General features: G+C 30.6%; 10 protein-coding genes across 17 annotated transcripts; 4 read left to right on the top strand and 6 right to left on the bottom strand.

The window, feature by feature from the left end:
- Nucleotides 1–1,209: 1,209 nt before the first annotated feature.
- Nucleotides 1,210–6,045, bottom strand: LOC106756114 (UDP-glucuronic acid decarboxylase 6-like). Its single transcript, XM_014638386.2, has 13 exons — nt 6,013–6,045; nt 5,748–5,853; nt 4,973–5,059; nt 4,779–4,866; nt 3,911–4,002; nt 3,564–3,628; nt 3,390–3,478; nt 2,870–2,947; nt 2,654–2,747; nt 2,355–2,421; nt 2,198–2,261; nt 2,082–2,122; nt 1,210–1,799 (listed from the first exon to the last, which is right to left on the bottom strand). Exons 2-13 carry the CDS (start codon nt 5,823–5,825, stop codon nt 1,614–1,616), a joined length of 1,029 nt encoding a protein of 342 aa, XP_014493872.1. The 5' UTR covers nt 5,826–5,853; nt 6,013–6,045; the 3' UTR covers nt 1,210–1,613.
- Nucleotides 6,046–6,951: 906 nt separating this feature from the next.
- Nucleotides 6,952–12,281, bottom strand: LOC106756283 (UDP-glucuronic acid decarboxylase 6). 5 transcript variants are annotated; one of them, XM_014638650.2, is made up of 13 exons: nt 12,161–12,281; nt 11,490–11,595; nt 10,715–10,801; nt 10,521–10,608; nt 9,653–9,744; nt 9,306–9,370; nt 9,132–9,220; nt 8,612–8,689; nt 8,396–8,489; nt 8,097–8,163; nt 7,940–8,003; nt 7,824–7,864; nt 6,952–7,541 (listed from the first exon to the last, which is right to left on the bottom strand). In XM_014638650.2, exons 2-13 carry the CDS (start codon nt 11,565–11,567, stop codon nt 7,356–7,358), a joined length of 1,029 nt encoding a protein of 342 aa, XP_014494136.1. In that variant the 5' UTR covers nt 11,568–11,595; nt 12,161–12,281; the 3' UTR covers nt 6,952–7,355. The 5 variants fall into 5 exon arrangements, with proteins under 5 accessions (XP_014494136.1, XP_014494138.1, XP_022634163.1 ...); XM_014638652.2 differs by having other exon boundaries at nt 12,165–12,273; XM_022778442.1 differs by lacking the exon at nt 12,161–12,281 and adding an exon at nt 12,123–12,147.
- A 6,330-nt stretch (nt 12,282–18,611) lies between these two features.
- On the bottom strand, nt 18,612–24,976 carry LOC106756644 (sec14 cytosolic factor). The gene is made up of 7 exons (XM_014639145.2): nt 24,681–24,976; nt 23,520–23,906; nt 22,818–22,969; nt 20,853–20,948; nt 19,869–20,125; nt 19,536–19,756; nt 18,612–19,290 (listed from the first exon to the last, which is right to left on the bottom strand). The coding sequence occupies exons 2-7, from the start codon at nt 23,892–23,894 to the stop codon at nt 18,922–18,924; spliced, it is 1,470 nt and encodes a 489-aa protein (XP_014494631.1). The 5' UTR covers nt 23,895–23,906; nt 24,681–24,976; the 3' UTR covers nt 18,612–18,921.
- A 2,669-nt stretch (nt 24,977–27,645) lies between these two features.
- Nucleotides 27,646–28,278, top strand: LOC106755992 (uncharacterized protein Mb0911c). The gene is made up of 3 exons (XM_014638230.2): nt 27,646–27,770; nt 27,852–28,014; nt 28,113–28,278. Exons 1-3 carry the CDS (start codon nt 27,646–27,648, stop codon nt 28,242–28,244), a joined length of 420 nt encoding a protein of 139 aa, XP_014493716.1. The 3' UTR covers nt 28,245–28,278.
- An 830-nt stretch (nt 28,279–29,108) lies between these two features.
- On the bottom strand, nt 29,109–34,331 carry LOC106756620 (ubiquitin-conjugating enzyme E2 7). Its single transcript, XM_014639117.2, has 6 exons — nt 34,170–34,331; nt 33,950–34,052; nt 33,388–33,485; nt 33,201–33,301; nt 30,701–30,778; nt 29,109–29,567 (listed from the first exon to the last, which is right to left on the bottom strand). Exons 1-6 carry the CDS (start codon nt 34,210–34,212, stop codon nt 29,490–29,492), a joined length of 501 nt encoding a protein of 166 aa, XP_014494603.1. The 5' UTR covers nt 34,213–34,331; the 3' UTR covers nt 29,109–29,489.
- A 3,012-nt stretch (nt 34,332–37,343) lies between these two features.
- Nucleotides 37,344–38,357, bottom strand: LOC106755125 (osmotin-like protein). The gene has a single exon (XM_014637225.2). It carries the CDS (start codon nt 38,298–38,300, stop codon nt 37,554–37,556), a length of 747 nt encoding a protein of 248 aa, XP_014492711.1. The 5' UTR covers nt 38,301–38,357; the 3' UTR covers nt 37,344–37,553.
- A 3,787-nt stretch (nt 38,358–42,144) lies between these two features.
- On the bottom strand, nt 42,145–48,467 carry LOC106756350 (inner membrane protein PPF-1, chloroplastic). Of its 2 annotated transcripts, XM_022778441.1 has the most exons (12): nt 47,936–48,467; nt 46,720–46,830; nt 46,035–46,109; nt 45,859–45,919; nt 45,457–45,530; nt 45,247–45,351; nt 44,891–44,998; nt 44,720–44,820; nt 44,152–44,301; nt 43,958–44,084; nt 43,450–43,589; nt 42,145–42,648 (listed from the first exon to the last, which is right to left on the bottom strand). In XM_022778441.1, the coding sequence occupies exons 1-11, from the start codon at nt 48,245–48,247 to the stop codon at nt 43,482–43,484; spliced, it is 1,332 nt and encodes a 443-aa protein (XP_022634162.1). In that variant the 5' UTR covers nt 48,248–48,467; the 3' UTR covers nt 42,145–42,648; nt 43,450–43,481. The 2 variants fall into 2 exon arrangements, with proteins under 2 accessions (XP_022634162.1, XP_014494224.1); XM_014638738.2 differs by lacking the exon at nt 42,145–42,648 and having other exon boundaries at nt 43,201–43,589; nt 47,936–48,466.
- LOC106756351 (CLAVATA3/ESR (CLE)-related protein 46) lies at nt 42,313–47,915 on the top strand. Of its 3 annotated transcripts, none has more exons than XR_002667144.1 (4): nt 42,313–42,455; nt 42,616–42,671; nt 42,777–42,958; nt 47,899–47,915. XR_002667144.1 is itself a non-coding variant. In XM_014638739.2 (3 exons), exons 1-3 carry the CDS (start codon nt 42,347–42,349, stop codon nt 42,849–42,851), a joined length of 240 nt encoding a protein of 79 aa, XP_014494225.1. In that variant the 5' UTR covers nt 42,319–42,346; the 3' UTR covers nt 42,852–43,071. The 3 variants fall into 3 exon arrangements, 1 of the variants encoding a protein (XP_014494225.1); XR_002667143.1 differs by lacking the exon at nt 47,899–47,915 and adding an exon at nt 45,094–45,234; XM_014638739.2 differs by lacking the exon at nt 47,899–47,915 and having other exon boundaries at nt 42,319–42,455; nt 42,777–43,071.
- Nucleotides 48,468–50,226: 1,759 nt separating the features above from the next.
- LOC106756126 (heat shock cognate 70 kDa protein 2) lies at nt 50,227–53,016 on the top strand. Its single transcript, NM_001317272.1, has 2 exons — nt 50,227–50,523; nt 51,097–53,016. Exons 1-2 carry the CDS (start codon nt 50,310–50,312, stop codon nt 52,830–52,832), a joined length of 1,950 nt encoding a protein of 649 aa, NP_001304201.1. The 5' UTR covers nt 50,227–50,309; the 3' UTR covers nt 52,833–53,016.
- Nucleotides 53,017–61,321: 8,305 nt separating this feature from the next.
- On the top strand, nt 61,322–63,691 carry LOC106778654 (WUSCHEL-related homeobox 5). Its single transcript, XM_014666639.2, has 2 exons — nt 61,322–62,507; nt 63,194–63,691. The coding sequence occupies exons 1-2, from the start codon at nt 62,186–62,188 to the stop codon at nt 63,583–63,585; spliced, it is 714 nt and encodes a 237-aa protein (XP_014522125.1). The 5' UTR covers nt 61,322–62,185; the 3' UTR covers nt 63,586–63,691.
- Nucleotides 63,692–69,791: the final 6,100 nt, after the last annotated feature.

Genomic DNA, 69,791 nt, shown 5'->3' with positions numbered 1-69,791 from the left:
TTTAATTTTTTAAATTATTTACTTTTTTCTTATCACTTGTATTATATTTTTGGTGAAACAAATTTTTAGAAACTCGAGTATTTTCATGTGGAATGATACTGTTTGAACTTAAACACTTGTTAAGCGAAAGTTTACCTATAGGGTGATTTTAAGATGTGATATTTTTTTAAAACAAAAAAAAAATAGATAACTACAATTTTCAAATAATACCCCTAAGTATTAAAAAAATTAATATCTCTCTAATATATATATATATATATATATATATATATATATATATATATATATATATATATATATATATATATATATACATATATATATATATATAGTTTATCTTCTTATGAGGCCTTAGTAATAAATTAAGATAATATCTACTTTTTCTTTATTAAATTTAACATCCACATAAATAAATTTATATATTATATAATACTATTTTCCATATATAATTATGTCTTAGTTTTTGTTGTACTATTGTCTACTAATATATTAAGTATGATCGCATATACAGTAACGTGTATTTTGAATTAAGAGTGCTTATAATAACACTGGTTCATAATTCAAGTTTTCATAAATATTTAAATAGTTAAATATGTTTTTATTCTTTAAACTTGAATTCAAAATTAGAGTTAGTTTATGTTTCAAATATTTATATATTTTAATTTTTAAATTTTAAAAATTAATAAATAAATAATTTAATGAAATGAAATTGATTTTTTTGGACTTATTAAACAAGGTTCAAAACTGATATTTCAACTTAAACGTATTAAAAAAAGTATAACAAATTTAAATATCATCTTAAAATATGTTTAACATGGCAAAAAAAAATTATCATGTTTTAAAATGACTATATCAATTTATTTTTAAAAATTAATAATTAAAATATATCAAAATTTAGAAAAATAAAAAAATTTAATTTTGCATTCAAGTTTAAAGATTAAACATATTTAACTATTTTTAAACATATCTCTTATTACCTGAGGATAATTTATCACAATGAGATGTTCTTTTATGCATAATTGAATTAATCTTTACCATTTGAGTTTGATTAGTCCTTAATTTGACTATATTGTAATTAATATATATTCAATTCACAACTGATTAAGATAACAATAGTCTTAAATTCTAATTTAAGTTAAGATTACAACAGTGAAACATAAAAATGAATATAACTTTTGGAAAAATAGATCTCAGTTCACAAGGAACACATTCAATAGAACCTATTTGACATTCATAATAGATCATAAGTTTATTTGTAGAGAAGATACAAACCTCCTCAAATCCAAAGCCCAACCCACCCAACAGCAATCTGAACACATTAAGACACACCTATACTGGCATACAACAGACGAAAGAAAGTTGAAAGAGAACTTGTAAAAGCTAGTTTAGAGTTGAAAAAGAATTCAACTCAAAACAGTAAAATTTCTGAGAAGTTGGGTGGAGAAGCAATCATCACCATATTGTATCAATTGAATAGAAAATTCAAGTGTTCATGCCTGCAAGTTCTAACCTTCCTCTCCATAACTCAGTATAAAATATCTTAACAGTAATAGAATCATCCCAGATACTATCAAAATATTCATTATGATATGAAGTGTAGGAACAGAACAAGCTTAGTTTTTCTTGGGAACCCCAAGCCTCAGACGGAAATCCTCTTCCATAAGAGGAAGGCCATCTCGCAACTTTACCTTTGGTTCCCATCCCAGCAATTCCTTTGCATTTGTTATGTCTGGTTTTCTCTGACGAGGATCGTCAGGAGTGTTCTCAACCATCTTTATCTCCACTGCTGGATTAATAAGCTGCAAAAACATAGCCTCATAAATCAAAATTTTCATCAAAATTCCATTTTTAATCCACAGGGTAAACATAAAGTGTCTTTTTCCCCACATTACTTTGTTAATTGCATATTGCAAAGCACATACATTATTCCTCTCACGAAAACATATTCATAATTCGCTATCAGAGAATTCCTTGGTTCAAACTGTTGTTTAAATATTGCAGTTAAAATATGACCAGACTGACAGATAAGGGGGAGTGTGGAATTCTCCAAGAATTTAAATGGGTTACAAGTTAAAACTAACCTCTTTGACATTCTCGGCAAGTTCAATCATTGTAAATTCGCCTGGAGGAATAAAGTATCAAAACATTAGAATTTGGCAGAAAAATCAGAGTTCAAACGACTCAGTTGTGATACAACCTGGGTTCCCAATGTTGATTGGACCAGTGTTTTCCCCTTCCATTAGACGTATAAGTCCATCAACCTAAGATGTTTCAAATTTATAATCATAGTCAATCACACCTAGTACTTGAATCAAGATCATAATATACAAATGAGACACATGTAGCAAAGATACCATGTCAGAGACATAGCAGAAACTGCGAGTTTGAGTTCCTGGAACTTGGACAGTTAAGGGTTCACCACTGTAACACAAAAATGTACATGATAAGCAACAAAATGAAGAGCAGGCTCAAGAAGCACGTAACTCATACGGTTATAAAGGTTGGATTTTTTATTAGTGTACTAGAATAAATTGTTATACTTCATTACAGAAGAGCACCAATGTTTCTTGAGAGTTGAGATAAATGTAGTCATAAAAATTAATCTATCAGCTTATCCATCTTGCCTATAACATTATAAAGTTAAGGGATTTACCGAAGTGCTTGAGCAATGAAGTTGCTGACCACACGCCCATCATCAATATTCATGCGTGGTCCATATGTGTTAAAGATTCTTGCAATGCGTATTTCTGAGAAAAATATGTTAAAGTACACATTAATTTAATATTTAATGGCAATGCAACACTTACATTCTCCATTCCCTCATGAGAAGGTATTACCAAGGAGAAAAACAAAAAAGAGAAGGAATTACCTATTCCATGCTGCCTATGATAATCAAACATCAAAGTTTCTGCAACACGCTTGCCCTCATCATAACAACTTCGAACTCCTGTACACACGTTTTTTTACGTTTAGGATATATTCTTCACAAGTTTCAGCATACATATTTTTAACAACACTAATTACAATAAACTAAACAAGTAATTGAAGAGCATCTCACATCACGAGCCTAACAATTAGGGAAAAATTCTTTCTAAACCCACCCCCAATCAAATTTTACCGAGTCATGATAAAACAACGGATATGGCATATATATATAAAATCAATGAACATTCCAAGTTCTTATCAAAGGTATAATTCAAAGAGATCATATACTTGCAGCATTCAGATCATGTTCATTAACAAATGCTTGTTCAAAATGAAAAACTAATTTGAGTGTGAAAACTATACATTGAGGTATACATTACGATGAGCTCAGCTACATCAGCACGAGCCCCACTACAATGGCATTGATACATCAAGTTTGGATTGAGAATGAGATGATTACATACCAATAGGGTTAACATTTCCCCAATAGCTTTCTGGTTGTGGATGCACGAGAGGATCTCCATATACTTCTGAGGTAGATGTAAGCAAAATCCTGCCAATCAAAGTTACAACTTGGTAAAATCAACAACTGGTATTGGTTTGGCTTATCAACTTTATCTTTTAGAAAAAGAGATAACCTTGCTCCCACACGTTTAGCGAGCCCAAGCATGTTCAGTGTTCCAATCACATTTGTTTTTATTGTCTGTAAAGTTTTATCGCAACTGTTAGATTATTTCTCAAGATTCACAATAAGTGAGAAATCAACCAATGCGTAGGTCGTAGACACAGTCGGAATCAATATACAGACTAACAATTGAAACGTTATAACAATAAATATGAAATTCCCATGTTAAATTTGCAATAGAGCAAAGGGGTGCTCTGGGAGAACTTCAAACTACTTCAGTGCTAGAAATAACTCGTGTAGACAACTGGCAGGGAGTGTGGAAAATAACAGAAATACAAAAGTAGATTCTAAGAAGCCCACCTTTACAGGATTGTATTTGTAGAAAATTGGAGAAGCGGGACATGCAAGATGATAGATTTGATCAACCTCAATCAACAATTGCTCTGTGACATCTGTTCAGGGAAAAGAAAAGTATATACTTCTAATTAAATTAAAACACATATAGAAACAGAGAAGAAACTCTGCATCTGATAGATTCATCTTCCATGTTGTGTTGAACAATAAGATGCAGCTGACTGGTCTACAATCGATATTGGTGTCTGATTCAGAAAAATTGAGAATAAACTGTCGTACAAATCATTTTATTCCCTAAAATTATGAAAAATAAATGAGACCTCAATATTATCAAATATTAGTCCTTCTAGTCCCTAATGTTAAGAATCTGTCAATTTGATCTCTTAATTTAACTATAGTCATCTGTCTCCCCAACTTTAGAGCACAGAAGTCAACTTAGTACCTGACTTTGTTGTGCATCATCATTTAATCTGGTCCCATATCTGACTAACTTGACTGATAAGGACTAATATGATTGATTCTTTTAAGTTAGGGATTATATTGACCGATAATACAAATTTTAGAGACTAAGTAGTTGACAATTGTGAAAGTTGGGAGCTAAAGTTTTTTTTTTTTCACAATATCGAGGATTAACTGAATGATGCTTATAATTGTAGGTACTGCTTTGGTATATAACTTTAGAAAATTTATATATCTATTAATTTAATATCTACACTAATAACCAACAAGCTTCTGTTGCCTGATCCCTAGCAGTCTTGAAGATATTTCACAATCTAGATGACTCAAATTACGAGGCCAAACACACATCACAAGATGGGAAGAAAGGAGAGTCAAACATTAGAGGATTACAATGAAGAAAATAATAAAATTATACCATGGCGGATTAACTCAAATCTTGGATGGCCAATCCATTTTTTAAGGTTGTCTTTAGATCCAGTGAAGAAATTGTCAGCAACAACAACCTGATTAGAGAAACATATTGTCAAATCTTGTTCCAGAGTTTTATAGCACTCGTTGAATAACTAATAAACTTCAAAACTGTGAACAGAAAGATATCAACATCCTAACCTCATTTTTTTCATTTTCCATCAATCTGTCAACTAGGTGAGAGCCAATAAATCCAGCTCCTCCAGTAACCAGAATTCTCATATTGGACTGTTGTCAGAGATGAAAGTAACATTGTAAAACCAAGAGTTCACACAAGGAAAGGGAAGAAAACGACTAGGTAAAACAGATATCCTCGCAAGAGATATAATACGATGTTTTAGGAACATATACCGCTTCTGCTGAACTGTGTTGTGCAATAGAATGCATAAAGTGTCATGTAGAAGTGGAAAAGGCATATATTTTTATTGACTAATTGGCAGAAAAATGCAATCATAACATAAATTTAGACAAGAGTAAGGATTGAAATTTAAACTAAAATGCCAACAGCTACAAGATCAAACCAGTGCAGTGGGTGACATTCAGAGAGATCTGAATTTGAGTACTCATGTTCACAGCAGACATTAAATATGCTGAATCACTCTAAAATAAAAATCTAGCGAATTAAAAAGTTATGATTATTTTATGTTCCTTGATTCTGAAATACAATTGGAATCAGCACCACCACGAATAAAGATTCATTCATAAAATCAAAAAGGGGATTTTTACAAGCACAGGTAAGTCGCTCATCTGAAAATAAATGGTTTTATAATTTAACACGTCATGATCAAATGGCATTATCAATAGAGATCAAGTTGTAACAAAAGCGAATTGACAAGAAATTTGCATAACATGAACCAAACAACAATCAGAAACAGAATGGCAGAGTAGCACATGCGAATTCCACGGGAGAGTTCACCTGAAAAAACTTTGAAAAACGCAAGGGGGACGGCATTGGGGGTTGCTTTGTTGCTCCATTGGAAGAATTCGTTGCCATTGTGAGAAAACCCACTGCAACTCAAATCCTGAACCAATTTCCAAAGGTCAAAATTTCACACTATGAATCCTCTATACACGCAATTGTTAAGTTACAAAGTTTTGCAAAACCAAATCTAGTAAGTAGCCACAACAAACACTTCAACAACATCCGAAAGACAAAGAGAGAGTGAGAGTTAACAATGGACCTGCTTGTAAACTTAAGCAAAAAAAAAAANATATATATATATATATATATATATATATATAGTTTATCTTCTTATGAGGCCTTAGTAATAAATTAAGATAATATCTACTTTTTCTTTATTAAATTTAACATCCACATAAATAAATTTATATATTATATAATACTATTTTCCATATATAATTATGTCTTAGTTTTTGTTGTACTATTGTCTACTAATATATTAAGTATGATCGCATATACAGTAACGTGTATTTTGAATTAAGAGTGCTTATAATAACACTGGTTCATAATTCAAGTTTTCATAAATATTTAAATAGTTAAATATGTTTTTATTCTTTAAACTTGAATTCAAAATTAGAGTTAGTTTATGTTTCAAATATTTATATATTTTAATTTTTAAATTTTAAAAATTAATAAATAAATAATTTAATGAAATGAAATTGATTTTTTTGGACTTATTAAACAAGGTTCAAAACTGATATTTCAACTTAAACGTATTAAAAAAAGTATAACAAATTTAAATATCATCTTAAAATATGTTTAACATGGCAAAAAAAAATTATCATGTTTTAAAATGACTATATCAATTTATTTTTAAAAATTAATAATTAAAATATATCAAAATTTAGAAAAATAAAAAAATTTAATTTTGCATTCAAGTTTAAAGATTAAACATATTTAACTATTTTTAAACATATCTCTTATTACCTGAGGATAATTTATCACAATGAGATGTTCTTTTATGCATAATTGAATTAATCTTTACCATTTGAGTTTGATTAGTCCTTAATTTGACTATATTGTAATTAATATATATTCAATTCACAACTGATTAAGATAACAATAGTCTTAAATTCTAATTTAAGTTAAGATTACAACAGTGAAACATAAAAATGAATATAACTTTTGGAAAAATAGATCTCAGTTCACAAGGAACACATTCAATAGAACCTATTTGACATTCATAATAGATCATAAGTTTATTTGTAGAGAAGATACAAACCTCCTCAAATCCAAAGCCCAACCCACCCAACAGCAATCTGAACACATTAAGACACACCTATACTGGCATACAACAGACGAAAGAAAGTTGAAAGAGAACTTGTAAAAGCTAGTTTAGAGTTGAAAAAGAATTCAACTCAAAACAGTAAAATTTCTGAGAAGTTGGGTGGAGAAGCAATCATCACCATATTGTATCAATTGAATAGAAAATTCAAGTGTTCATGCCTGCAAGTTCTAACCTTCCTCTCCATAACTCAGTATAAAATATCTTAACAGTAATAGAATCATCCCAGATACTATCAAAATATTCATTATGATATGAAGTGTAGGAACAGAACAAGCTTAGTTTTTCTTGGGAACCCCAAGCCTCAGACGGAAATCCTCTTCCATAAGAGGAAGGCCATCTCGCAACTTTACCTTTGGTTCCCATCCCAGCAATTCCTTTGCATTTGTTATGTCTGGTTTTCTCTGACGAGGATCGTCAGGAGTGTTCTCAACCATCTTTATCTCCACTGCTGGATTAATAAGCTGCAAAAACATAGCCTCATAAATCAAAATTTTCATCAAAATTCCATTTTTAATCCACAGGGTAAACATAAAGTGTCTTTTTCCCCACATTACTTTGTTAATTGCATATTGCAAAGCACATACATTATTCCTCTCACGAAAACATATTCATAATTCGCTATCAGAGAATTCCTTGGTTCAAACTGTTGTTTAAATATTGCAGTTAAAATATGACCAGACTGACAGATAAGGGGGAGTGTGGAATTCTCCAAGAATTTAAATGGGTTACAAGTTAAAACTAACCTCTTTGACATTCTCGGCAAGTTCAATCATTGTAAATTCGCCTGGAGGAATAAAGTATCAAAACATTAGAATTTGGCAGAAAAATCAGAGTTCAAACGACTCAGTTGTGATACAACCTGGGTTCCCAATGTTGATTGGACCAGTGTTTTCCCCTTCCATTAGACGTATAAGTCCATCAACCTAAGATGTTTCAAATTTATAATCATAGTCAATCACACCTAGTACTTGAATCAAGATCATAATATACAAATGAGACACATGTAGCAAAGATACCATGTCAGAGACATAGCAGAAACTGCGAGTTTGAGTTCCTGGAACTTGGACAGTTAAGGGTTCACCACTGTAACACAAAAATGTACATGATAAGCAACAAAATGAAGAGCAGGCTCAAGAAGCACGTAACTCATACGGTTATAAAGGTTGGATTTTTTATTAGTGTACTAGAATAAATTGTTATACTTCATTACAGAAGAGCACCAATGTTTCTTGAGAGTTGAGATAAATGTAGTCATAAAAATTAATCTATCAGCTTATCCATCTTGCCTATAACATTATAAAGTTAAGGGATTTACCGAAGTGCTTGAGCAATGAAGTTGCTGACCACACGCCCATCATCAATATTCATGCGTGGTCCATATGTGTTAAAGATTCTTGCAATGCGTATTTCTGAGAAAAATATGTTAAAGTACACATTAATTTAATATTTAATGGCAATGCAACACTTACATTCTCCATTCCCTCATGAGAAGGTATTACCAAGGAGAAAAACAAAAAAGAGAAGGAATTACCTATTCCATGCTGCCTATGATAATCAAACATCAAAGTTTCTGCAACACGCTTGCCCTCATCATAACAACTTCGAACTCCTGTACACACGTTTTTTTACGTTTAGGATATATTCTTCACAAGTTTCAGCATACATATTTTTAACAACACTAATTACAATAAACTAAACAAGTAATTGAAGAGCATCTCACATCACGAGCCTAACAATTAGGGAAAAATTCTTTCTAAACCCACCCCCAATCAAATTTTACCGAGTCATGATAAAACAACGGATATGGCATATATATATAAAATCAATGAACATTCCAAGTTCTTATCAAAGGTATAATTCAAAGAGATCATATACTTGCAGCATTCAGATCATGTTCATTAACAAATGCTTGTTCAAAATGAAAAACTAATTTGAGTGTGAAAACTATACATTGAGGTATACATTACGATGAGCTCAGCTACATCAGCACGAGCCCCACTACAATGGCATTGATACATCAAGTTTGGATTGAGAATGAGATGATTACATACCAATAGGGTTAACATTTCCCCAATAGCTTTCTGGTTGTGGATGCACGAGAGGATCTCCATATACTTCTGAGGTAGATGTAAGCAAAATCCTGCCAATCAAAGTTACAACTTGGTAAAATCAACAACTGGTATTGGTTTGGCTTATCAACTTTATCTTTTAGAAAAAGAGATAACCTTGCTCCCACACGTTTAGCGAGCCCAAGCATGTTCAGTGTTCCAATCACATTTGTTTTTATTGTCTGTAAAGTTTTATCGCAACTGTTAGATTATTTCTCAAGATTCACAATAAGTGAGAAATCAACCAATGCGTAGGTCGTAGACACAGTCGGAATCAATATACAGACTAACAATTGAAACGTTATAACAATAAATATGAAATTCCCATGTTAAATTTGCAATAGAGCAAAGGGGTGCTCTGGGAGAACTTCAAACTACTTCAGTGCTAGAAATAACTCGTGTAGACAACTGGCAGGGAGTGTGGAAAATAACAGAAATACAAAAGTAGATTCTAAGAAGCCCACCTTTACAGGATTGTATTTGTAGAAAATTGGAGAAGCGGGACATGCAAGATGATAGATTTGATCAACCTCAATCAACAATTGCTCTGTGACATCTGTTCAGGGAAAAGAAAAGTATATACTTCTAATTAAATTAAAACACATATAGAAACAGAGAAGAAACTCTGCATCTGATAGATTCATCTTCCATGTTGTGTTGAACAATAAGATGCAGCTGACTGGTCTACAATCGATATTGGTGTCTGATTCAGAAAAATTGAGAATAAACTGTCGTACAAATCATTTTATTCCCTAAAATTATGAAAAATAAATGAGACCTCAATATTATCAAATATTAGTCCTTCTAGTCCCTAATGTTAAGAATCTGTCAATTTGATCTCTTAATTTAACTATAGTCATCTGTCTCCCCAACTTTAGAGCACAGAAGTCAACTTAGTACCTGACTTTGTTGTGCATCATCATTTAATCTGGTCCCATATCTGACTAACTTGACTGATAAGGACTAATATGATTGATTCTTTTAAGTTAGGGATTATATTGACCGATAATACAAATTTTAGAGACTAAGTAGTTGACAATTGTGAAAGTTGGGAGCTAAAGTTTTTTTTTTTTCACAATATCGAGGATTAACTGAATGATGCTTATAATTGTAGGTACTGCTTTGGTATATAACTTTAGAAAATTTATATATCTATTAATTTAATATCTACACTAATAACCAACAAGCTTCTGTTGCCTGATCCCTAGCAGTCTTGAAGATATTTCACAATCTAGATGACTCAAATTACGAGGCCAAACACACATCACAAGATGGGAAGAAAGGAGAGTCAAACATTAGAGGATTACAATGAAGAAAATAATAAAATTATACCATGGCGGATTAACTCAAATCTTGGATGGCCAATCCATTTTTTAAGGTTGTCTTTAGATCCAGTGAAGAAATTGTCAGCAACAACAACCTGATTAGAGAAACATATTGTCAAATCTTGTTCCAGAGTTTTATAGCACTCGTTGAATAACTAATAAACTTCAAAACTGTGAACAGAAAGATATCAACATCCTAACCTCATTTTTTTCATTTTCCATCAATCTGTCAACTAGGTGAGAGCCAATAAATCCAGCTCCTCCAGTAACCAGAATTCTCATATTGGACTGTTGTCAGAGATGAAAGTAACATTGTAAAACCAAGAGTTCACACAAGGAAAGGGAAGAAAACGACTAGGTAAAACAGATATCCTCGCAAGAGATATAATACGATGTTTTAGGAACATATACCGCTTCTGCTGAACTGTGTTGTGCAATAGAATGCATAAAGTGTCATGTAGAAGTGGAAAAGGCATATATTTTTATTGACTAATTGGCAGAAAAATGCAATCATAACATAAATTTAGACAAGAGTAAGGATTGAAATTTAAACTAAAATGCCAACAGCTACAAGATCAAACCAGTGCAGTGGGTGACATTCAGAGAGATCTGAATTTGAGTACTCATGTTCACAGCAGACATTAAATATGCTGAATCACTCTAAAATAAAAATCTAGCGAATTAAAAAGTTATGATTATTTTATGTTCCTTGATTCTGAAATACAATTGGAATCAGCACCACCACGAATAAAGATTCATTCATAAAATCAAAAAGGGGATTTTTACAAGCACAGGTAAGTCGCTCATCTGAAAATAAATGGTTTTATAATTTAACACGTCATGATCAAATGGCATTATCAATAGAGATCAAGTTGTAACAAAAGCGAATTGACAAGAAATTTGCATAACATGAACCAAACAACAATCAGAAACAGAATGGCAGAGTAGCACATGCGAATTCCACGGGAGAGTTCACCTGAAAAAACTTTGAAAAACGCAAGGGGGACGGCATTGGGGGTTGCTTTGTTGCTCCATTGGAAGAATTCGTTGCCATTGTGAGAAAACCCACTGCAACTCAAATCCTGAACCAATTTCCAAAGGTCAAAATTTCACACTATGAATCCTCTATACACGCAATTGTTAAGTTACAAAGTTTTGCAAAACCAAATCTAGTAAGTAGCCACAACAAACACTTCAACAACATCCGAAAGACAAAGAGAGAGTGAGAGTTAACAATGGACCTGCTTGTAAACTTAAGCAAAAAAAAAAAACAGACAAATTCAAAACCCCAAATCACAGATCTGATCCAAAAGCTCCATGATCAGTCAACAATTTATAGAAGAAATAAGATCCAGGAGTCAGAAATTTCCCACCAAACGGTAAATTAAAAATTTGATTTTTAAATTAGTTATCGCCACACCCAACGATAATTTAATAGAAAAAAATAATTTAGGGATCCTTCAAACTCACGGAAAGCTGAAGAGCATATGATGAAAGGTCCTATGCAACGGCGACGACAGAAAAACAAAAAGGGTGGCATCATACCAAACATTGAAGAGAGAGAAAAAAGGCCAAAAGTGAATACTGAAAAATATGTATATATGCGTACAATACAGAAGCAAAGCATAAACATTAAGTAAAGGGTACATGCAGCGGTTGAGATTGATAATTGTCTTGAAGGTGGCTTCACTCTGAAACTTGAAAAATGAGATGTGGGTGCTGTCAGAACCGTGTGTGTGTGAATATATATATATATATATATATATATATATATATAAGGATTTGCTATAGTGTTCTGGACCTGTCAGGTAACATTTATCGTATAGGATAAGTAAGTAGCTGCTTTCTCATCACTGTAGCAGATCATACTGCGTAGAACAATATTTATTATTTATTTTAATTTTTTTTCTAACCTTTTTTTTTATTGGATTTTCTTTCTTTTTCCTTTTTCCGAATCAACCCAGTCAAAAAGAATTTCCCAAAACTATCCTTCCCGGAGTATTTACGCAAGTAGACTTAACATCTCAAGTAGAATTCTCATCTGATATTCTTTTAACAAAAAAGAGGCGAGTTACCGTGTATTTTTCTTTTTGTTAATAATTATTTTTGTTTCTGTAGGAATTGTGTAGAGCTGAGAGACGTAGCTTTCTGTTGTCGCAAGGATACTCTGACTTTCAAATTAAGTTTTTGTTGGAAGAATTTTTGTTCATAAATAAATGTTTAGTATTTGTCGCAATTGAGTATTGTGAATTTAATCAAATGTGACTTTTAACTCTAACTTTATATTTATAATTTATCTTTTACATTCTAGAATAGATCTAATAAAATAAAAACAAAATTTTTCTATTAGTTACTCGAAAATTGTTATTAATCAAAATTATTATGTTATTATTTATTAGATTATTGACATAATTAACTTATTGTTCCATTAAGTGATCTTGTTATGATTTAATACAGATCACTCGATCTTTGACTCAATTACGACTCAACCTTTCAACTGCTCAACTAAATACCATACAATTTTTATTTTGTATATAAAAATAATAAAATAGTAAAATTACTATGTAATGAAATAGGATGAAAATTAGGTTGTAGTGTTGTAGTGGTTATTATTACAGTAATTAAGTAGTAAATTTAACAATAATTTCAGTTTTAAATATAATAAATGGAATTGATATCATAATTCTAGTTAATTGATTTTACTAAATAATAATTTGAAAAGTTATATGAAAAAAATAGTTTTCGTATATATGAAAAAAAGTAATAAAATGGTGAAATTATTATTTAATGAAATACAATGAAAAGGTTATAGTAACATAAGGTAATTGATTATTGACATTTAATTTTATTGGTAAGAGTTCATTTTTGTTTGTTTGCTTCTATTCCTATTCTTAATAATGTCACAATTGATTCTAATTTTACTTTTAAGCATCTCCTTCTTATCATTAATCTTTTTTATACCATAGAACTTTTTAGTCATTATAAACAATTGTATATTATATACTACAAAAATAAATAAATGCAATAAAAGTAGCTAAAACAAAATAAAGCCATCAATTAAATAACTGGTAAATCCACCAAAATGCAAAAAAAAAAAATTAAAAAAAATAAAGAAAAGAACAATACTTGATGAAAGATGAAGAAAAGAGAAAAAAAAAAAAAAGAAAAAACCAAAACTAAGAAAAGCCTAAAAATTATAAAAGGGAGGACAAGGTAAATAAAAAATATTTATGATCATTATTTTTCATATGTAACACTTAAGCACAGTTTTTTTAGTTTGAAATACTCAAATTACATTTTTGACACAGTATCAAAATATGAATCGATATTAACATACGTTTTTGAATAATAATTATATCGGTGGGTGTCATTGTTTTAAACGGACAAAATTTTCTTATTTTGTTTTCTCATATACATAACATTTTAAAATAAATATTAAAATGTTTTGAAAGGTATTAATATAAATTGTCAAAGAAAAATAACTTATGTTATTTGAAAAAGTTGTATTATTGTATTTAATTAAAAATTATTAAATTAACTTTCATCAGTTCAAAAACATTTGACAAAATTAATCATATTTATTAAATTAATGATGTTGAAATAATAAATGTAAAACGTTCATATTATATTTTAATTTAAGTGCTTAAATTGCTAATAACAAATTAGTATTTTATGATTATTAAGGTTATATTTTAAATAATAGATTACTGATTTAATTATTATTGAACGAAAATAAATATAGTAAAACGTTCACAACTTTATTTTTATTCTAAGAATTTATAGACGAAGATTAAATTATTTATATATGTAAAATATTTACACATTACTATAATAGAGAGATATACTTTGTAATTTAAAGAAACTTAGTTAATGTGATAAATACAAGAAAAAAACAATTAATACATAACACATACTTAATGAGCTCATTTATTATTGAATTCATTTATTTAATGTTTAGTTATCATTTGAATTCTTTAGTGGGTTTACCTATCTAGTGTCTCTTTTTATTATTATTATTATTATCATCTAAATTCTATACAATGACTACTTCTTTAGTGTCATCTTTTTCATTGAAGTTACTACATCACTTAATGATATATATGTATTTTTTGGGATATGCATGATATTTAACAAAATTGAAAACAAATATATATATATATATATATATATATATATATATATATATATATATATATATATATATATATATATATTTATTTATTTATTTATTTATTTAGTTATTGAAGTAAATTTTTTTATTATAGTATGCTTTAAATTATAAAAAGTAAATTTACTCTATCTTCAACTTCAATATCAAGTTCAAATCTATAAATTAACTTCATTCATTAATTTAAATTTATTTCTTCAATGTCTAAAATGTATTATAATAAACTATAAACTATTTTAACAATTATTTAGAAATGTACTCTTTATGCGAAAAATGTATAAACTTTAAATATTTTAATATAACATTAAATTTGCTATTTTCAATTTATATTGTTCAAATTAATATTTTGGAAATTCTTTTTTTTTCCTAAAAATATTGTTTTAGAAAAGTTAAGTCATAATTCCATTTCCAATAACGCGAAATTCAAATATAATTTCCTGCTACCAATAAAAATTCAGGTTGAGAATTCAGACCTTCAAAGATCAAATTCTAACATTCATAATATATATATATATATATATATATATATATATATATATATATATATATATATATATATATATATATATATATATAATTTTGATAATTTATTTTTCTTACAACTATTTAGTAAAATGTTTTATTTTAATCAACTATGTATCCTTTAGCATCACGGGTTTTAAAATTAATAAATATGACCTTTTAAATGAAAATAAAAAGTCATTAAAAGGAGGAATTCTAGTTACTAAAATGGGTATATCTCATTGAAATTTTTATATTTTAATAAAAGTTTAATTTGTTATGAAATGATGTTTATAAAAACAAGACAAAACTTAGATATGATGTTATTTGTGTTATTACTAAACTACGTAATCTCTTAAATAATATGCATTAATATTTTAAAAATTGTTTACATATATTATTGAGACAATATATTAATTATAATTAAATAGCATTGTAAATAATATACGTAATTGACTTTTTGAGTTATATTGACCGGACAAATTATACAATACAATACTTATAATATATTATGCATTTTCATATATAAAATAATACTTATATATAAACTATTTTTACTTTATTTAATAATATCTTTTTCATGATATCCTCCCATTGATTATATTTTTAATGACTATATTTTAATTATACAAGTTTAAATTAATACTATTTTTACAATATATTTAATCTAGATAAATAAAATTAAGTAATACTTGTTAAAAATTTAAGCTAGTATAAAGTTAATGTTATTTATATTCAAGGGACCGTGTTTAATAAAAATACATGTTTCCTTGAAGGACGAGGACATTAACTATCATTTTCAACTACATCTTTAATTGTATTTAATTTTCGCATCATTCCTATAAATAAGTGAGAGAAATACAACAAACAAAGTGTTTAACAAGGGAATTCACTACTCTAAAATCATGGGATGTACTTTAAAAATTAAAATAAAATAAGAAATATTAATTAATATTTTTAAAATAGTTACATTAAAAAATCATTTTTTATAAATGATGATTATTTTGGTATTTTATTATCTAAAACCAACCTTTCATGTATTAGAGTGAAAATCAGGTAAATGTTTTTCTCGATAGTTTTTTAAAATTCCTCAAATCAATATAGTAGTAAAATATTTATCAAAATAAAATTTCTTTATGATGAAGGTCACAAATAAATTATGGGAGAGTCGAATTTCAATCCATTATTTTATTATCATCACCGTAACTTATTTTCGAGATCTCTAATATACTAATAAATAAGTATACTTATATAAATAATTTAATAAAAGATTAGTGTTGAAAAATAAATTGGAAATGAATTTATTAGAAAAAAAAATCCTAATAATGACGCTTTCGTAGTGATGCGTATAATGTAAATGCATTTAAACCAACACTACATGTCAACGTTGATGTGAAAGATGAGTCTCTAAATTGGAGTTTTCATCCTAATTGTAACCACCAACATAAAAGCTAATATAATATTCACTAGAAAACAATTATTTTAGAAAAATGATAAACTAGTATTAGTTATAACTTTTATTTTTTATATTAATTTTATTTAAAATGTATACTTTTATTTAAGAAACTAATAACTAGGTTGAAATTTATAAAAATATATTTTATAGTATAGAAGTTATGGAATATAGTTTATGTTATTAATATACATTATCAATTACGGATGTGATGTTAAATTGTTAAAAGAGAAATTGGTAAATTTGTATAATTGTGGATGCAAATTGTAATATAGAATAGTATGGCGATATAGATATAAATATGAGGATGAGTGTGTATGATGTTTGAACTGAGAATATATACTAAAAATAAGGATGTTTTTGCTGAGGATACAAACAAAATTCCACATCAAATAAAAGAAGAGATGGATATGAGTTTATATACATATAGATACCTTCATTGGTAAGAGGTTTTTTAGAGTGATACGAAAAACAAATCAATAAATCTGTAAGATTTTGGTTTAAAACAGACAATATAAAAATGTGATATGTTGTATATTTTGATGATCAAAATGTGAAGTCTTACAAATGGGTAAAATTGGTTTAAAATGCTCTTATTTAAAAGTAAACTGCTCAATTTCATGTATGAAAAATGTACTACAGTCCTTTTGGACCAATTTGACACAAATTTTGCATGTTTTTGATGATTAATTTTTAGTTAATTGTTGGACAATCGTTTACTTGTTGGGCAAAAATCAAAGGTAGTGTTTTGTAACTTTTAAATAGCATGTTTAAAAATATTTATAAATTTTAAAATTATCTCTGATTAAATTAAAGTGTGATAAATAATAAATTAACATTTATTTTATTTAAATTGAGCCAGGAATAAAAAAATATGATGTTTATGTGGTGACATGGTCGATTGTGTGTTATAGATGTAATTATTTTTAGAAAGGAAATAACATACTGAGATGTTTAGGTTATGTTTTAAATTTGAAATTTTGAATGAGATATTTTAACACTCACGTAAAGACAAAAGTTAAAATTATAAAAAGAAATGTGACAAGTGCCTTGCTGGTTTACCAAAATATGATAAAGTTCATTGAAGATAAGTTCGAAATTTGTAAATTTGTTTATTATAAACTTAAATTTTTCTTCTCTACGTAGACTGAAACTAATGGAGTCAAGTATCTTATCCATTTGAAACCTTGTCGTAAATATATTTATTATTTTGTTAGATATAGTTAAATAATAGGCAATAAAATAATAGTAATTGATTACAAATTTAATTTATCTTTCCAAAATATATTAAATATTTTTTTGTTTTTTTTATGATCATAAAATTTGGTGAACGACGTTGATTTTTCCTTACAAATAAAAAAAAAATGTTGGACAACGATTATTTTTACTCAATTGTAAGTCTAAAAGAAATTCCTAACATGTCAATAGCGTGTATAATGTAAGGGTATTGAATTTGACTTTTGGTTTCAGAAGAAAGTCTTTTTGAGACATGTTTACGCAATATGGTGGAATTTTAAATTTAAAATACAGTCCTTTTATTAAATCTTAGATTCAAAGATAAAAAATATACTTTTTTTTAAATATCAATATGTCTTTATTAATATTAAATTAAAATAATTTGTTAAGAGTTAGTTATAAAACTTATAAAAATAAGAAGTTGAACATGATGAAAGATTAAATTAAACTTAAAATATATTTCTAAATAAAATATTATATTTATAAATTAGAATCTATTTTAATAAAATTTATATTGAATCCATTGTTTCAATTATTCTTGAATTACTTGTTAATATCTAATCATATATATATATATATATATAAGTGTATTATTGATTGAGTTGGAATTAGAGTCATTTATTAACAATGAAGATGTATGACATGAGTTAATGTTCACCCAAGACATGTTCAAATACAATTTAAGTTAGAATGGATTTTCAAAGTTTTTCTACTATAAATATAAATATCACTCAAACGCATTTATAGTTGTGTCTAAATTTATTTTGATGTGAGTGCTGTCAAGATCCCACCTGCGTTCATCATTATAACATTGAAGAGAGAGGATGAAACAAAATCTATGAAATGAAATAAAAAAAAAAAAAGATTTTACAATGTAGCTCTTCAAGCAATGACTGGAGATCTATTGTCTAAAGAATCTGAAACAGTGAACTGTTACTGTTCGGAGCTTTGGATAACGGCAGATCCAAATTCAGAAACACATTCAAACTAGAGGTATCCTCTAAAAATTTATTGAACTAGGGAAACAAAACTAATTTGGCCAAGCTTGGGTTATGGTGCTAAATGAAGACTACCAGGATCGTAAATTCCAGCACCAAGAGCTATAAAAACCCAAAATACGAGAAAACTTATAACGGCCTTTCTCAAAAGCTGGTCAGAATTACTGACTTGGCGGGCATCTAATTCATTAGATGGCAGTGATGGCAATCCCCCATTGTCACTGATATCCTGCTCCCTATCAATTATGTTTGTCCCAGTTGAATGAGGTTGCAGCATATCCCAGTTGCCAATTTTAGAACATCTCATGCAAGTGCACCTTCCTCCAAGATATGATGGTGGTGTCGGAAAATTGTCAAAAAGTTCTTTCCAATATATCTCTCCCCCTAATTTCAACTTCTTCTTAGTTGTTGGCTTTAGAACCTAGATTCGAAGTCTTAAATTAGTTCATTTAAATAAAGAAAAAAATATTTACAGTCGTATTTTTCTAAGAAAGAAGAAACTGAGAATCTGTATCCAGATTTGAGAAGCTATGATGATAAATGAAATTGCATTTAATGGAGCAAGCCATGACACGCAAACACTGAAATAGCATCAACTTCATGACCACCTTGACGACTGCTAGTTTGCTATTTTAGCCTAATAAATAAATGGAAAGGAAAGTTTACCTGAATAAAAGTCTGGGCAATAACACGAACAATTGCTGGTAGTCGGATGACAAACAAACAACCAAGTCGATTGGGAAAGTAATCTTGCAGAATGGATGAACAAGTTCTCATCACTTTCATGGGAATTCTCAACGGAGATAACCCTTCACAGTCCACCAATACTGCAATTTGAGGGTTGTCTGCATCTACCAAGTGCAAGACTCCATATTCTACCTGTGATACTGCAGTACAACCACCGATTAAGATTAACCTAAAACATGAAACCAATAGAGCAAATACAGAAACAAATGGCTAGAGACAGAGATACGACATGTTTAAAGGAAGAAGACATACTAATTGCCTGAGCAAACTGAAGTCTATCTTCAGACGCCAAAGAGCGACAAGCTATCCCAAGCCTTACAACGAGGCAAGGTCTGTGCAAAACATCAAATCCATGCCAGAACACCATATTTGACCAAGTTTCCAGCTCTTCTCCTGAAAAAAATCTATAACTCTCCCGCCACCGTATTGTCTTCTTGATTGAGGCAAGGAAGCATGAAAAGTCATTATTAGAAGCTGCGTAAAATCTGTGGAGCTCATCATCATTGATTCTGCATAAACACTACTAAATCATGGTCCGCTGCAACAGGAGAAACCATGAAATATGCATGAAAATATGCTATTGCTATCTAATAAGGCTGCGCTGGCCAGGACTTCAGAACTTGTCCCAAGAAATACAATAATACACAATCAGAATGAGAATACATCAACAATTGGCCTAACTTTATTGTTAATAGCTGGATCTATTATTATACTGTTAACTATTGCATAACAATAAAATTATGAAGTTGGTGCATATGCATATCCAAAGTGATTATATCGAATCGATTACTAAGGATTATTTAACTAAGGAATGCTAGGAACATACTCCCTAACACACTATTTTTAATATACTCATGGCTGAAATTTATTAGAAATCACAATCTTTGGTGGATTTCACTTCTGATTCAATCTCTCGTGATTTTTCAGTTTTCAAAAATATTTAATCAATAGTAGAGTGTACTGCTAGCACTCCTATTATTTCATATATGTTTAGTTTAGAGAAAAGAAACAAAACACAACTGTTGAATTGCTGATAAATTATTTATATCTTGTGCCACTTCTTTCAAAAAAAAACAGTAGAAAACGGTAGATATCAATGTAAACTTCGAAATAACTGTCATTGCAGGAACATCAAATAGCCTAGTTTTGAAATGGAATTCTTTGAGAATCATATCTAAGTATTTTTTTTTTTTATTGGAATGGTGTATTTATATACATAACAGAAAACATCTATACCTTTCTGGCAAACTAATCCCTTGATTTTCCAACTCTTGATTAAGTAGAGTCAACCAGTTTTCATATTCTAAAACTTCAGGATCTATCTCAGAATGACTGCAAAAGGAAAGAAAAATATCTGTAAGAGTAAAGAAGCTTGCAATGGAGAATTATAGACATGGAAAGCTCCAAATAATAATTTCATATTTATCCTGAAAAACAAGCAAGGCATAAGAAGCATTTTATTCACCTCAAGACTTAGTAACAGAACAAAGTAATTGCGTAGGAGATTCATATGTATGGCGTGTGAAACATTGAAAGAGCTGATTTGGGGACAGTCCTTCACATGTTTGGCTCAATAACATCAATATCCTACATTACTTTCTGAGAAATATATCAGAGGCCTCTCAGCTAATACTTTTTATTTTAACATAAGAAGCCACAGAGAAATAACAAATGAGGCAAAATTTTATGAGTGACGGGAAGATATTGTTCATTAGATGTTATAATAAAATGAAAAGATTAAAATAGAAAAGTCATGTAAGTTATTTTAAGTAGCTATATGACTTTAAGTAACCTTAACCATTACCATCGATGTATAATTGTATGGTTAATATTTTCTCTCCTCACTCATAAAAATAGTTCTCATACTAGTCACATCCCCTACATATTAGTAGAAGCACAGTGCAGTGAACTTAGAAAATCATTTATGTTGAAACAAGAGTAATACAAGATACGGACACAATTTTAATGCAACAAACTTCAGGAAACACTTCCAAGGAGTAGCCCCAAACATCGTATGTAAATAACAACAAAAAAACAAATTTCTTATTTTATAAGGTCTATTAGCTTGTGGTTGTGTGCACACAATTTTGTCTAACCGGAGTTGTCCAACGCAAAACGACGACAAAATCAGTCTGCATGGTTTTCATATTCAAGTTATCTTTGAAAATTCTAGGTAAGAGAAATTTTGCAAGACTGGTACAGGAAACAAAAATAAATAAATAAATCTGTTTTCACTGTTTCTGTATAAATCTTTGCATACGGGAAATGAATTTAAAAAATGAGACAAATTTGTAAATTAAAAAAGAAAACGGAAAATAAAAACACGAAATGAAACAGAAGTAAACGTGTACTTAGTTTTCGAAATGATATATACGATCTACTTGGATAAATTTTCCCATAAACACTTTCAGGAAAAGAAAACAAGAAAACGTGAAATAAATATCCCCACAAGCTAAATTTAACTTATGTATGAGTTAAAAATAATCTTTTAGAGAAACTAGTATGAGAAAACTTCTACAAATTAACTCATGCGTAAGTTAATATTGGTTAATGGAAAAACTAATTTCATTTTGCTTCATATATTTCTCTTTTAGAATTTCTTATGGAGAAAATTTACTCAAACAGGCCCATAGCGGAAGAAGGCATAGTTAGATTCTTAATCCTGCAAACTGCACCAATTTGAAACAGAAATCTGCTACTTTTTTTATAAGTTGTAGAAGTTGTAATGGTGTTCTCGAATCCTAATTAAACTCCCATTTTGAACAGTTTTATTGATGGGTTATTGAATTCGCATACTACTGCACTAGTACCTCACACTAAAACAATCATCTAATGAACTGCCGAATAATGTTTTTACATCCCAACAAACAACTCTCGGAAGCAGGGATTTGAATGAATCAACTAAAAAATCAGGAACCTAAATCAAAACCTGGCAAATATAATGATGACCACTGGTCACTGATCCTATTACCATTAACAAAACTATCCAAAAGACAATAGAATGTAGGATGACTCCGACACCTTTCTTTAGCTGTCGTTTATCATTTATTTGTGAAGCTAAATTTATATCAGCAACTTTATCACCTTTAAAGCAGATTAACGTCGGAGAATTCTACATTACAACTACTCTAGCATTATGGGCAGAAAGGTCGGTCATAACTCAGACGCTAACTACACATCATGAAGCTTCTAATCATATACCTTGTATTCGAGATAGGCTGTGCAGGAGATAGTTCGGCAGATACCTCAGATTCAGGAGAATCAACAACACAGTCTGAGGTTCCATCACTACATTGTGGTTGATCGGTAAAGACTGTTGCAATCGAAAGAACTAAAAGTGGTCTTGATAGTACCTGGTAATAGAAAATTTCATTAGCTATCTGTTTCATAAATATAGGTAAACATGGGATATTAGTAGAAGGGGTAAAAAAGAAAAGGAAACAAAAAAGAGAAAATTCCTTAATTTGGCCCTCCTTCATCTTAATAGTAATGGGGGCCAAGGGAAATATCAAACAATACATCTTATGATTGCTAATGACGACACAATACTAAAAGCATGAAAAGCTTTTAGAAGATCCATATTCATAGTCTCTATAGAGGCAATACCGATCTTTTTTTTATACAGAACAAAAATGAGGAGGAAGAAAATTATCTTTAAGAAACTTTCCAGATGAAAATGATACATTGAAGCCACTAATAAAATGTATCCTCAAATCCCGAACTAAGATCTCTTAGAATCATACAAATAAAGATTACGTGGACCAATTTCTAAAACTTAAAAATGATGTTCCAACCTAATTCATATTTACAGTAATGATTTTCCTGAACTATTATATTCCACTGCTTTAAAATTACATTCAATGATAACTTTGACGAACCCTTCAGAAATTAATAATCACAAACCTGCATGCTCTTCACCAAACCCCTGAAGGGTGCCCACCTCTGAATCCATTTGAAAGGTGGATAGACAAGGATTTGTAGACCCTGGAGGCCTCGCCATACACACGGGCATTTACTCTTGGATAACCTCCTCACGGTCTCTAATGCAGCAACTTTGAGTAAAAAAAAAGTGGCACGACCCACAACACTGCTTCCAAAGTCACCATGGGTGAATGACACAAGTTGTTCATAATTTCTTTGTGCAAAACCTTTAGGCCGTGATGCAACCAGAAGGTTTTTGTATGTATTTTTCCCAGCGACAACGCTGTTTTCTTTAGAATTAGTTCCCATGCTCGAGGTAGAATTATCCACCCTACCCCCCATGTAAACTGAAGGCATGTCAGTTTTTCCCTAGCAAAAAGCAGAACATAAGAGTATCTTCAGTTTTGGATGCAACAGTTGCGTTTTGTTTGTATAAACTCCTTTTAAACACTTGTAAAAGAAGAAAATTAAAAGATAAATACATTAAATTTCTATATGAACTAAAACCAACGTACGTATATCTTAGTTATCTCTATATGATTCTCTGCATCCTATATAGAAGTTAAACTCCTGAGTTTATATTTATAGAGAAGATTAACTCATTTTTTTCCTTCTTATTTTTTCCTTATAAATATTCATAGAATTTCTTTTTATATTCTACTAGAGCCTGTAGATTTCATTTTCACCTTAATATCAAGTAAAATTTCTTCAAAGAGAAATCTGAGTCACACTGGAACATTCCAGTCCCAATATCCTCATCACTATATACAAAAGGAGAACAAGAAATTATTGCACGGTTTTTATTACAAGCTGCAAGCCTACATCTACATAGCCGCAATGAAACTCAACACAAATCCAATACACCAAAATAAATCTGCAAAACTTGTTAAAATCAAGATATCAAACGTATCACTAAAAAAAAACGTGAAACATGAAGGACAAATCCAGTAGCCTCGATTGAAATAATGCGGATTAGCGTTGCAATTAGCGAAGCCAAGAAAACATAAAGAATGAAATTAAAATTAGAAACAACACTATGTGTGAACATACAACGACGCTAGTAATAATCGAGACAAAGAATATGATAGAAACACTAGAAACATGAATAATTGTCAATTCGATCCGAAAGAGATGAAGATTGACCTGAAAGAAATGTGCAAGTGTGAAGGTTGGGAGATTAGCAATGCAGTGAAAGTAATGTAATGAATTTTTATTGTTGATCTTCGTTCGTCGCCGATTTTCACCGAATGGACCTCCGTTAGTTAACTTTCCGATTTGCTTTCGTCGCAGTGGAAGATCGTTGGTATGGGAGAGTGAGGAACTGAATCTAATTCTCAAACTTTGGGTGGTTACGTGGACGGTGGAGATGTGTTCAATGAGACGTCACAGTTCGTCCATCTGTTATTCAACAATTTTCATCTTTGGACATCAGACAGGAAAAAGGCAGCGTGAATCATGTGATCGTTGAATTTTGCATAAATACTGTTTAAGTATAATAAAAAAAATTAGAGTAAAATTATTTAAACAATAATATATTTAAGTGGTGTAGTTGCTTTAAGAAATTAAATATTCAAATATAATTAATTATAATAGGTTTTCACTTTGATTTAATATTTGATGTGTAATGAAAAATTATCTGGAGATAAGAATGCATGCAAATTTTCATCATAAACTCCTATTATAAATACAATACTCTTCTAAATGTCACAATAATTTAAACTAATAATATAATTATAGTTGGATATTGACAAGTTTTTCGGCCATTTGACACCTTATCTTTGAAATGGCCCAAAATACTTTTAAATTCTCAAGAGATCCATCTACCTTTTCGGTACTACCAAGTGATACTTTAACACACTACAGTGAGTAATTTCTTGAAAAAGCTTTATTTGTTTTGAATTTTTAATTATACTTTTATATTTTATTTAGTTTTAGTTAAATATATTATTTTTATTTTTTATTTTTAGTTAATTTATTATTATTTCTTATTTATAATCATTTATTTTACTATAAATATAGTCTCTATGTGTATATTTAACACATTGAAGATTAATCTCGGATAATTTTTACTATATTCAACATGTATTTAGAACCTAAGACTCTCTTGAAAAAAAAAAGAATTGTTGCATTTGCCACTACAACGGTTGTTGTTGATGACAATGCCTTTTAGTGTTGTTGCCAACAATGTTGGCATCTACCGTGTCATCATTGGAGTTCTACTTTTGACTGGTGACAACACAATTTTGATCGTTTCGACTGATCGTCCTAAGAATTTTGTCTTTCAACACCTACGTCTGTGTACCTCAGTTTTGTTATCCTAATTTCAATTTTCTACAGTGTTTCTTTTATTATTGTCCATTGTCTGCTATCTCTGTCCATCGATATTCTCCGCAAGTTTGTTTCTAAGTGTCTTGATGAATAAAGAAAATCATTCTTTTGAAGAGCTAGATCTTTCGCCTCCATTGCTTATCATTGGTGTGTCGTCATTTTCGCCCTTCGTTGTGAAGCAAAGTTTTTTTCTATGTGAACCAATATAGTCCTTGTAATTTATCGTTGTCAGTCTCTATAGGCCACCATTTGTTACTCATGAGAATTTAGTCCCTACAGTTTATCGTTGTCTATCACTACAAGCCACCATAAGTTACTAATGGTAATCTAATCCCTAAAATTTGTCGTTGTCCACCACTGGTGACCATCCTCCACTACTGATAGTAATTTTCTTTGTTAAAGTTATCATAGTTGACCCAATAGTCCAATATTATTCTCCATAATTACGGTTAGTTGTTTTCGACCTCTGTTTGTATTATTTATCAATGGGATGAAAATAATGAATTCCTCAACGACAATTTGTAATAAGAGATTTACATTCGTCAATGGTTAACCTCACATGTTTGTTGCTTAGGAGAGTCTTCTGAATTGATATTTCGTCTTCTACATCATCTTTGCAAATCATTATGTCGTCACTATCTACATAAACAAAGATTAAATTTTTATTGATTATATTAGTAACAAGTTTGATACATACGATTTATATATATTAATTTCAGAAGGATTTAAATATATTATCTTTATCTTTTTTTAATCCTATATGTATATTCAACACAAAAGATATTATTCTCAACATATTCAATTAGACTATTTATATTACATTAATATTAATTTTTGTACATATAATCTAACATGACAATAATGACACATGATAAAAAATAAATAAGTAAAAATAAAAAATGTAAAGATACAATGTTAACGTCAATATAGTAAAAATTATATTATTTTTATAATTATAAAGACTTAATTAAATAGACTAAAGATTAGAGATCTAATTAAATAATTCAAATTTGAGGACCCGATGTTAGTCTTAAAAACAATAAAAAAAGAACATTATATCTGCTGCTTTGAAAAAAAAAGGTAATAAAATAAATTTATAATGATAAAATGTGTTTTTGAATAATTCAATCATAATTTATTGTTAAAACAGTCACTGAGATGTGTAAAATTGATTTTAATGCTAAACTAAATGAAACTCTAAAATGTATTTAAATTGCAGGTAAACAGAGGCTTCTTGTGGAGCATAATGTAGTTTAAACAATACAAAAATGTACATGACAATTTTAATTATTTTATAGTTTTTATTTCTTATTAATTTGATATATATGCCCTTTATATCACTATATCCAAAATAAAGAATACATTAAATCAAGCGGGTAAGTATTTCAGTTAAAAACTTGTTCATTAAAAATATACAAGTAAAATATCTGAGCTGTATAAAACTGCTTATTATATATTTATAATGCATATATAGATGTAATTTATTATTGCACTCAAGCATTTCATAATAGTTTAAATCATTATTAAATTTAATATGTTTACAATAGTTATGTCACAAACACACAAATCAATCATAAAAATTTACAATATTTCCATAATATTAGATATACAAAATAATCCATTTATACTGGTTTATACATTACTCACCAAAATTTCTGATCTGAAAATTTGATGTTCTTCGATATATTTTAGTGTAACGTAGCGTGCATGAAAATTGACTCACGAGATTGGGAGAATAAAACAAGCTGAACAGAGATCGATCACATATCAAATAGTAACAATGGCAATGAATCAGAAACCGGTTTTTGGGTACGTGGTGATCTACGTGAAAGACGTAGCTGCCTCGGTGGCTTTCTATGCCAAAGCCTTCGGCTATGACGTTCGTCGCATAGACGAGTCTAACAGGTTAAATATATATGATTATCTTCATATCGAGAATTAAGTTAGGAATTTGAGGCAGAGTTTATTTAATTAATTTGAATTTAGATGGGGAGAGTTGGAAACGGGGAGCACAACTATCGCTTTCACTCCGATTCACCAGCACGAGACCGATAATCTAACCGGTGCGGTTCACAGCTCTGGATCTGGTGGAGAAAGACCACCCATGGAGGTTTGTTTTGTTTACTCCGACGTAGATGCTGCTTTTAAGGTAAGATATGCATATGTTGTTAATTATTGGTTGGTTAATTCATATACATTATGCGTTTGTTTGGTTGTCTTGATGGATTTTTTGATGGAATGGATCAGCGTGCGGTGGAGAATGGAGCGGTGGCTGTGAGGGAGCCGGAGGGAAAGGAGTGGGGCCAGAAGGTTGGGTACGTCAGAGATATTGACGGCAACGTTGTTAGAATGGGAAGCCATGTCAAACCACCCAAATGATTCTTTTCTCTATGTTTAGGTGGACTTCCAAGAAACTGGGAAATATTATGCTTTTTACGTTAGCTTTGTATGCGTATTTCAGTCACTGACGAATAAACTTGCTGTCAACTAAACCATGAAATAAATGGATTTTTCTCACTTGCATACGCTGTAAATGGTTCAAATCACAGAGATTTTATTCATAAGACTTTCTGCACTTACTGATTATGGATTTTCATCAATTTCATCCTTCAAATTTACACTAACTAATTTACATTTTATAACATTTAATGGTTAACATTGTTAAATGTACTACAAAATGTTAATTTATGTTTTCTTTAACATCCATTTCGGGTTAGTTATCTTCCTTCATCCCCAGCAAACAAAAGGAAATGGGAAATCGATTTGAAAAAGCTAATAGTATCTCCCTCACTCGAAGGGAAATCTCGAGTTGTAACGATCATTGTTAGTTTTATGACTTTTTCTTTGTTGTTATTTGTGGTTTGATACCGATTAAGAGGATTCTTGAATTACTAGACAATGCTAACGATTTATGGTCCATAATTTGGAGTATATATATAATAGCTTCTTCATAGAATTCCGTCTGCTTGTACAATTCACACTACGTTCGAACACAGATGTTTAGCTAACTGAGAAGTGACTAGTGATTTCAATACGTAGCACTAAATCCCTGTTTCATGCAGAAACGTCACCATTTGGTATCATTCGATCCTTAAACTATAGATGGTAGAAGGTATGACTTGTTTCATGATGAACCATACTGAGGTTTTAAAATTACGTATTCCAAGTTTGAGAGTACACAATAACTTAACAAGAATAGGAATAATTTTCAGCATTAAAAGCACTTCCTTCGCTACTCATGTATTATCAATCAAGCAAATAGAACTGAACTTCTTGAGGGCCTGGTAGTGGCCAGTGCATAATGGGGACAATCACAATAGGGAGAAACAGAACCTAAATTGAAATATAAACCCTTTTTTAGATTTGAAATCCAAATATAAGCTTCTGCAAATGAACAAAGTAAATTTCCAATAAAGTCAAAAGACCGGCCAAAGCATTTAGAATACAGTTTGTTTTCCAAGTTAGGACAAATGGCCATGCACAGACATGGGGACTGAAGAAAGGAGGAATGTGGACAAGTTCCAATGCCATTTTTATACGCAGCAACAGTAACAGGTGAACCAATCCATTACACATTATATGTCCTCCAGTTCACAAAAAGCAGTATGAGGGGTCGCCCACAGATCACAGCATTTCTTGTGACTTCCTTACACATCGGCTCACCTTTTTCTTGAAATCATCTCTCCTATCTCTCCACTCCTTCTGCAATGCCATATCATACAGGTCACCACAAACTCAGCAGGAAGTAAAACCAAAAATAAAGTATTTTGTCGCCCCACACAAAGCATTTCAACTAGTAAAGATATTGGCAATGGTAATGTGAAATCCCCAGAACAAAAACGACTACAGAATCATATACAATACATGCTACCGTTTATAGTTAAAAAGGACATCAAGAAAACCATCACATCAGGATAAATATAAAACTAAATATGGAAATTGATTGAAATTGACATCTCAAAAAAAAAAAAATTGTCGCGGGTCGTCGTTATTAATGTGGAAATCATAACCATTGCATACTATACTATGAGGAACACATATTTTATTCGCTTCTATGCTTCACAGGTTTGAACAAAAAGATTAAGGATTTTTCTTGGACCATATTTAGCCACTGCACTTAATAAGAAAATGGAGACTATGCTTTGCACGAGTTACATAGTTTAAAGAGAATGTAGCTTTCGTCAGATATACCCTACTTAACCAATATACGACTAGGAATGAATGCCTTGGAGTGAGTTGGAATAGCACACCTATTGAAGAAAATAAGGAAGAATTTCACCACCATCTGAAAATATGATTATAAGACAGATAGAAACCCATTTAGGAGAGTTGATCATATGGACGTCAACCCTATTGCTTGAGGTAGACAGATAAAAGGCTCGGTGATTTGGTGTTAGTTATTTAGAAACTCGTGGAAATCATTCATACTTAGAGAAGGAAACTTTTTTTTGTTCGTTTCTTCTTAATAATTGGACAAGGACTAAATCCTATTCAACATTCTAGCCTGGTATCTCACAACTTACACCAACTAGCAATCAAGCTGAAGTATCTTGGAGAACATTCATCATAACTTGACGTCATGATGAATACCTACTGAAATAACTACAGCATGTACAGGATCACAAGTAAACTAAGGCAATTGATTTACAGTCCATATTAATATAGAAATAACTAACTATAATAGACAATCTATTATTATTCCAATTAACTATACTTCGGCAGCATCTAATGAAATTCACAGTCACATCTTTTCTTGGATATAAACCATATGACGAGAAAGACAAGTAGGTTGCTGTAAAACAATCCAGTAAATAAGTAACGATGGTCAAACTTACTGCAGCTTCAACATTTGCAGGAGATTCATCATTAGGGCTGGAAAGCATTGATATGATACTCAAGACTATACTCTCTACCTGCAAGATAACATATATTGCAATATTAATACATCTGATTTTAAAAACATAAAACTTCATGGGTGACAATATATAAATTTGCTAGTAGTCAACAAAAAGCAATACCATTTCGAAAGGATCTCCAACAAAGTTATTAAGAAGTTCTGACACGTTTAACATTTGAGATCTTTACAACCATTTAGTTGTTTTGTTTGATATATTAAGCTGAAAAGCTCTTGACTCAATTTTAGTCTTTCATTTCATATTCCTTCAAGCCATCCCGAACTTGAAACACTCAAACAACTAGTGATCCTTTTACTCTATATTCAGCCGAGATTAATGATAAACATGAAGGTCTGACTCCAACACAAGAGTTTGAAACTGTTAAATACCATTTCACCACTCATATGTTTCAACCCAATGCTTACCCAAATATTGTTCTTTGGGTAAATGATTAAATTGTGATGTCAAAAACTGTAAACCCTCAATAAGCTCCAGCAAGTTACATGCATCATGATCTGTCCATTCGCTGGTCAAAAGAATTCACTCCTTTTGACTGAGCAGGTCAGGCCAAATTGATAGAAAACCAATTGATAAAGTAAAAATATATGATACTGAATGGTAATAACACACCATACAGCAATAAATTTGTTGTCCATTCACGACAGGTCTCCTATTACACAAATACAGCAATACACCCGCAGTCCTAGAGGCAGAAGTCTTTCATTATCCTAATTTGTATACAAGAAAAAACAATTCTAAACAGATCAATGGAGTTCTAAAATATGAAACATACGTTTTTAGAAAACATGTTCCTTACTCATTGGGCTGTATTCATTGATTTGAAAGATGTAGCAGCCTTACAAAGTGTTTGGTTCCCCCTTCACTCCAATGTCAATTTTCAATATTAACTCTCAAAAATCTACATTGATCTCGAGCAAGTACTAAGTTTGCTCCTCCCAAGGAAAACAAGGAAAAATCTTGTTGAACAGAAATCCTTTACAGATCCCTCTGAATGGACTTTACACCCACCACTTACAGTCACATACTATGTAGGCAAACCCATCTCCTGCATAAACTTCATATATATGAAAACTGTGAGGTTCAACAATTAACCTTTATTTCACCATTCCCAATAATTTCAAAGATCTTTTAGTGGTAAGATCGGTCATATGGTGCAAGGATATTTGCCCGGGGGTTATTTCCTTCCAAATGTTCCTCAAAGCATTCAAACTTTTCCATGTTGGGCTCTTCTACTTCTATCTCCAGCAGCAACAGCTTATACGGTTGAATTTTACAAGTATATTTACAGACCCGTATTTTTCATAACATCAAAAGCACACCCCTCTTCTCACCTTTTGAACCCACCACACCATCCCTATTTCAAAAAGATGCATTATGTCCACAGCATTTGTCAGTTGTAAGACCCCTATTTCTGATTAAAACATGCTAGAGAAGCTCACTCATCTTAGATACCGTACCCACCAATATTGTTCTGGAAGGTGGAAAATTTATGCAAGTATTTCCACTTCCCAATGCAGGACTCGATCCTTCATTTGTAAGCTCCGGATTCTTCTCATCAATCATCTGGGTGTTGTTCATTTCTACTAAAGCCCTTGCTAGATGCAACTTTATTTTTTCCTTCGCCTCCTCCATTAGCAAATTTAAGAAAATGCGCATGAGGTGTTGTACTAGATCTATACATCTCAATTGCCCCACATAAAACTCAAACTTCTACTTCAAATATTTCATAGTACTTGTTTCCTTCAAACCCAAATAGTTGCTTCAAAGGGATTTTGCATTATTCAAGGTAACCTTCCTTTAATAAATCCTTAATGACTCTAATATTCTATTACCACCCGTCCTACTAACACAATACTCCTAGTGTCTCCGTTAATCTTAATACTACACTGAAACCCGATATTAAGAGTGTTATATTGGAATTTTTAGCAGATGGATTTTCCATTTATGGAATGAAAGCTTAGAAAAATTATCCTTTCATAATCTTCATGCTTCAGTTTATTTGACAATTAATTAAAGGTGTTAATGTTATCTCCTTCTCTTCTACCAAAATGGGGAAGGAAGTTGAATAGTGGGGAGGAAAGACGTATAGAGAGCTCCATTTTATGACAAATACTTAAACAGCCTTTAACTGCAATGCCAATGATGCAGTAAAGCATTGATATGCAGACTCCTCAGCAATAGGCATAATGATATGCACATGGGCATACCCCAAGCAGAAAAACACAATCGCTTTGCATCACACCAGCTTTTGGAATCTGGAACATGTTTACACACTTAATTCAGTGTTTTAAGTTTCAACTATGACATTAAACCAGGGGATGCTGGATTTGGATGTATTCAAGATAAAATGGTGTCAGTCATCAATATTTAAGACAAGCCATTGGTGTAAAAAAGATGAGTAGTTTATATTTTCACATACTGTATGAACAGGTGTCCATCGTTCACTTGCAAGCTCATATCCATTTGGATCCTCACCAGGAGGATGAAGAATCGATATGCAAACCCGGCCATCAGGATATACTGCAAATTGAACGGCTTTCATGTGGAAGGAATCAAGGAAAAATAACAAATTAAAAAAAAAAATAAGGTAAAGAAAATACACTAACCATTGGGATGCCATATCTCTGAGGTGAACTTCACTGAAGGTGGACTATTTGGGTAATTGGATGGAAAACTCATAATAGCATTGAAAAAGCCCCCCTCGCTGTAAGAAGTCCAACCAATTCACAACAGGTAAACGTTAGTAGAATTCTAACACCGACGAAGGGAAAGCAAAACAATGACATCAATAGAACATTTGGTGGTGCAATCAAACGAACTAGACTAAGACAAAACCCAGTAGTAATCAGCATAAATAGTAATTTAGAAAGAAAAAGAAAAAGGCATCAGCTTAAGAGGAATAAAAACAATTAAACATTAAAGAAACAACAACAACCGCAATGAATTCTCGCGATTAGGATAGCAAGAAACCAAGTCCCTAAACCAAAAAACTGTTCAAGCAGGAATCAAAACAAACAATTACAAAAGCGATCCCGGTATCCAAACCCCAAAGGAAAGACAGAGAAGAACCCAAAAATCCAAACTTGGAATGGAAAATCAAGAAAGGACTGCGTGGGAGAGTCTCAAAATCTAGAGACATAATACAAAAATCAAAAGGGGATTGCTTACTATAGAGTATCTGGTGGTCCAATTATGGTGACACTCCATTCAAAAATGTTGCTTTCGTCGACCAAACCGGCGGAGAAGCCGTCGACGGGGTTTTTGCAAAGATCTGCGAGGAAAGGGCAATCAGAAGATCGCGGAGAATCGACGCCAAACAGGGTGCTATTATTGCGCGGGGATTCGCAAAAGGGAAATAGAAAAAATACGAGAGAAAAAACATATATACCTTTGAGCTGCTTTTGAAGGAGAAGGCTAGCCTGAGATGCCATGGAAGGAGAAGGAAGAGAAGAGAAAAAGATTGTTTAATCTTTTCAAAACCGACACCTTCTGATTGATTTGAAATTATTTATAACTATGAATGAATATGAATGAATGTGGTTAAGGTCGTTCCAGGATTGCACTGCCTGCGATTATTAGAACTGAGCAGAACCCATATTTGGTTTAACCCAACCCGGCCCAAATACCACTTTCGACTGTTACAATGTTTTTGGTTGTTGGAAAAAAAAAAGGGTTGGTTGAAAAGAATAGGGAAAGAGAGATTCCATATTTTACCTTGGGGAAACTGAAGAGGGAAACAAAAACATATTATTTTATTTTATTAACTTTATAAGGCAAAATGCTTTGTTGAAATTCTATAACTTCTAAACAACAGAAAAAAAAAAAAGAAGAAAAAAAGTAATGGCTGAAAATGCTTATTTCTAAATGATTTTTATAATAGACAGAAGTTCATAAAAGCTTGTTAAATTAAATGTAAATATCTATATGTTTTTCAGAAAATGCTTTTTAAAATTCTTCTCTAATGCACTATATAGCTGCATATTATTATATTTTTTTTTAAATGCAGAACTGATTTTTTTTCTGTTTTATTTTTTAAAACAAAATTTACTTAAACATATTAAAAATATATCATTGTTTTATGATATAACATGTAAAAAGATATAAAGAAAGAGACCTATATATTATTGAAGCAGACAGTGAATTGGATCAAGTTTGTACGTCTTTTTGTTAGATTGATCAAGTTTTAACTCTCTTTTTTACTGTATGATTTCAAAACATATTTTTAACTTTTCTTGAATAATTTTGGTATAATACACTACTTTATTTAATAATTGAACAATTCAATATTTACATTTAGTTAGTATTATTATTATTACATAATTAACATTTAAAATCAAAGATGTAATTTTTTAAATGAATTACTGAAATTATAAAAATGTTTTTGATATTTTTTTAGCTTCGTTATAAATAAGAAAGGAACGAGAACATTAAATTCAAACGGAAGCGAAATCAATAATGTGATCATATGTTTTTAAATTAATGGCACCTTATAATTAACTAATTTTCTTTTCATATGGAAAATAAATTTATTATATCTAAATGAGTAAAGATATTGTATTAACCAAAAGAGATAATACTTTCTATCCACTAAAGCATTTTGTCTTTTTCTTATTTTTGATGGTCCTTTTATTCTCTGTCATATGACTTTCTAAATTTTTGTTTCTAGAAGCTAAATCTTTCTATTAATTTCTATTTTAAATTTATTTCTTTCGTTAAATAACTATTTTTATGTGCTCAATGACTTTCTAAACTTTTGTTTCTAGAATCTAAAACCTTATGTTAATTTCTATTTTAAATTTAAAATGATTATTATCATCTTCTCAAAGTTACTAACTTGACAAGTATAAACCCTTATTAAATTAGTATTTAATCTAATAATAGATAACATGTATAAACCCTTTATTAGACATAATATGTGATCACTTTACAATTTACTAAAAAAAATGAAAAAGAATTTATTGCATGTAAAAAAATAGATAACATGTGTTGATAAGAGTGATTTCTAATTGATATTGTTCTTATCACGTTTAGATTATGAATAAAACATATTTAGATTTTGTTTAAGATAAAAGAAAAAGTATACTAGATTATTCAATGATTTATACTTTTTTGTTTGAGTTCTTTTATATAATAGAGTTAAATATGTTTTTTGTTTTTAAATTTTTATTGAAAATTGTAATTAATCACTCTTCAAAAATTTTGGTATAATTTAGTCTTCAAACTTTAAAATGTATGAATTTAGTTCTTTTAACTAAATTTTGTTAAGTTTATTTGATGCTTCAAGCACGTTTCATGATAGTATTTAGGTTGTTTACACTGTATGACATATTTTTATTTTAATGTTAATTGAGAAACGTGTCTGAAACATCATATAAAGTTAACAAAATTTAGTTAAAAAAACTAAATTTATATATTTATAAAATTAAAAGACTAAATTAAGCTAAAATTTTAAAAAGGAATTAATTTTAATTTTTACTGGAAGTTAAGAGACAAAAAGATATTTAACCGTGTATAGTATTACAAGAATATGATTGTTTTTCGTTTAAGTATATTGGTTACAATGATAAATAATCGTCTTAGTTTTTGAAAGATTTTCTTGTCTTCTATGTTCCAACAATACATCTGATCTCCTTTAAATAATTTAAACAAGAGTTTTTCTTTTGTGTCATCTTAAGACTCATTTCACATTAAATGACGATGAGTTGAGTTAGGGCTTTTAGAAAGAGGCCGTAACTTCTTTGACACTCGTTGTATCGTTTAGAGGGCTAACTCTTATTTCTTAAGGTTGGTTGTGTTCAAACTTTGTAGTCAAATTTCACTGTTATATTATGAAAATATTTATTGTGAGAAAATTATTTATAACTACTTTTAAGAAAAACTGAATTTTTGCTTTCGGTAAAGTTGAAACGAGCATTCAAAAAGCTCTAAACACATCATTATTCAGTAGGTCCAAATCCACGTCACGTTCGGACAGTTTCCAGTAGCCGTGTGACACTACAAAGTTCACCAATTACGAAACACTGCATTAGATTAAACAATGCATAATTATCGGAAAGTACACTCAAAATTTCTACCTCGCTCAATCCAACACTTTCAAATTAACTCCTTGAATATTTCAAATCAGTTCAAATTCAATTTGAACCGAATATATCAGTTCTGGTTGGTGTCTCATGACAGAAGCATGAAAATAAAAATCTTGCATTGAACATTTTGCAGACATGCCCGCTGCCACCATCCAAAGAACAAAAGTATTATCTACTCGTTTCTAGCAAACAATAACAAAAATATAGAAAATAACAAAAAAGATAAACGTGGTAAAGGTATCACTGCTTGAATTTGTCAGAAGTATAAGAAAAAGGACTGAAATCACGTGTCATACCAGGTACCTTTCTTTTTCATCCATTAAAACGAATCAAAATCTCGAGATAGGAGCCATTTTGGTGAACCGGTCTCTTTCTGTTCACATTTCACCATCATCACACCCTTCACACTATTATCAAACCAGTTGCTGGAGGAAGAAGAAGAATAGAAAGAATAATTTAAAGATGCCCAGAACAAAAACTAACAGCGAAAACAAAGCTCAAGTTCTATTCTTCACCACACAACATAAATTACAACCTTTTACGAAAACACGACTACACTGAAGAAAATACAAGCATGTTCTTTTTTTTTTCTTATTTCTTTTCGCCAACTTTTCTTCTGCTCTGGAATGTTATTGAGGAGACAAGGGTTGAGTCACTAAACAATGACCCAAACAACGGTTTAGTCTCGTTTAGTGGCAAAAGATAACCTTGAGCTCGTGCGGTGAGGAACACTGGTGCATGAGAGAGGGGTTGTCGTGGGCGTAGGTGAAAGTGTTGGGGCACGCGTGCTTGAAGAAGGTGGAGTACACGGACTCCCGACACGTGTGGGGGCTGTTGAAGTGGTTCCTACAGCAGAGCTCGTCGGTGTGGAAAGCCTCGCACCCGCTCTTGCACGCGACGACGGGTCCATGAACGGCGGGGACACGGTGCTGCAGTACGGGGGGACACGTGGCTAGCAAGTCGGCGCGGCAACCGACCACCGGGCACACGCCTTTGCCCTCGTGTGGGGTCAGAGTCATGGGGACGTTGAACCCATCGACGAAGCTCACGCCGTAGGAGACGGAATCGCCGTTTCCGTGGTGGGCCTCTACTTGCGCCAGGGAGGCGGGAGGAGCACCACCGGCACCGTTGCACTGGAGACGGCCGCCGCAGTCACCGCTGGCACAGGAGAAGGCGGTGCCGGAGTGGGTGCAGCCAGTACGGGCCCAGACCCGGCCTGACCAGTGGACATCGGGGACGGGGATGGAGAGGTGGGTGAGGGTGTGGAGAGTAAATCCGCCGCCGGCGAGGACTGGATGGCCGGCGTTAGGTTGAATGGCTGGCCAAACGGTGTAGTTGCAGTTGTTAACTAATGTTAGGATAAGGGCACCTGTGGGTGAGGGAAGGATGGTGACAGCGAGGATGAAGAAGGTGCATAGAAACAGTGAAGAAGCCATGACTTGGTAGGTAATAATAATGAAAAATATAAGCACGCCGGAAAAGGCTATATTTTACAGTTATTTATAGAGGGTTTTGGATGAAGGTCTAAACTAGGTTGTTGGGTGTGTTACAGAGGATTATATTTTTTACTTTGTGAGACGGAATTGCCCTTTCCCTGTACATTTAAACGGCGTTGAAGTTTTGAATTTTGAATTTCGAATGAAGAGAGAAAGAAGGGGCAAAATTGATATAACAGAAAAATGGGAAGAGTGGGAATTGCAAACTAAGGGCCTGGAACCTTCGAGCGACACTCCCATGGTCTTCGGCTAAAACTGGAAGAATAAAAAAACTATAATTTTGTCAAAAGTTAAAGTTTAACGTACAAAATTCATATTATGTTTTTTTAGGATGTAGGTGTCTCACTTTATAATAATTATAATAATTAAAGTTACTCAAAAATTATATTGTTAATGTATATAATATATTTCACTAGAATGGCAAGTTAAAACTATTTTTCAATTTTTTTGTAATAGAATGATGGTATTTGCTAGAAATATGAATTATTGGTGTTATTCTCGAATTAAGTTTAAACTTTTTCTTTAAAAATATTCATTTTATTAAACTCTATATTTGTATGTAATTTTTTTCTTAACATTGGTTAGGTGAAAAAAGTTTGCATATATCAAGGACCTCGTAAATAGAGCTAGCTTGTTATCCTCTCCATTTTTCAAAAACGTTTTTGTTGTGACCAACTTACTAAACTATGACAAATTTCATTTGCATCCTGTTTTTTATCCCCACATATTTTATTGGAAATAAATAAATAATTAAACAAATAAATTATGGGACAAACGATTCATAACGTTTATAAGTGCTTATAATACCTTAAGATAACATTTTTTTGGGCTTTGTATTCGCATTGCTTGTTTAATCATGAAATTAGGCTATCTTTTCTTCTTCCACCCCTATTATTATTAACCGCACCCTCACTTACAAAAGTAATTAAAATACCCTCCCTCATTCCACCATGCCACTGCCACTGGCACCATTGCTGATAAAGCTCCTTATGGAATGTGTATCATGCGTTCTAGAAAACTAGTTTAGGAAGGTATCATGTATATCTCAGAAAGTTTGTTTCAAAAATCATGTTCTGAAAAACTCGCCTCAAATTGCATTTCACAAGGTATGCAAATCTTATTTTGAAAATCTTGTTTCAAAAATATATTTTGAATTTTTTAAAAAAATTATTTGAAATTCATTTCCTGAGTAAGTAATCTAAAACTTACTTTTTTACAAATGGTAAAATGATTATTTTAAAAGTTATGATGGTGCAGTTAAAAATTATGGGAGCACATAGAGAAAAAAAAATTAACATGGTGAAATAACCAGGCCCAACAAGTTACTGTATTGACCATAGACTCGTATGAACTTAGATTCATTCGAGTAGCAGACTTTCTTCATACACCTCACCTTTTCGTTTTGCACCCCAAATTTTACTGTGATGCTTATATAATCTTACAAAAAATATATAAAAATTATTAAATTAATTAGGTAAACACTAATCACTACTTTTTGAGCGATTTTGTTTTTCCTTCAAAGTAATTCTTCATACTTAGTTTATTTTGGTTGAAGCTTATAGGCATGTATTTATTTCGTTCTTTTTCATTTACATAGTTGTTTTTTGAGTTTTTCCGCCACAATAAGTCATATTTCGTTATTATGTTTCATTTTTTGTCCATATATTAAATTTGAAATCTGGTTTATGAAATTGGATATCAAATTTCAAAATCCGATTTGTAGAAATGGAAATTTGATTTAAGAACATTACTAGATTTTGAAATTTAATTTAAAAATATCTCTAATTTTAAAATATGATTTTGTAATTTGTCATATTTTGAAATTTGGTTTAGGAGTTTATTAAATTTCAAAATTCGACTTTGTAATCTTTTATATTTTAAAATTCCATTAAGGAATCTTCTAAATTTCAAAATTCGGTTTTTATTTTTACTTTTACTGATTTGGTGAGTTTTGTTCTATGAATTTATTTTTCATCTTGGAAAAAAAACATATATATTATTAGTATATGAAAATGGTAAAAAGTATAAAAAATACAAATTTAATGCTCAACTAAAAAAAAATGTGATTTTCCTCTTAAATTGATAACCAAACCATCTGTAATGAATATGTTACAAAAGAATCATATCCTAAGTGCTTCACATTTCTTCTATAAATTCCCTCTTCCTCTTCCAATTAATAATAATAATAATTATTATAATAATACAATTTTAAAAATTAATTTTTACTTTTCTCTCTCCTTATAATAATATAAATTATTATTTAAATTAGTTTTACTACTAAAAGTATTTTGATAATTTTTAATTTTTTTTGTAAAGTTATTTTTTTTTATTACATTGAATAAATTTTACACTGATTTTTATAAACTTTATTTTCAAATCCAGTGTTACTCAACTAAATCCTTTCAAATTCATCCACACACTCTTTTCAAAATCAATCCTTTAAAATCAACATAGCCTTAAAAAGAAATGGAGAAAGAAATTAATTAGTGGAAAAATTAAGAATGAAATATTGATGTTGAATTGAAAAGTAAAGTTAAAGGCTTTGTTTGGGTGGCTGCCATAACATTTTTAGCACATTTGTTTTGGTAGCATTTACATTTGATGATTGATTTGATTTAATTTCAATTCAAACAATCATAACAACCCTTGACTTTGTAACTAAAGATTTTCATCATGTTTCACATAAGTCAGCTTATCTACCATGCTAACCACTAGCTATAGCGCCTACTCAACTTCTTTACATAAACTTACAAACTTAACGAGAAAGCCAAGTTCGGTGAACAACGAACAACATTTGCAAGCATACACGTACTGTTGTTCACTTTCACTTGTCGGGAATACAAATGAAAAAAAAAAATTGAGAACGTAGAACTTTTTTGTTATTATTATTAGACTGACATAATTTTGAAACTCCTTCAATACTTCAAAAGTAATGTTTGATACTCTTTATGATATACCAATAGTTCCACATAACAAACTTAGGATAATAACAGTTATGTAACACTTCTTATTCAGTATATAACGTAGATATAGAAAAACTTAAATAGGTAAACTTTAAACCTCACAATTTCGTACAATTTTATTTTACTTAATATTTGATAAATATGTTAAGGTACCAATTTTGGTACAAACTTAACCTTAGAAAGAATAATCCAACCATAAAACACATAATTATCAAATTTTCGAATTAATTGATAAATTCAACGTTTTCAGACATGGTTTCCGAGTTAATTCGAAAATAAACTCGTTTTCTGCATAAATTTAGAAGAATCAACTGCAAAATCTAAATATTTATTTTTTTCGATTTTTACTTTTAAAAATAATATGACTATAAATTTTATTTATTTAAAATTATATAATTTTGTGACTTATTTAAATTAAGATTATTTATATAATTTTTTTTTCATCTAAATTAAACTCTTAGAAATTTATAAATTAAGTTTACAAATTGAATTTATTCGATTTTCACAAGTTTATCGATTCTCACAAATTTCCATAAATTTTTGAATTTGATAATCTTATCAAACATTTCTAGATGCGCGCAACTTAAATTCTATGAAAACGGTATTGAAGGGATAATATATATCCCCATATATATATATATATATATATATATATATATATATATATATATATATATATATATATATATATAATATTATTAGAAAGGATGCCGACATAACGGCGAAAGCACTCAAGAGATAAATAATGGCAAGTACTTGTAAAATTATCACGGAAGCAATGATAACAGAGAAATGATCACGGATTAGAAGTCAATCCATAATGAGGATAAAAACAGATTCTCGATCTTTTATAGTCAGTGCGTAATGGCATAGGATTCCTGGGCATCTTTTTACAAACATTCTCACATCAAATTTCAAGTTTCTTCATGATTATATGATACCAAAAAATATAGCATATAAAAGCAGCAAAATGCTCGTCACATTCTCATTAAGGCTGCAACACTCTTCTTATTCACTCCAAGTATGCCACTGATGAGAAGACAAGTCTTCATCCAGCTTCTCTTTGCATGGCTTCTGCTCCCAGCTTCTGCACTCAATCACGTCACTGCTGATGTTCAGGCTATGCAGTCAGGTATTCCATTTCTACATTCTTCTGCTTATACCTCTGAAACTATTTTCTTCTGTATGTTCGGTGTTCGTCTATTTTGTCATTCACAAACTGATGAGAAATGACTTAGCAATGGTAATTGCGAGTAATTCTATCTCACGTCATTTTATACTTCTGTACTCAGTTCATTTCAAGCTCAGAACCCCACAGCCGCAAACTGGGCATGCCATTCCTTCATGGGTTAGTAAATATACTTGTACTATTATATATACACACACACATACATATTAATATTTTTACTGAATTTGCATGATAAAATTATGATTTGAACAACCAAAATCACAGGTTAATGAAAAGAGGCGTAAAAGCCCATCGGGGCCTAACCCAATAGGGAATCAACGCCCGCCATCTAAACCATAGAGGTCGGAAACATGGATTCAGCATCGGCGTTCAATAGCTGTTTGAGATCAATGGATTGGTATAGAATAGCAATTCTACTGTTGGGAGCATTGTGTGTGTACAAAATGGTAATTAATTGAATATTTGTACTTTATCATCTAATGCATTGACCTCGCATAAAGGAAAGCAATTCTCTATTTATTAACTAACCAGCTTTTGTGTTAAGTTTCTTGAGCAATTCTTGGCCTAAGCGTATGTAAAATGACACACAAGGTCTTAAACCAAAATGTCTTCCCTGATTTAATAGCTCAGCTCCGATTTCGAAAACCTCTTTTGCTCTACCGGTCTATACATTCCGCTTCGTATACTATTTTAGAACAATGAAATCTGATTCCATTCAACAATATCTTTTCGATGTACAGGACTACTGTGCTGTTAACAGTCAGCAGCCAACAATTTTGTAATGCAAGATTTTATGCTCCCTAGTTTCCCTGGAGAGGGATCTTGGTTGAAAGAAATTTAACAACGAAACAAAGATATAACGCTGGAATAAATTACGTATATTTAATCAATTGCCAACCCAAAAATGATATAATCTCTTGAGATATACAAAACTCACTATAACTACAAACAACCGTGTGCGGCGGTCCTTTATACAGCACGCTTCCGCTTCGAACGCTTGCTTCTTCTTTCCCTAGAATTAATTTGAGCCTCTTCACCAACTTTGGAAGCATAGGCTCCTTCTGCAACTTCTGGTTCCTGTAACAATGTAACTTAGTATTGGGAATTTTATCTTAGAATGAACATTCTAAACAATCTCAAAACAATAAAATATAAATACATGAAAAGACATCACTGTCACTTTATATATACAACAGAATCAGTACATGAAAAGACCAAACTTTGATCATGTGCAACACAGAAATTAAAACAGGTAAAGAAAATTTCAAACTTCAATCTATGGCTGGACAGTTATTTTTCACACATGCAGGAAAATTAACAAGATGTTTCATCTTAGAAAAGATTGGAAATTGAGATAGTTAGACATTGTTCTATGTATAACATTGAACTTATAAAGATTCTTGTGCAATATCAAATCATGATAATAAACTCCACAAGCGAAATACCTTGCCATCACTATCTATGTCCGAGCCATCATCAGAAGCAGAAACAGATGCCAGAGGCTGAACATCTTCCACAGGCAGTGCCTTGCTTAACTTTTTCTTCTTTTCCTCTTCTTTTAACTGCTTAAACCTGTAGATCACCAATTTATTATCCAACAGCAGTTGAAACTCTGCATCACGTACCAGAAAACACTAACCTTTCACCGCCTTTTGCCGGCTGCAAGTCAGATCTTTTAGCTCGTCCTGCAGTAATAATCCCACTGGCATTTTCATTCACAACAGGCTTTGCACCCCCCAATTTGCGCAACCATACTTGTTGAGCTGTGCTCAGGACATTGTTTATAAACCTAGCAAAGGAAACACAACACCAATCAACAAAGAAATTTTGTTTTACTTTACTCCCGTTAGCACACAAGCGAAGTTGTCCAGACCATCTACCTAATCTAAAATTGTAATCATGAAAAAGCATTCACTTGATGAAAATGCTATCATTTCCACCAAAAGAATGTAAGCTCTTATGCATTTTTTCCATGTATTTTTTTTGTTGCATGCCTATCAAGGAAATTGTTTCTGAAATAAAGTGTAGTGAAAACACAATTGCTAAAGTTTGCTTACCAAATTGGACATACCTAGATAGTGTACAAGATAAATATATTTGCAACCAATAATAAAGCAAAGAATGTTTGAAGTTATGGCTAAATCACAAAAAATTAAAATGTGTACACTGTAAAAGTTGGTATCAATATAGTTTTTGAAACAACTGACCAGTAAATTGTTAATCCTGATGGGACAGATAGTGAGAAGTAGCCGATCATGAGTGGAAGAAACTTTAAAATAAGAAGTTGATTCTTTTGAGAAGGATCTGTCTGTCAAAAGAAATCTTTTAGGTTGTGATCATAAAATAAAAATGAAACGGAAGAGAACTGATGTGTTTACCTCAGGTGGTTTCATGATTTCCATTGAAACATATTGAGAAACAACAAGAAGAATGGGTAAAACAAGATATGCTGCAGTATCTTGCCAACCCAAAGGTGGATGCCCATCCTGAATAACAAATTTTTGTTATGATACTGTATAAAGATAATAAGAAAGTACAAAATCAATTTACAAAGTTTGCTATTTATTTCCTCTTGATACAGGACTTCAACAAGTGAACAATCCATCCTATAACTTCATCATTCCAACAATGAGAAAACAATCTTCTAGCTAAAAGATCATAATGCCAAACTCATAGGAATTGGAAAAAAGGCCAACTACTTTTTATTTCATCTACAAAGAAAAAGATGTCTCACCACAAAGGGAAAAAGCCAAGAAATTCCAGCTCCACTTTGCCTAGCAGCAATGGTAGTAGGACCAGCCAAAGAAGGTATCCAAAAGAAACCCTCGGTTAATAGTCCCTTCAAATTAAAGGTTTCCATAATTAACAAAATAAACATTTTCTGTGAATAATTTGTCCGTCAAAATTTCTGCTCAAATAATAAAAGCTAATAGTGAGTAATTACCTCATTTGCCACATTTGACAATGCTTGGTAGAGACCAATCCAGACTGGAATTGTGGCCAAAGTAGGTAAACAACCTATACAAATTGATGCCATTGCAGTAGAAGTTGAGTCTATACGTCAGTAGATGAATAGAATATGTACAAAATCCAAACTAAGATAATATGGCTATTTACTGATTATTAAAAGAAAGGTCAGGGGCAATATGGATGAACAAAATAAAATTAAATAATTACTGTTGATAAGAACTCTTACTTCAAAACCATATATTTTTTGTCATCATACACAAGCACAGTCGTTTTATTATGAACGTAGAACCAATGCTTACTAGCTTCATGAGTCAAGGTACTATTATTCAAAAACACAGTGTTGAAGAGCATGCACCGAAACTAAGAGCAAAAGTACCTGCCAATGGATTAACCCCAGCCTGCCGATATAGCCTTGATGTCTCAAGTTGTATTCTTTCCTTAAAAAGAGGCCAAGAAAATGAATAGTTTAGAAAGAACGACGTTATAAGATAAAATGAATCAATATTTACTCAAGATCAAAATGGATGCTTAATAGCCAACAACACTCCTCACCTGATTGCCAGCATATCTTTCTTGAATAGCCTTAATTTTTGGTTGAAGATTTTGCATAGCCAATGTAGATTCAACCTGTATAGATTTAATTAAAATCCTCAGTTCTTGTAATCAAGCAAAACATATTGTTAGACTTGAGATTAGAACAGAAAATATATTTCTAGAGAGCTTATCAGATCCCTCTCAGAATCTTCTATTTATAATAAAGAACTGATACAAGAGTACATGGAAGATTAAGGAATTGCACTAGACACCTAGGTGCAGAACTAGGTACTACTATAGGTACAATTAATAATAAATAGCACACTACACCCTAAGTAGGTTTAATGATGATACATAGATGTACTTATTCTAACACTTAACAAGTAGGTTTATATCTAACTCAGCCTCACAAAACCGGTTTTTAAAATGAAGATTGTACCTTACTTATATATTATAGACTAATTTCTAGTAGACATAGGATCTCCAACACATATTGAGAGATCAAACATATATAGTTTGTGATCTTGTTCAAAACGTTTTCATAGAGTATGTCAGGCTTCGAAGAATAAAATATTCCTTTCATTCCAATGTGATGGGAAAAAATTGTTTCAAACAAAGTGATTTACATAATTTAAAGGTTGCAGCAAATTCGTAAATTTACCATGCTTCCTTTGGCCCTAGAAATTGCTTAATTTGTACCAACCTGTTGCTTTGTCAAGGGAAGTGTGGCAGCCTTAACTATAACAGTGAGTAATATGATAGCAAATCCATATGTATAAGGCACATGCACAGCAGAAAGGCCATCCTTCAACACCTGAAAACCAAAACAAAAACATATAAGTACCTGAATAATAACAAGCGAACATTTAGTAATAAAATGATAAATTCATCAAATTATTAAAACAGAAGAAGTAAGGGAGCTTCCTATAGTTAGGTATTTTGTTTTCCTCTTTTCTTTTGTTATAAATAACATCAATTGTAAACAAAGGACCATGCCAAGTGAATTGTGTAGTTCGTAAACTGTCTCGCAGAAGTTAGAATACCATTATAAACAAACAGCACTATTTACTATTCCAAGTATAGCTTCCCATGAAACAAATAATATATTACAGCATGAAATTTCAATCGAATTCACAGCTGAAAAGCGAGCACTGAGCACATGTCCTGCAAAATATCATCTCAGGAACAGAAGTTGCCACGAATTTAACAATATTAGCATCATTCTCTATTCTCTAGGTTCGAAAAAGTTCTCTGCAAATTTATAGGGAAAAATATATAAAAATGTAAAATGAATAGAGGTTTTCCTATTAACTAAGTCAACTTTTACAATCTTCTATTGAAGTTCTCTTATCTGATTTCTCTAAAAGCTGAAGTGTGTAAGTTGATTAAGCTTACGAGAGAAGTTTATTTTTCTATGATAGAACTTTATCCAAACAAGCGTCTAGTAAACCTCAGCCTTAGCTAAATAAAATTCTCAGTGAACATTTACAGGAGAAGAACATACCATACTGAATTAAACTTCTCCCATAAGTTAATTAGCTTATACATGGATTAATTTATAGACGCTCGTTTCTCCAACATTCTATTTAAGTGATGCATGAACTAGTTTTAACTAACACGGAATAAGCTTAATTCATATTTACTACATTACCTTCTTATTTTCTTCTTACATAGAAGTCTATCCAAACATCACTTAGTTCAGCATCAACGATCTCTCTCCTTAATAAGAACTCAACGAACCAAGAGTATATCATAACAATATCTAAGCAAGCCACACGATCTCGAGAAACATAAGTTCTATGAATTTCGAGGCTCGTGCTCCGCAAGTGACACGTCACACAACTCGCTAACTTTTATCAAATGCCAAACGATCCCTATTCAGGAAGTTAAAAACTAACATGCACGAGTACGAAGTTTACCTTGAGAATAGCCTCCATGGCTTCGGAGATGAAGCCGAACCAGCCTCCGTTCTTCTGCACCGCAGCATCAGTGGCGGGAGCAGCCGGGTCCGCCGCAACCGCAGCATCAGCGAGAGTGTAAAGAAGGCCTTCAGCTCTGGTGGCGATACCGACGAAGTCGATGGAGTGGCTTATGGAGTGGAGAGGGGGGATTTGGTGGAGGTTGACGTGGACCTTGGTGGCGACAAGCCTGGTAGTGGTGCGGTGGTGGTGTTGGAGCGAGGGAAGAGGCGTGCCGAGGAACGAAGGAGACGAAATGAGTGTATTCGCCATGGATGAGAAGCTTTCGAAGGAGATTGTGCAGAGGATGGTTCAGCTTCTCATAACGGATTAGAGATGAGGGAATATTTTCCGAATTATCCCCATTTTCTGCGAGGCAATGACAAGGTGCACGATGGCTAGAGCCAGATTTTCCTCTCCGTTTTCAGCCACCGACTGAGTGACACGTCACAAGATTAGGGGTTCTATGGTCATTTTGTAGATATTTCGTTTCAGCTAATGGAAAATGGCAAGTGGCTACTCTTCTCACAGCCTCGGTACTGTACTGTTGGAATTTTTGCTTATATCATAAGAGTTAATTTTATTCAAAAGCATGAAACTATATGTTTTAAGAAAATTAAATTGATGGATTAATCCATTTTATTACATACAGATTTTATGAGAGAAAACGTTATTTAAAATAAATTTTCACGTTTTCTTATTTAAATTTGGTATATTCAAAACGAAATATAAAAAAAAAAAAAACAAATTGGATTTTTCTTTTGATATGTCGATATAATTTAATTTTTCTTTTGCTAACTGTTATTTGGACACTAGTTAGATTAATCATGCTTTAAAAAAGGCAACATGTTTGTTTATAAGTATATTTTGTATTAACTAATTTATTAGATGATTTAATTAATTAAGTTATGACTAACAAATAAAAGATTTATCGTGTATAAATTATGAATAATATTTTAATTTATTGAGAAATCAAGTTACAAAAATTTAAAACTTAAGAAAAGAGTTATATAAAAGAATAATGTTCTTTATTTATACACACGTATATTTTTTTCTGTTTTTAATTTTATTAAAGAAAATAAAAAAAATAACCTAAGATGTTATACAATATGAAAAGTATATACAAATTAATCTAAATTATTTCTAATAAATAAGCTTTTTTCTTTACTAATTTAAATAGAATTCTACATAAAATTAAGAATTATTTTATCAATGAAAAAATTGATTGCTCATTAAGAAGTAATTTGTTTTTGGTTTCATGATCTAAGATTAAGTATTATCCCTACATTCTTAAAGCTTGATAAAGTAATTGTCGGACTCGTGGTTAAAATTATGACAAAAAAACTGCAGTTAAAGAAGCTAGTTACAATTTATAAAAGTTTATAGTTCTAAGAAAGCAATGCATTCCACATATAAGTAGGACCAGTGGCAAATTCAACGACCATAATACGAGAGTAAACGACGTTTTATTTTAAATTACATACATGAATAAACACAAAATCATATTTTTAAAAGTAGTCAAACTTTTGTTTGATTGCACCCATATATGCTTATAATTATTAGGCATAGTTTCGTGCGAGATGAGGTATAGTTCGAGTCATATTTAATTTATAGAATTTTGATTGTATAAAACGTTATACCTTATTAACAATTACAATTTTCTTATAATAACAAATAAATAATAAAAATAAAACATATGATTACTCATGAAAAAAAATCGAAGTACAATAAATAAAAAGTAAAAAAATATGAAAATTTATGATAAAATAAAAAAATATTGAAATGAAAACAATAATAGGTAAAAAAAAAAAAAACATAGAAGATGTTACTGTGTCAATAGGAGCGTGGAGTTTAGCGAAATCCAATTGGTCTGTTATCTAAAAGGCATAGAAGATGTTATTGTCTCAGCCAATAGCGCGGGAGAATCACAAAGACAATCTATCCAATACGTGGAAAAGGCGACGGCGACTCGTCAACGGTTATAAGAATCTTAGTTTAAGCGTGTTTGGATACAACGCGTGCCAAGCCACCGTGGATTCGAAATCGGAAAATTCTGGAACCACCTAGAGGACGTAGGAAATACCCCACACGCCCCACGCAATACCTCGCTTTTTCCCAACTCCAATTTCATTAGGAAACAAAATATCCAACCGTCCAAACTTTCTGATCCAACGGTACGCAACCCACCGAACCTTCCAGAATTTTAAAGGATTCTTTAAAACTCACCACTTCCTTCTTTCCTCCCAAATTCAGTTCAAGAAATTGCCGGAAGTTTTAATTCCTTTTTCTACAATTCGAGTTTTAATTCCGTTAGGGAAAACAGTTAGCAGAAAATATGGCCGGTAAAGGCGAGGGTCCTGCGATCGGAATCGATTTGGGAACCACCTATTCTTGTGTCGGCGTTTGGCAGCACGATCGTGTTGAAATCATAGCCAATGATCAGGGTAACAGAACTACTCCATCCTACGTGGCTTTCACTGACTCAGAACGGTTGATCGGCGATGCGGCGAAGAACCAGGTCGCTATGAACCCAACCAACACCGTTTTCGGTAAGCACTCTCATATCATCCTGTAGTACCTTGCTTATCCGCAGTTGTCGTCACTTTAATTGATTTCTTAGTCAACTTGTCGAGATTTATGTCGATCTAGGTCAAGTTTTAATTCTCTCTAATATAACTGCTGTCAGTCAGTATTATTGTCATGATTCTTTCGTTTTTATTTGCATAAAGACAATTAAGAGAAGTGAAGTTATGTAGTTAGTTTTTGTGTTTCTAAGAGTTCACTTGACAAAAATAAGCCGTGTAAAAGAATCTTTGGTTATGCAATTAGATTGTTAGTCGATTTTGGTAGCTGCGTTTTAGTGATGTAAGGTTTATTAAACAATCACATAATTTAACTGGTTTGATTTTGCATGGTTAGTTTGAAGCACTTAATTGAACTGTTTAGATTTTGCATGATAAGTTGAAGCACTTGATTAGCTGTTTTGTGTTTCCATGATAGTTTTGGTTAAATGATTACTTGATTGAATTACCCGTGCAAAAGCGTCCTCAATTATCAGACAATTATTATTTTTTTTTCTTTTTCAAATCATTTGCTGATTGTGTTGATTTGATTTGGCGCAGATGCTAAGCGTTTGATTGGTAGGCGTTTTAGTGATGCTTCTGTACAGAGTGACATAAAATTGTGGCCGTTCAAAGTGATTTCTGGTGCCGGTGACAAACCTATGATTGTGGTGAATTACAAGGGGGAGGAGAAACAGTTTTCCGCTGAAGAAATATCTTCCATGGTTCTAATCAAGATGAAGGAGATTGCGGAGGCCTTTCTCGGATCCACGGTGAAAAATGCCGTGGTTACTGTCCCCGCTTACTTCAATGACTCACAGCGTCAAGCTACCAAGGACGCTGGGGTCATTTCAGGGCTCAATGTCATGCGTATTATCAATGAACCTACTGCGGCTGCCATTGCTTACGGGCTTGACAAAAAGGCCACTAGCTCTGGGGAGAAGAACGTGCTCATATTTGACCTTGGTGGTGGGACTTTCGATGTGTCCCTTCTCACCATTGAGGAAGGAATTTTCGAGGTGAAAGCCACCGCTGGTGATACTCACTTGGGAGGTGAAGATTTTGATAACAGAATGGTGAACCATTTCGTTCAGGAGTTCAAGAGGAAGAACAAGAAGGATATCAGTGGAAATGCGCGAGCATTGAGGAGGTTGAGAACTGCATGTGAGAGGGCGAAGAGGACTCTCTCTTCCACCGCTCAAACCACCATCGAGATTGATTCCTTGTATGAGGGTATTGACTTCTACACAACCATCACCCGTGCGAGATTTGAAGAGCTGAACATGGATCTCTTCAGGAAATGCATGGAGCCCGTGGAGAAGTGTTTGCGAGATGCGAAGATGGATAAGAGCACAGTCCATGATGTTGTTCTTGTCGGTGGTTCCACCAGAATACCCAAGGTTCAACAGTTATTGCAGGACTTCTTCAATGGGAAGGAGCTCTGCAAGAGCATCAACCCCGATGAAGCCGTTGCCTATGGTGCTGCAGTGCAGGCTGCTATTCTCAGTGGTGAGGGTAATGAGAAAGTTCAGGATCTTCTGTTGTTGGATGTTAGCCCTCTCTCCCTTGGTTTGGAGACAGCAGGAGGTGTCATGACTGTGTTGATTCCCAGAAACACAACCATTCCCACCAAGAAGGAGCAGGTGTTTTCAACCTACTCGGACAACCAGCCCGGTGTGTTGATTCAGGTCTATGAAGGTGAACGTACGAGGACTCGCGATAACAATTTGCTCGGAAAATTCGAGCTCTCTGGAATTCCTCCTGCCCCGAGAGGTGTTCCCCAGATCAATGTGTGCTTTGATATGGATGCCAACGGTATATTGAACGTGTCTGCAGAGGACAAGACCACTGGACAAAAGAATAAGATAACAATTACCAACGACAAGGGTAGGCTTTCCAAAGAAGAGATTGAAAAGATGGTGCAGGAAGCTGAGAAATACAAGGCGGAGGACGAGGAGCATAAGAAAAAGGTGGAAGCCAAAAATTCATTGGAAAATTATGCCTATAACATGAGGAACACAATTAAAGATGAAAAGATTGCTTCCAAGTTGCCTGCTGATGATAAGAAGAAAATAGAAGATGCTATTGATCAAGCCATTCAATGGCTCGATGGGAACCAACTTGGTGAGGCTGATGAATTTGAGGACAAGATGAAGGAGTTGGAGAGCATATGCAATCCCATCATCGCTAAGATGTACCAAGGTGCTGGTGGTGATGCTGGTGGAGCCATGGATGAGGATGGTCCTGCTCCTGCCAGTGGAAGCGGTGCTGGACCCAAAATTGAGGAAGTCGATTAAGCAGAACAATTGTCATGGGTTGTTCTTGATTTTGCTAAGACCCTAAGATATCATTTCTGTTCTCAAAGTGTTTTAATTGGAATTTTACTTTACTTTTCTTCTTTTTCTTCATTAATGTACTTTTTCCTGTTTCAATGTACACAATCATATGAAGTTTGCCCATTTATAGGGTAGCGTTTCAATTATGATGGCTGGCCACACGAAACTAAGAACATTACAAGTGGTTGAAAAATGGTTAGCAAAACAACCTTTACTTATCTTTTCAAGCTGTTTTTATGACCTAAAATATTTAAATTATCACATTTTCTAGTTTAAAATGATTTCATGTGGGCAACATGGATGAATATGGTCCAATAAAAAGATTAGACAATTTTAAGAAAAATATTGAGAAACTTCCCTCCAAAAAACCAACTTATGTTCTATACCATTTATGTTGTTATTACTAATGTTATTTTTTGAGCTAATTAATGGTCTTTATTCCTTTATTGTGTTAATACAGAATTTTTGTTTTATGGTTGTTGTTTTTTTCATCTTTTCAAATAAAAATTATAAACTATCTTAAATTATTTTTTACTGTAGAAATAATAGTTAATTATTTTTAGTTTAAATTTTCTACATTCACATCTAATTGTTTTACTAGAATAATTGCTAAAGAAATTATTATAAAAAATTATTTTTACCTTATCATTAAAAGACATTATAATTTTTATTTTTTATTCATTACCGTTTTAGTGACAACAAGCAATTGCATTATTAAAAATTTCTATGGATGAATGGTCATTGATATAATAATATTTATTGTCATAGGTATTTGTAAAGTTTATTAGTTTAAAAAGTTGAACATGATTAGTTTTTTTAATGTCAATAGTATGTAAGGAGAAAAAAAAAAATACAAGAATAAAATGAGATACATTAAAGAGAAGAGAAGCAAAGTGAAGAAATTTGATTTTTTTTTTTATAGTTTTAAGCTTTGCGAAAAACTTCTTTATAAACTTTTATTCCTATGCATCCTGAGAGTTTTTCTTAATCCCTAAATAAATAATGTAATTTGACTTTTATATTTTTGAACAGGGTTAAATATGTTTTTCGTCCCCCAACTATTGGTCGTTTTTGTGTTTAGTCCCTCCTTCAAAATATAGTACAATTTAGTCCTTCAACTTTAGAAAACTCTGGTATTAGTCCTTTTTACCAATTTTTTTTTTTAATGTTATTTGTTGTTTCAAACGCGTTTCTCAGTTAACATTGAAGCAAAAATGTGTAAATAATCCAAATACTATAATGTAACGTGCTTGAAATAGTAAATAAAGTTTAAAAGATTTGGTAAAAAAGACTAAAACCATAGTTTTCTAAAGTTGAAGGACTAAATTGTACTATACTTTGAAACAGGAACTAAACACAAAAACGGCCAATAGTTGGGGGACGAAAAACATATTTAACCCTTTTGAATATGATACTGACAGGGTTAAGAAAGTTTTCTTGAATAGTTGTTATGTGAAAGTTGAGTAAAAGAAGTTGTCTAAAAATACTTATTTTTATCAATAAAATTGGTGTTCGAAGTTTCATATCAATTAGAAATAAAATCAATTTATAATATATAAGTGGATGCAAACCTCATCTTATAAACTAGTTTTGTAGAAGTTGATTTAAATTTAAAGATCATTTCATAATAAAAAAAATCTTGACCAAATTGTTAAGACTTTTTATAAAAGTTTGGAGAAGTTAACAAAGAATAATTGAGAGATTAAGTAAAAAAAATACATTTTTCATTAGTTAGGCATGACACCTTATAATACTCTGTTTACTTGTTGGAAGTGAAACTTGATATGTTTATAAAAATCTGGATTTAATCTTACATTAAGAACAACTAATATAAATGTTATTTATTACTTTCCCTTAACTTTTCTTGTTTGATTATTGTAACCAAGTTTAAAATATGATTTAAGTGTTTATAAAAGTCACATGATGTTTACAAATTTCTCCATTCAACCTTTTTTTTTATCATTTGATTATTCATCAAAGAGTTTGATCTTTTCATCTATATCTATATCATTTCAATACTATTATATAAAGAGATTATTACTTTAGTTTCTACATTTTATTTTTCAATTTTACTCTTAACAACCACTTTTTGAAATTCAAATAGTTATTCATAATTAAAATTTTATTTTCTAATTTTATCCTTTTAATATGTTTTTCTTAATTCAAATAATTTTTTATAATAAAATCAATTTACATAATAAATAAAAATTATATAAATTATTTATTTTTTAATTAATGAAAATAGTTTTATAGTTTCTTTTTCTGCAATAAAAAAAGAGTAGACACATATTAAATATTTTTTTCTTTTTCGTGTACACAATTTTTTCTATTTTTATCCTTTAATTAATCATTATTTTTTATTAAAAGGCTTACATTTTCATTTTTACTCTTCATATTACTGCTAATTTTAATTTAATTATTTTATCCTTTAAATCATTATTTTTTTTAATTAAATTAATTATCCGCAATAAAAAAATACACATATTACACTGGTATTTAATAAAAAATATAAATAAAAACAAATTTCGTAATATTCTCTTAAAAAAATATCATAAAATACAATTAAACACATTATAATTTATAAACACACCGTGTTTTATACACACTAATATTTCACTTAACCTTCACTATTATCATCATCGTTATCTTATAGACAACTATTATTATTATTACTATATGATAATCACCATCACTTTCGCTTGCATAATTATACTTCCATAATTATTATTGTTATTATCATTTTTTTATCACTACTATCATATTATCTTTATGGTAATAACTACCATTATGTCAATAACGTTATATCATTATTTTTTTTATAATTATGTTAAAAATTGTTACCATTTTACTGATATTACTACCACTTAATATTATAATTTGTGGTGAACAATCGTCACCATGTTATTTTTGTTCTCATTATTCTCACTATTATTATTATTATTCTATATAGTCTTTATTTTCATTATTATTATTTTATTATCATTATAATATTTTATTATTATTATTTTCGTGATCATGCCACGAAAATAAAGTTGAGATAGAAAGTGACGTTTATTTTCTTAGAAACTTAATAATTTGTGAAAAGAAAATATTGATGATTCCCTCCCTTTAAAAAGCTTAGAAATGATACTATTCTAGATTTTTTCATTTTTTCAACAATTACTTTCGTAAAATTATGATAAATTATAATTATATTTTTCACATAAAATTTTTCTTTTTAATCCTTTTCAATATACAATGGAAGCATGCATTATTCTAAGATTCAACGGACAAGGTTAAAAACTTCTTAGCAGAACAGAAATATGTTTAATTTAATGTAATGTATGCAAAAACATATTTTCATCGTACAAGGAAATATATAAAAATCGCATGAATCATTCAATCAGTTAATATACTGGTTTAAGATTCAGTCGAGATTTAACTGATATTGATCATATTATTTTAATAAAAAAAAATACAACTATATTCAAAAGATATAATAATATAATTTTATGATTCTAAAAATTGTTTATCTAATAGTTTTATATGTTTGAAAGTTAAGATTAAAGATAACTTAAATATACATTTTTCTTCAATTTTTTAACATGTGTTTTTAAGAATAAAATAAGGATGAAACTTTAAATTTCATAACAGATAATACTTTATTGACCTTAATTATGTTATTTAAATTTAAAATGGAAAAAAAAAATTAAAACATATGCTAATAATTAAAACATAATACTTGAGATCATACTAATTATGACTGGTTAGAACACTCATAATTTCAAATAGATTCCTTTCTTTTTCAATGTCTCAATTGAGTCCTTATTTTTATAAAATTAAATCAATAGGATCTTTCTGTCAAATTGAGATGATGTGGTTAAGAAGGGTATGCTACAGTATAGTTTTTTATTATGTGACATTAAAAACGTGACTGAATTGTATTTTTTTAGTTTTTGAATTAAAAAATGAAATATACAGAGTATACTTCATTTTTTAATTCAAAAATTAAAAAAATATAATTTAGTCACATTTTCAATGTCATGTAATAAAAAACTACACGATCAAACTATCCTTCTTAACGACGTCATCTTAATTTGACGGAAATATCTTATTTGATTCAATTTTAAGAAAATAAAGACTTAATTGAGACACCGAGAAAAAAAAGGACCTATTTGAAATTCTAGACGAAAATAGTAACATATTGAGACATTAAACCAAAAATTTGAAACACGTTTCCATTTTCGTATATGTAAGAAAAGTGTGTTTTTATTCAAAGTATTTTAACTTAAAAAGTAATAACAAAATAGAAAATGAAAATAGTAGAAAATAAGGTGTGAATAACAAAGCCCACCCAGTAGTTTTTGTCCAGTATAAAATTATTGGCCCAAATTCAACTTTACGCACACCTTGCGTCGAGTGAGATTTTTTTTTTCTCTGGGTTGAATTGAATAAATGGTAATGTTAGATAGATAAAATTGAATAAAATGAATAAATATGATTAGATTATAATGAATCGTTGAAAATTTATAGATACTCAACTTTAACTCAAATTTATATTTTAACATTTATAAATTTGTAAATATATTTTAAACTTTAAATTTTACTTTTAATATGATATTATTTGGTTAAAAAAATAGTAGTAATTTATATAAAATCCATAATAATAATTATTATTAAAATTATACATTTAATTTTTTTTTAAATAAAGTTTTACTATATTTATCTCATTTATTCAAAATAAAAATAACATTTTTTATTAATTTTTTAAAATTTAGTATAAATTCGTAATCTGAAAATTTTGACCGAATCAATCTATAATTCGAATTTGACTAATTAAATAGTTAAATATAAATATTAAAATATTAAATTTAGGTTATATTAAATGGGTTAGGTCGGTTTCGAATATGATCCAATCCGAATTGATGTTTACCCCTAAATATTAGGGTGAATTATATAAAAATAAAAAGATTAGTGTTTTAATATTCAATGAAAAATATTAAATCCATAAATATATAAGAATATGAATGTTAAATCACAGTGATTGTTAGATAAATTTTAATAAGATTAAAATTTAGGTAAATTAACTCATAATTACTAAATTAAAATAAATTTCTTTACCTTAAAATCCTGTGCTCATGAAGAAAAACGGTCTAAAATCAAGAAAAGAGATAGAAAAGAAAATTGTCTTCAACAGCTGATCTCCCACTAATATGAATTTAGGGTTTAGAGCTGTCAAAAGTTTTACAATGCTAAAATTAATTTGGTACATATATCAAGACAATAAATACATGATTAATGCATAACCTATTACTTTATATAAAATCTTGATTGATAGATTTTTAATTAAAATCGACCTTAACATAGTCGAAACATAACTAATAATAATGATTAAAATTTAATCAAAATAATTTTTCGTACTTTAATTGTTTGGTCTCTATGAAAGATTGACCGTCCAATTATCTATTGACAGGTTAGTCTATCCTATACACCTACAAATAAAACTAATGGTTAATATATATAAGAAATTAAAAAAGAAAAAAGAAAAATCTTGTTATATAAAAAAAATGAAATAAAATTATTTTTTGTTATGTATGACCTTTGCAACTTAAAAATTACAGCTATTCTTTTTTCATTTATATTAAACTTTCTCATTTATCCCAACAAAAATACACTGTTGACTTAGAGTTTAAAGATAATGATACATTAAAGTTCGGAAACTTATAGTTTAACATTCATAAAAAGAAATTACACCCACTCAACAACTATTTAACAAATATAATAATATATTGATATTTTAAGTTAACAAAATAAAAAAAATCTTATTAAAATGTTAATATTTTAAGTTGTTTTTATGGATGTTAACAAAACACTCCTTTTAAAGATAAAAAGGTTAATTTATTTTTTATTGACAACCTAAAAAACATAGACATATCTAAATTTATACATCATTTATGAACATATAATTAGTTCCAGTATATCTAAACTTCAAATTTTTTATCCAACTTGTACATACAAAATAATAATACAAAATTAATGATCACAAACTTTTTGAGTAGAAACAAAGTTCTACATAAAAAAATAAAAAATGAACGTAAATTTATATACATATAAAATATATTAATAAAAGATTTTTTTTGGAGTAGTAACAAAAGTATATCGCCCAAAGCATCAATTACTTATACAAGTAAAAACTGCAGTAAATTGGTATTATTATTTAAACATGTATACTATTTTGAAATGTCTTGAATTACTACATTGGTATTATTATTTTTATTGTGATTGTATCGTAGCTTGAATGGGTGCATATTCAGAGGCGAAGATATGCATGGTTTCACCAATCTGTATCGAATTCCGTGGACTTGAGACGAAGGGATTGGTGCTTCAATTCCCTTCTGCTTCCGCATTTCACGAGGCCACGCTCTCATCACACAACACACCCATTTTCTTTCTTTTATCATCAAACTCAATTATTACACAATCATTTCTAACTATCTTTCATTTCAAACTTTATATATCTATCTGCTCAACATAATTCTAAGATATGGCAAAGAGAAAACGATGATAACTCTTGAATTTTATTCATAGTCGAAAGTGTTGAAGTATTTACAGCAGCAACCTTACAGAGTAAGAAGTGCATTAAAAAGAAGAGAAAAAATGATATAGTGCAAAAGTGAAAAGTCAGAGCAGTGATCGCATACTAGAAGAACAACGTAGTCAGCGCAAAAGCCAGTAATTGAATTGAGAATTGAATAGCATGATCACTCTCACACTCTCACACTCTCACACTCTCACTCTCTTACCTATCAGGTCCACTTTTTCTCCCTATATATTTTGGTTGACCGTATATGCTAGTAGGATGCAACAGCAGTATAGTAGTAGGAGCAGCAGCAGCATGCAGAATGCAGAGACATTTATGACACATACGTCCAACCAATATCCATCAACTCGGTGTTTGCGTTATCCTTTCTTTATCTGCATGCGCCAAACACACTGCCACCTTAATTCCAGTAATCTATCTCAGCACGCATCTTCACCGCCACCACCATCCACCACCACCCTTTTCGACCCATTGCACTCTTTCAATGTTCAAACCCTTTGTCTGGTTACATCTACGTTTCTGCTCCTGCTTTTTCTGCTTTCTAATATCCATGCTGTATTTTATATGTCTTCTATTATCTCTCTTCATCTTTTGTTTTCCTTCTTTTAAGGATTTGGTTTTCAACTTTTGTGCCTACTTATCTAGCAAAAAGAACATTCCGCCAAATATATAAAATCAAATCTTACGCCAATCACCCTTTCCAAGGTACACTGTGATTTTCTTTTTCACACCCATGCCTTTTGAGATTATAGAACGATTCCATTCCATGCTACTCTCATTATTTAAACTATAGACATGGTTTGAGAATAGCATAAGGAAATAGTAGAAACATGTCTAAACAAAAAGTACGAGAAATACCGGTGTTAAAATATTCCAAATCTAACTTTTCGTCATCAACTTCAATAAATAAAAAATACTACTGATCCCAGAACTTTGACAAGACCCGTTTTCTCTTTTCTGTTGATTTTGACATACGGGTAATATATCGATTCCTAAACGTGGATATTTCTTTGGCACCGTAAAAGAAAACTGCAGAATAAATATATAGTGTAATCCATCTTCTGACACTCCGTTTCTCTATGCAGTATACTTTTAATCTAGTGAAATTTACGTGCATTCAACTTAATTGCGTTTCCAGATTACGAAAATCACAGTGAGAGAAAATATCTAATACAATGCTCAAAAAAGGAGAGTGTATATATTAGTTTTTCTTATAAGCAAAAATCCTGTCTAATTACTTACTAACTTAATTGCAATAATTTGCATACAAAATAACCCTTTTTTGAAACTGTCTTCTTCATGTGTATGCCTTTGGATTTGAATTCGCCAGTTGTTTCACTTTCTTTTCCAAAGGTTGAGAAAAGGCTATATATACATGTTGACATGGCAGAAGGTTTAGCACCCACTTGATGTTTCTTTTTGCACTGGTTTCGGTTATTCTCCACGGTGTACGAGTACTTTGAATTTTACAAAACTGGTTCTATTTCCCCACATATAAAGCAGTAATCGAAATTGTATTTGATGCGTTTTTCAATCGGTTTTTCGGGAAAAAAGAACTGTGGTGCTGGAAAGCAATACTGTGCCCACAGTAATAACGTTGAATGCGTTGTTACAGTGAAATGAAAGGAATTAACAGCTAATGAAGCACTATTACTCGTAGCTGGTAGATGCAAGATGACAAAGAAGTGGTCAGGGCAGAACTGTTTTTCTTTAGAAGCCAACGCAAAGTAATATTTAACTGCTATGTATCCCATACGTTAGTCCTATGCATGAGATTTTTTTGGTGATAATGATAATGATAATGATACCAATTGCATGACACTTTGGAGAAAAAGAAAAGAATGTAGATGAAAATGGACCACAACTTTAGCAGACAAAAAAAGGCATGAGAACACACAGTGGGAAACAATGGTTTTAGAATAATGGTAATAAATTAACAAGATATGAAGTAATGTTGTGACCACTAAAAGATTGGAGGTTCACAGTTTCACAGTCACCTTCAAACTCGTTCTGAGTGAGGCTAGATAGGTAGACGTTTCAATTCAACCTCATTCATTCATTCATTAATCTCTCTCCTCTGAGCCTATCTGCTCTCACTTCAATTCCCAAAGCCTAGCCTTAACCTACACCTTACAACCCAACCGGCTGTCTTTTTCCTTCAATGACTTTTATGCCCTTCCTTTCCTTCAATGGCGTAACCTACGTTCTTCTCTCTCTTTCTCTCTATCTATCTGTCATTCCCGAGATACAAGACATTATGGGCTTAGGAAAGAGAGAGAGGTAGTAGTAGAAATCAACGTTAATCTTAAACAGCGTCGTTAAATCTACTATGTATGCACCAAAATCAATGGCACGAAGGGGGGGCCATTTGGGCAATTATTGTCTTCTCGTAAAAATTCTACACGTCTTGGAACGAAGACGACGAAACCTAAGCCTCTCTCTGTGCCGCTAACCGCCATGTTTTCAGAGATGTTCTGCACCAAAAACAATACGCATGTTAATCCTCTCTCTCAACTCTCAACCATTTTGTTTCTCCCTACCTACTCTATAAAAAGAGTACACCACACCACACCTCCTTCACAACCCATCAGACTAACAGCACTGTGTGGTGTAGTAGTATACTAATAATCAAATAAAAAACAACCCTTTAATTGCCTCCTACTATAATACTACTACCCAAACCCCCCATTACCATTGATTTAATATATTATCTTCAAGAGAGAAACAAGTTAAGATGGAGAGTGGAAATGAAGAGTTGGAGATAGGAGGGTCTAATGGGGTTGCAGCCAGTTCACGGTGGAACCCTACAAAAGAGCAAATAACCATGCTAGAGAACCTGTATAAGCAGGGAATAAAGACTCCCAGTGCTGAGGAGATACAGCAGATAACTGCTAGGCTTAGGGCGTATGGTCACATCGAAGGAAAGAATGTCTTCTACTGGTTTCAGAATCACAAAGCTAGGCAGCGACAGAAGCAGAAGCAAGAAACCATCGCTTACTTCAATCGCTTTCTTCATACTCCTCAGCCCTTTTTCTCTCCCTCAATTTGTCCAAACGGTTCGTTCATTCATTCATTCATTCCTTTCTCATCATTCATCATTCATCATTCTATTCAATCAATCATGTAAACTGTACACATTCATTTTTCATCTTTATATCTTCTCTCATCTTTCTTGCCTTCTGCTTTTCATTGATTAACTGCTGTTTGATTGTTATGTCACCAATTCGTCTCTTCATGCAAATGTGCTTGGTATGTGTGTTAATTAAATAAAGTAATGATAAAACAAAAACTCAGAATACTAATAGTTATTTTCTTTTTAATTTTCTCAGTAGAAGATTATCATGTGTGTTCTTCAAATTCATCTCTCTCTACATTTAAACCTGCGATCGAAATAACTCATATCAACTGAGATCTACATACTGCGGTTCTTTTAACAGTATTTATTTCTTCACAAATAACTGAAATCATCTTAAAAGTCACTGTCTCCACTTTTATGTAGCCAAATCATGATAGAAGGACAGCTGTTTCTTTTGCTTTCTGTTTTTTTTCTTTTGTTTTCTTCCAAAAGCCTTTTTTTTTCACATCTCTCTCTCACACACACAGTATATCTATATATCTATATATATATATATATATATATATAGTACTTTTTCAAAATTCAAACTGTTACATCTCTTTCTCATTAGTCACATATTAATTATATTATATAACCTTGGTAGTTGAGGGTGTTTTTGGTTTTCAGGCCTGTGCCCTCCATATTGCATACCTCAGGTGCAGAGTGAAAATGGGTTTTATCCCCCACATTCAAAGGTGCTTGTACCAGTGGGTTTTAGGAGAAGACCATCTGAGATATTTGTGCCCACAGACATGTCAAACGTTATCAGCAACGGTCCGCTGTTATACGAAGGCATGCAAGAGAGAATCTCGGATTGCAACTTGAGCTACAGTAACCAACAAACGTTGGATCTTTTTCCTCTGCACCCAACTGGTATTTTGGAAGGGAAAACAACATACCAGGTGTCTTCTCTGGCTTCAGTTTCTGCTGATAGTTCCATTGATATCAACGAAAATGATCCTTCCCCTCTTAACCAACCCTTCTTTGATTTTTTTACTACTTCTGGACAAGGTTCTTAGAGACTTGTTTTCTGTCGTTAGCTTAAACTTCTAACATGCAACTTTGAATTCCCATGGCTCATCACTGAAATGTGTTTATCATGCCTTTCAGTTCATTGTAATGAGATTATTGGTGCTTCTTTTTAATATATTATTATTATCATTAGTTATAACTTGACATATCCTTGTCAACCTGGCTTATGTTTCTGCCATAATTACTGTCATCGTTATGCTTGCCGCTCACTCATGAAATAATTCTTTTTGCTTACTACTAAAAGTAAATGAGATTGATCTTTTAACACTTTTGTTTCGGGAGCTTTTATATAAATATTTATTTTCATAAATGTCAAATATTATAATAGAACGACAAGGATCAATGAGTGTATCTTAGAAAAAATGAATCCAATATTGAATGATTTCAAATAAGAGAAAAAAGCAAGTCATGAATGATATGGTTGTAGAAAGAGAGATAGAGAAAAACTTCAGGGATTTAAAAATAAAAGGTGTTTATCAATTATTGGTTTTTTAAGATTTCTGTTTTCGGATCTATCCTATGTTTCTTGGCTAAAATATTTCTTACTGACTTTTTTGGTCTATTCTATAGCCATACAAAGTTTCACAGACACGTATTGTGTGTTATTTATTATTTTTTTAGTTCTTTTTTTGGTCTATGTTTCCGTGGTCAAATTTTAAAAATGACACGTTTTTTTTTTAATAAAAAGGTGGAACATTTTTAGAAATTAATTCAATTATGGAATCATGAGTAAGATATTAAGTAGAAATGAGTGAAATGAACAGAAAAAAAAAATCTACAAATTTCTCCTGTTATGATTGATGAAACTAATTATCCATTATAATGGTCAAAGAAATTGGATATCCATAGTTAGATTTGAATTTAAGAGGTTAATGACTTGAGTGAGTTTCCGTTGTGGCTAGCTAGACACTTTTTTTACTCAATTTTCCAGATACTATCTGTTTAATGTTCATTACAGTATTTAATTTTTGTTGTGTAAATAATTTTAACTATATTGTAATTGCAAGTTAATTAGTATTTGATTCAATGAGTAGAGATACTCGTTATGACACGACAGGAATAAAAATAATTTAAGAAGGTAATTTTTTAAATAAATATTTTCCATGTTATTTATTTCCAAAATAAAAGTAAGCAATAGATAAATAAAATTTTAGCTGTAGTTATTTTTGGATTTTTTTCCTCAAAGTTAAAAAAAAAAATGAAAGTAAATGATATTTCCTCGAACTATACTAAAACGACCAAAACACTTGAACAAAAAAACAGTTGAAGTTTTGCCTGTTCTAAAATCGCAATTCTGAATCCAATATTTTTTCTTAGGCAATAAAAAGAAAAGGAATGGTTTAACAAGTTGAGTTAGTGGTCCCAAAGCTACAGTTCTTTTTAAAAGAGACAATGTGTCCCTACTGCTACTGTATACTATATATTCATCTATTCCTTTATCCAATCCAAACCTTTTCTTTCCAATTGCATGTACAGCATCTATTGTTCTGAATGAATAGAAAGAATAGCAACGTTGAAGCTTATGAAGATGGTTTTATAGTGTTGTGAAGACTCTCTTGTGTGGAGGCTTTTTCAATTGATTGGTTTCACACATGAGGTGACTAAATTTAGCTATTGATATTGATTTCGTTGTGCTATGTGTTTCAATGGATTAGGCTTAGGAATGCTCATTGTAGTTGAATTAAAATGAATTATGTGTGTTTTTACCATATTTAATAGTCTTCAATTGTTTAGGAGTCAAGGTTTAAAAGAGTTTAAATATTTATTTCATTCTTTGAAACGTCTTTTACACTGTGTTCACTTTGGTGGATGGTATTGTTGAGAAGGAAAAGCGATGATGAAAATAAGAGATAGTTGGTGTTCACTTTGACCGATTTCTGATGAAATAGAGGGGATTTATGAAATCCTTGCCTTTTGTATCACTCGCAAATATCAGATGATTTGCAGTTAATTGAAGGCAAATGTCATCTTTACCTTTATGAAACACACTCAGATGTATAGCTCATAATGAGACCAATAACAAAGAATTCTACGTTTCAAAACAATTGAACTATGTTTTACAAGTTCAAACTCATTAAAGAAAGAATTTCTCCATTCTTCTTAACAAGAAAGGAACATGGTCTTATTATCATTTCTTCTCAAGATTATTCTATCAAATACTTATATTGAACTATACTTTTTGGAATTTGTTAATATCTCAGCATGAAATTCTCATCATCACCTTTTAATTATGATGCTTAATCACCAATAGCTATGTTCCATATTGATTGTGGTATGATTAATGTTAATGGACATTTATTTGTAATTGAATTTTCAGCTTTTTTTATACTAAGAATTAAGAAAGCACTCAATACTTTTTGTTGTTACTAATATAACAAAAATAATACATAAATTAGTATAATTACAAAAGAAACAACACATGTTTAAAGGATTATTTATCGTTGCTTCAAAATCTTGAATTCATCAATCAATGAATCAAAAATAAAATTTTCAAACATTTTTTTAATATAGATAACTATGTTGCCTAAAAAAAATCATTGTCCATTTTATTTCACAACTTGTTTTCATGATCTTTATTGTAAAAAATAACCATTATTGTAAAACATCTTTTACTTATTGGTTCTTATCAAAAGATTGACATAATTAAAACATGGTTGATAAAATAAAATGTTAAAATTGAAATCTAGAGGATAATATCTGTTCACATATATCCTCAATTTCTTCTAATTTATTAGATATTTTAATATTTGAAGACGTTTACCTCAATCACGTTTATCACTTATAATTCTTTGAATCTTAAGAAGGAATTTCTCTGATCTAATATATAATATTATTAATATATACCATGCTTTAGAATTCGTAAAAAAGTTGAATTTGTATTATTTCATCTATCCATATAACTTTTCATTATTAAAAAATAAACTATCATAACTAAAATTTTAAAATTGAAGGGAACAGGACATCCTGCCTTCGAAAACATAACGCGAAAAAAATTGACAAATAAAAAATTTATTATCATTATATTTGGACCTTTATAAAATTAGTTTTCTTTTTATAAATTCATTATTCTAAACACACAAATTCATAATAAATAATTTAACTTTGACACTCACTTAAATATAGATGTTAAAAATAAATAAAACCAATATCAATTTGATAAAGATTAATTTTATTTCTTTTTAATATTATTTTCGTTAAGTTGATTAAGTTTATATAAATCCAACTCTAACACAAATATTTGTTTATCAAAGCTTTTAAAAATAATTATATAGCTTTTAACTTTTTTTAATTAACCTTTGCGTTAGAGTCTTAATCAACTTTAATATCATCTAATTATTAACTCGAATATTTATATATTAAAAGAATTAAAGATAACTATACAATTTGTTATCATCTTAAAAGAAATTAATTCATTGCATCGTATTAAAATTGAAATTGTCTCTGATTTTAATAGCATTGCTTTTTTAATCGATGCTAACATTTGAAAAGTAAATTTATATTTTCTTGTAGCGAATATAAATTAAAATTTAAAATCCAATTAAATTATTTGAATATAAAATTGTTTTTTAATTAGGAATTTGAATTTAAATATATTCTAAATATATAGACTTAGATTAAATTTTAAAGAATATAATATGTCTCCACCCCAAATGAGTTTGTTCAAATCTCATTAGGAATAAATGTCCATATTAAAATCTTTTGAACCAGAATTTATCATTTTTTGAATTTTAATTGAACTTGTTATTGGGCTTTTATTTTGTTGCTTTAAGTTTAATACGTGTTAAAAAATTATCAAATACATATAATAATAGTTATATAATTAAATATCTCATCCAAGTCATCATAACATGACTAAAAACATGAATCATTTGTTAAATTAATCTTAAGTTTTCTAAAGAAATGTCTAAAGTTTTTATTAATAATCTATAAAATATTATAATAACAAGTTTTAATTTTGATGCTTATAGGTAGGTTAGGTTGGATAGGGTTTGAACAAATTTGTTATCTTGGATAGTGTTGTACTTTTATGTTAAAGGCTTAATTGCTTCTTTTGTTCCTAGTTTGGTTGAAATGTGTCAAATTCGTCCTTTTTTTAGAAAAATGTCAATTTCGTCCTCATATAGTAAAAATTTGTGTCAATCAAGTCATCTCCGTTAAAAACAAACTAATGGTGTTAAAAACTTAAAGTGAGTTTTGAATAATAACCACTTCATGGGTCCGATCCCTGATTTTGCAGTGGATAAATTGAGTTTTGAAAGTAATGATTTTTAACGAAGATGACTTGATTGACACAAACTTTTTCTATATGAGGACGAAATTGACATTTTTTTAAAAGGAAGACGAATTTGACACACTTCAACCAAACCGGAGCCAAAAAAAAGCAATTAAACCTATGTTAAACTACCCAATTCCCTTTTGAGTGAGTTGGATTAATTGATAGTTTTTTTTGATAGTTTTTTTTGTTAAAAATTATAATTTTTAAATATGACCTAATTAAAAATCAAGACAATTCTTACAAAAATTATATCAACATTTCAAATATACAAGTAAGTTATAATAAGTTTATTCAAAATTAAATTAAGACATGAAAAAAAAAACATAACTCAATATAAATATAAATCCTCAAATTTTAAATCACTCATATTAAACCTATTATCCTGACAACGAATTAATTTAAATTAAATTAAATCAAATCAAATCATAAATAAATTTTTTTGAGTATTAATTAGATTAAATTGATTTGAATTAATTCATCATATAACCTGACTTGATAAATACACAATTAGTAAGAATAATTTATGTTTGGATTACAAAATTGTATTTGCATTATTATAGAAAAGGCGAATTCACCAAGGTTAAAAATAATTTTCTACTATAACTCTAAAACCATCATTAAATTAATCGTCGTTAAATATGATTAAAAATATGTTTACATTTAATTTTATTTAACTTCGGTTGAAAGTTGTAACGACGGTGTTTAATTGATAAGTTTATGGTTTCATTGTTACTGTAGTACCGTTTATAACCCCACTATAAAAATGCAATGTGTGTACACTTGGTTCGGGCCGGGTCAATGGAATTGGTTATGGGAACCTGTGGCCCATGAATATTTTGAACGGATCTGGACCTCACTAGCTTGTAAGTTGTATCGTCATTGAATTTAGGTATAAAGATAATTTAATTTGGACTTAATTTTCGGAAGAAAAACTTCAAAAAATGATTTTCAAAAGAAAAGAAAAGAAAATAAATCATGTAAAGACAAAATAAGATTTTACAAAAATAAATTTCCTTCAATTAAGTGGAGGGTCCAATTTAGGCTTTTCAGAAGATAACTGACTTATTCCTTCAATTCAATTTCTTAAAGTGAAATCGAAGAAGAAAGGGAAAACTTTTTGACAAACCATTAAAAGAAAAAAAAATAGAAATTTAGATATATGGAGAAATTATTTTATACTGTTGGACTAAACACCGTGATCTATATTTATGAATTATTATAATATATTTTAATATTCATATTAAGAAATAAGATTTTTAATGAATCAAACCAACTCAAAATTAGTTTGAGATTCAATTAGTCCAGTTTAAGAAAATTTTAATCGAAAATTAAACTTATCATTGAGTTGTATAGTTACATTCAATCACTTAATGGACGAATTCAATATAATGATTTTTTATTCATTTTTAATTATTTTTTTGCATGAAATAAATATATGAACTGACAAATGTAAGTCTATCGAGATTTTGTATTAAATTAAGTTGAATTAGGTTAATAAGCTAAATCGTATAGTAGATTAGCTTGAACCGAACCAAATTAAAAAAAAAAGTTTTGAACTAAAATATAGATAAATTCTTCTTAAGTCAGTTCTAATTGAGTTTAGTTTACCTCTCTCAATTAATTTGTAACCCTACTAAGAGCATTTTTAATTGGATGACGAAAACAAAGTAACATAAACTACAATACGTGATAATTAAACACGTATATTTTTAGTAGCCATTTCAACATCACCTGTATATTAATGGGATAGACCTGTTTTTATCCTATTAAAGTTGTAGAATTTTCAATAGCCTTTTGCCACAATGCATTCCTTTCCTTTCTGGAATTTTTATCTCATAATTGTTTCGGTAGAGATGTGTAGGATTGAGAGATTAATCTTTCTGTGTATTTTTCCTATCTTTAAACCTTTGAGTCCTC

This window comes from Vigna radiata, chromosome 2, assembly GCF_000741045.1.
Source record: "Vigna radiata var. radiata cultivar VC1973A chromosome 2, Vradiata_ver6, whole genome shotgun sequence".
In the NCBI taxonomy this organism is placed as follows: Eukaryota; Viridiplantae; Streptophyta; class Magnoliopsida; order Fabales; family Fabaceae; genus Vigna; species Vigna radiata.
The sequence above is the reverse complement of the archived record's forward strand: the minus strand, read 5'-3'. Positions and strand labels throughout refer to the sequence as shown.

What these genes read in the sequence shown, in the direction of transcription:
- LOC106756644 (XM_014639145.2), bottom strand. Translation starts at nt 23,894, where the DNA reads ATGCCTTCAGTTTACATGGGGGGTAGGGTGGATAATTCTACCTCGAGC. An exon ending in GGGATTAGTTTGCCAGAAAG is followed by an intron (nt 20,126 to 20,852) that starts GTATAGATGTTT and finishes GTGTTTATGCAG; the next exon opens with AATCAATGATGATGAGCTCC. An exon ending in TCAGTTTGCTCAGGCAATTA is followed by an intron (nt 19,757 to 19,868) that starts GTATGTCTTCTT and finishes GTTGTACTGCAG; the next exon opens with TATCACAGGTAGAATATGGA.
- LOC106756114 (XM_014638386.2), bottom strand. Translation starts at nt 5,825, where the DNA reads ATGGCAACGAATTCTTCCAATGGAGCAACAAAGCAACCCCCAATGCCG. An exon ending in GTTTTTCAAAGTTTTTTCAG is followed by an intron (nt 5,060 to 5,747) that starts GTGAACTCTCCC and finishes CTCTGACAACAG; the next exon opens with TCCAATATGAGAATTCTGGT. An exon ending in ATTTGAGTTAATCCGCCATG is followed by an intron (nt 4,003 to 4,778) that starts GTATAATTTTAT and finishes TTCCCTGAACAG; the next exon opens with ATGTCACAGAGCAATTGTTG.
- LOC106756126 (NM_001317272.1), top strand. Translation starts at nt 50,310, where the DNA reads ATGGCCGGTAAAGGCGAGGGTCCTGCGATCGGAATCGATTTGGGAACC. An exon ending in CCCAACCAACACCGTTTTCG is followed by an intron (nt 50,524 to 51,096) that starts GTAAGCACTCTC and finishes GATTTGGCGCAG; the next exon opens with ATGCTAAGCGTTTGATTGGT.
- LOC106778654 (XM_014666639.2), top strand. Translation starts at nt 62,186, where the DNA reads ATGGAGAGTGGAAATGAAGAGTTGGAGATAGGAGGGTCTAATGGGGTT. An exon ending in TCCCTCAATTTGTCCAAACG is followed by an intron (nt 62,508 to 63,193) that starts GTTCGTTCATTC and finishes TTTGGTTTTCAG; the next exon opens with GCCTGTGCCCTCCATATTGC.
- LOC106756351 (XM_014638739.2), top strand. Translation starts at nt 42,347, where the DNA reads ATGCCACTGATGAGAAGACAAGTCTTCATCCAGCTTCTCTTTGCATGG. An exon ending in TGTTCAGGCTATGCAGTCAG is followed by an intron (nt 42,456 to 42,615) that starts GTATTCCATTTC and finishes TTCTGTACTCAG; the next exon opens with TTCATTTCAAGCTCAGAACC. An exon ending in GGCATGCCATTCCTTCATGG is followed by an intron (nt 42,672 to 42,776) that starts GTTAGTAAATAT and finishes CCAAAATCACAG; the next exon opens with GTTAATGAAAAGAGGCGTAA.
- LOC106756620 (XM_014639117.2), bottom strand. Translation starts at nt 34,212, where the DNA reads ATGGCATCTCAGGCTAGCCTTCTCCTTCAAAAGCAGCTCAAAG. An exon ending in GATGGACACCTGTTCATACA is followed by an intron (nt 30,779 to 33,200) that starts GTATGTGAAAAT and finishes GTTATCTTGCAG; the next exon opens with GTAGAGAGTATAGTCTTGAG. An exon ending in CTGCAAATGTTGAAGCTGCA is followed by an intron (nt 29,568 to 30,700) that starts GTAAGTTTGACC and finishes ATGGCATTGCAG; the next exon opens with AAGGAGTGGAGAGATAGGAG.
- LOC106756283 (XM_014638650.2), bottom strand. Translation starts at nt 11,567, where the DNA reads ATGGCAACGAATTCTTCCAATGGAGCAACAAAGCAACCCCCAATGCCG. An exon ending in GGGAAATGTTAACCCTATTG is followed by an intron (nt 8,690 to 9,131) that starts GTATGTAATCAT and finishes ACGTGTGTACAG; the next exon opens with GAGTTCGAAGTTGTTATGAT. An exon ending in AATCAACATTGGGAACCCAG is followed by an intron (nt 7,865 to 7,939) that starts GTTGTATCACAA and finishes TTATTCCTCCAG; the next exon opens with GCGAATTTACAATGATTGAA.
- LOC106756350 (XM_022778441.1), bottom strand. Translation starts at nt 48,247, where the DNA reads ATGGCGAATACACTCATTTCGTCTCCTTCGTTCCTCGGCACGCCTCTT. An exon ending in TGTCAAATGTGGCAAATGAG is followed by an intron (nt 45,352 to 45,456) that starts GTAATTACTCAC and finishes TTTAATTTGAAG; the next exon opens with GGACTATTAACCGAGGGTTT. An exon ending in ACATAGATAGTGATGGCAAG is followed by an intron (nt 43,590 to 43,957) that starts GTATTTCGCTTG and finishes ACATTGTTACAG; the next exon opens with GAACCAGAAGTTGCAGAAGG.
- LOC106755992 (XM_014638230.2), top strand. Translation starts at nt 27,646, where the DNA reads ATGGCAATGAATCAGAAACCGGTTTTTGGGTACGTGGTGATCTACGTG. An exon ending in CGCATAGACGAGTCTAACAG is followed by an intron (nt 27,771 to 27,851) that starts GTTAAATATATA and finishes ATTTGAATTTAG; the next exon opens with ATGGGGAGAGTTGGAAACGG. An exon ending in ACGTAGATGCTGCTTTTAAG is followed by an intron (nt 28,015 to 28,112) that starts GTAAGATATGCA and finishes GGAATGGATCAG; the next exon opens with CGTGCGGTGGAGAATGGAGC.
- LOC106755125 (XM_014637225.2), bottom strand. Translation starts at nt 38,300, where the DNA reads ATGGCTTCTTCACTGTTTCTATGCACCTTCTTCATCCTCGCTGTCACC.